Source organism: Solanum lycopersicum, chromosome 7, assembly GCF_036512215.1.
Source record: "Solanum lycopersicum chromosome 7, SLM_r2.1".
Classification (NCBI taxonomy): Eukaryota; Viridiplantae; Streptophyta; class Magnoliopsida; order Solanales; family Solanaceae; genus Solanum; species Solanum lycopersicum.
This window is the reverse complement of record NC_090806.1, coordinates 20,244,024-20,316,112: the sequence shown is the minus strand read 5'-3', so window position 1 is coordinate 20,316,112 and position 72,089 is coordinate 20,244,024. Positions and strand designations below refer to the sequence as shown.

Genomic DNA, 72,089 nt, shown 5'->3' with positions numbered 1-72,089 from the left:
ACCTTGATACAACCATCAGGATAAATATTATCATACATAACTTTGATAAAATTCTGAATCAGTATTGGTTACAATCAGGAGTGAACCTGTACCAGCCACCACACTCTCATAATACACAGCCCATCATAAATCTTATCAAAATTACATCATCACAACATAATATTTCCTCGAGCATAAGCTATAAAAACGTGATCTTTAGACATCAAATAATCATTAAGGAGAAACGAACTAATCTGATTGATCCAAATATAGAAATGATGAAGTACCCACTATCGAGTGATATACCCAAGCATACAGAACCTCCAACAACACTATTGAAATGTTAGATAAGTAGATATTATATACAAACCTTAAGAATGAAAAAACTAGACTTAATGATCCTCACATTCAATTATGCATAATCAAAACATTATATTGATGATGAGATAAATCTTAATTCTACCGAACAAATGTAAATTTTCATGGTAGATCTCCTATATGTTCTCATAAGAAAAGTTTTATGTAGAACCACATATATTTCAATAGCCTAAATACTACACCAAATATTTCATTTGATATAACCAAGTATGTCTAAACATCCTACTAAGAGGACAATCACAGAAGTGGTACATCCGATCCACTACGAGGTCCATCGATATAAGCAAAAAACACAAGCGGATGTAGAAAGTGAATCATACTCTAAACCACACCCAGAATGAAGTATTTGGTCACATAAGAATGTACATAACCAAGGTCGAATAACTCCAGATACTCCTTTCATAGTTCCAATATCAAACAATTTCATTCATCTGACTCTATCTCTTTTATTTTCTAGGTACCCACAATCACTAATTTAGTCCCTATTATATGTGCACAAATACTTAATTTATCGAACCCCACATCCATTGAAGTTAACACTTTAATACTAATAAAACATCATAACCACACCAATCATCGACCTTACTCTCAAACCATCATTAGTATCAAAGTATTCTTATCACATACATGTTCAAACTATGTCTATCTCTCTTTCTATTTAAACATTTGATGAAAAATATGAGTTTCATACAAGGATAATAACACTAATTTAAAACATAATGATACCTTTCTATCGAGATAAAACTATTAAATCATACTTAAAGTCATTTTCCGACCACTTCCACATACCATGCTTTAGCTACCATTCAACGCAATCACATACATCATGCCAATACTTAGGGAAGTTCTTGGTAACTCAAATTATTTTGTATACTATAAGTTCATAACCTTTATTCACCATTATAAGTCTAAGTAACACATCTTAACATTCTATGTAGTCCCATCAATATAGTAACATTAGCCCAACTCTAAATTCTTAATAAGCATGTGAAATTATATCTCACCTCGTACATCATTCTTAAATTATCTATCATAATTTGAGAAATCTAACCCCATGTAAAACACTAAATTTTACATACCTCAATGTTTTGTCACTGAAATCAAAATTCAAACTTTATAAAAGTTAATGATAATATGAACTTCTAATTAGTCTCTACCAGACTAGTTCACATCTTAAAGTCATATCTAAAATCATAACCAAAAATCAATACAACGTTCAACTACATTTCAAGGGTTGATATGAGAGATCTTATTCCTTCACTTTTCTCAAATTATTCTCATGATGCAAATTTCTAAATATCTCAATCCTTCAATATATCACTCTCTTGTTTCTCTAGCTCGCCTACCGATCTCATCCTTTTACCAACAACTCATGACGTTTTACTTCACACTCTAAATCAAAACTCTGAGGGAAACTATTCCTTAGATCCTTTAAAAATCAAAAGTAACAAACTTTTTTATGGTCACATATTGTCCTCTAGTTATTATCAATCCGACGAATCCATGACACCATTATCATAACCAGAACAAAGCAGATGAAACAACGCGTCTATGAATCCAATTTTCAACCCTTTCAAAGATACATTTTTGTTCCTTCCAATTTGAGAAAATATTCCTACTCTCACCCATTTCTGAAGGCTACACACCCCACAAATTTGATCTTATTTTATTATGGCTCTACCTACTTTAAGTTCTATTCGAGCAGTGTCGCAACATCTCTTAAAACTTGTGATACAACCACAATACTCACTCAATAGTAGACAATAATAACCTTAGATACTCACAAGTTGTTATGACCATACTCAAGTTGTTTAACCAATTTTTTATTTAATCATATAGTTTCCTCCAAATCATAGTCTATCAAAATTCTTAGTCACTTTCAGACAATCATACTCAATGAGACTTATTTTACCTATAAGATTGTCTTTCTGATATCAGTCTACTTACTTGGAGTTTTAGATAAAGTCGACAGTCCTCATTCAGAACCCTTAAGATACATTTCACAACCTAAATATATTAATATTGTACCAAAGATTCACACCAAAATTTTCCTTAAATATAATACAATCCAAGTACTTGTAGTAATAAACTAGTTGTTTTCTCAAATGTGAAAGCAACACTGAAATCTCATTATCTAAACATGTCATACTACTAATAACTTCTTAAGTTGTTAGTAATCACACTTCATAATCGATATATCCATTTTCATATACCCATAGTACCACAACTATGAAATTCCATTAAATTCACCAGTAGAATACATCATACCCTCGCAAGATTGTACTCAAAAAAAATTCCCATTAAGTGACTACAATATGCCACCAAACCTTTTTGGTCTCTCATCCAAAGATATGTTCATTCTTTCGTAGCTTAGGTTGACAACAAAAGTAACACAATCTATAACTTTAACTAAGTAAGCACTTATAGCATTAGTATTATTGTAGTAGTCAATCATGACTCTTTTTGATATACACATAATCTATGAAATCATAAAAGAGATTATGCCTCAATTGCCTCAACATAATTTCATCATTCGCTATACAACCTATATATGTTAGGAAAACACTACTAACTGAATTTTCTAATTTAATGATGTTGATTTTCTAGTTGTCCTTTACGAAACTTCTTGCATGTTGTCAGATATCTAGATATCGTACAAAAATTTACCTCATAGGCTGCAACACATATCCTCCGTCATCTTTCTTCCCATAGCTCACAGTTTGGGGTTTGAATAAAGAAGCTAGAAAATTGATCACCACATTTTGCATCTCCCCAAAACTATTAAGTCAAAACTCAACACTAAGCCTTTCCACGATATTCATTTTATGGCACAACTCAAAACAATCAAAAATGAAAGCAAAAACATCTTCATAATCAATACCAGCAAAGAATTCAATTGTATGAATTTAATATAATAAATCATGTTGATCACTAGTCATTAGAGGCCATGTAATCAATCGAGAAAATATACCTATTTCTTAGGACACATTTATTTTTCTTTCTGTTGTTGCTATTTCAACTTCTAATAGTCTAGTTTAACCATATGTGAAATAGAGTGAAGAAATTCATATACCAATTTGTATCACCTAGATACTAATTGGATTCAAGTAGTTGCATGAAAGATAGAAGGAATGAAATTTCCTAAAGTCCTATAGCCTCTCGAAGAAAAGTAAAGGCATCCCCGTACCGTTCTGCAAGACTCTACTAGACTTGTCCTTGTGTGATAAGATCACTGAACCTAATTCTTTGATACCAAGTTTGTCACGATCCAAAAGACTTCTCAATTTTTTTACCTGCCAAACCTCGTAATTGTATTGGATTTTTTAAATTATTCTAATTTTAAAGAATTCGACACTTTAAAAGAATCTAAATAAATATATTTTTAGTTCTTTAATTGAATTACTATTTAGAACTCAATGATGTTTTTAAGTTTGATCTATTTTTGGAGATTACGTCGGAATTTGGAGAAACCATGTATGAAATTACTTCCTAAGAAGTTTGGCGGGTAAAAAGTCATGGCCTTCACATATTTCAGTCAATCTTAATTTTTTTCTTGAAAATATTAGCTTGGTACACTTAATTGTTTTATTTGATAGTTTAAAAAGAACAAAAAAAGCCGATAACTTTGTTATTTTTATTAGTTATTATTATAATGAGTATATAATTAAAATAAATCTCCACCATAAATTATTATATAGTGCACATGACATAAATCAATAAAGTCATTAAACGTTATTTGACCTAATTATATTTGACCGCATCTTTATCCCTACAAATTAGAGTAAAATTGGTCATAATTATACAAAACAGACACATCTAAACATCTTTTCTAAAATGCCAAGTGTATTCCAATATTGTGACATTTACTGTTGATTTCATATTTTTCAATTATAATTATTCTTAAATATATGGAGTAATAATTAGTCTCATTTCAATGGTGTCTTAGTATAAATTATATTCCATTTATGATGCCAATTTTTTCTGCAAATTTACCTTATTTTATCATGTTTAAAAAATGACTATTTTTATTTAAATAGTAGTTTTTAAAAAATCAAAATATAAATCGTTAATTAGTTATTAATATTATTGATTAATTGATCTTTATATAATCATGCATATTTGAAAGCTTATAAATACTTATTTATAAAAGAATATAGGTGATATATCAATGTGCAATTCAATATATTTTAAATTTTTATTTATGAACTATGATTTGCTCATATATAAAAATTGTGTGAAAATTGAGAAATCAAAAAGTTTACACGATTCAAGCCTGATGTATTTTAAATTAAAAATATTTCTATAAAGTATTATAAAACATTTTGATCATACATGCGTTTACTTTAAATTCAGTAATTGATCTGATTCAACATGTTCATTAATATATTGTCAACCATATGTCAAAAGTTTATCATTTTCAAAATTTATTTCGTTGCTTTTGAATTGGAAAACTTTTGTGAAGTTGGTATGGAAATTAAGGTATAAAAATGATAATGTGATTAGGAGGACGACCAGGGAAAATTATTGAATTCCCCACATACCCAACCAAATTGCTATTATTATGATGGTCACGTGTATTTTCTAACCTGAAAAGCATAAAAAATATAAGTTATTGTACTATTTAAAAATAGTGGGACCCACTTTTTAAATCAATTTATATTACATTACTACCTTTATTTTTTGCACTAAAATAAATACAAAACAGAAAAAAAATGATTTAAAATGTGTTAAATGAAAATAAAGATATTTTAATCAGGGAGCATAAAAATAAAAATAAATAAAAAAAATGGATTAACAAATCAAATAAAATTAAAGTAACTAAGAGTCTCACTAAATTTTACAATAAATTATTGTAACATTTTAAGAATCAAATATTGAAGAGAAATAGGACGTATTCTTCGTGTTCAAAATTTACATACATTTATGATACAAATATTTTGATACTAGAATATTTTAAATTTAAAAATTGATATATTTAATTAATCATAGTAAATTATTTACTAAATACTATTGTTTTTTTGTCTGAAATAAAAAGTTACGAACTGAAACACATGAAAATAAATACATTAATTAGAAAAGTAAATAACTTTCAGTAGATTAATATTTTAGAAAGATCTAGCAAAATAGCAAATGTCTATAAGAAATTTTAAAAATTACGAATAAAATTTGGAATGAGGTAAAAATATCAGGGCAAGAAAATTAATACATGTATTGATCTATGTATCAAAATATCATATTAATTTAAGATTTCATTCTAAATAGATTTTTACAAAAATGCATTTATGTTCGTTTGCAATTTTTTCCCTAAACTGATCAAAAAAATACTTATTTCTATAGGTTATTATGCATGAAAAAAGAGAATCAAAAACACATTGTATCAATGATAAAATAATTATGTTCATCAAGATAAATTATACTTATATATAACTTCATAAGAGAGCATATGTGTAAGCGATAAATAAAAAGTATTAGTCTCTCTGTTTCAATTTGTTTGTTTTATTTTGATTTGACAGATGAAGTTTAAAAAATTAAGAAAGATTTTTTAATCTTGTAGTTTCAAATTAAAAATATGTAATATATATTAAATGTCTTTTAATTTTGTGATTTTAAATATATTATGTGGAGTTAGAACTAAGAAAAGAATAGAAACATTACTTTTTAAACAACAGATTAATTGAAATGAATAGGATAAATTTCAAAATGATAATACATAATGATTCATCATTTTTATATAAGATATAATTCAATTTACAGCCAAATTAGCTTACAATCCTAATATATTTGTATCATCATAGTAAAAAATAAATAATTAAATATAGACTTGAGTGTTTACGACTTAAAAAAAATATACCCATTAAACTTAAAAATATTTGTTAGTGAATTTAATTTAATATTTTTTATTCAGTATTCGATAATTATATTGGAGTTCGAGTAATTTTTAAATGTACAACAAATAAGGCCCAATTGGATATAGTGCTCCTTATTAAGAATTTTTTTTATATTCAAAACTCAAAATTAAGATATTTAATTAAGAAAGGAACAACATCATCCAATTCATGATGCACCATATTCTCTGATAATTATTTTAATATTTTTTAGAAAGATTGATATTTATTAAATTTGATGAGAATATTGTAGAAATACCTTTTAATATTTGTTACATATTGATAGATAATTGATTATATTGGGTCCATATTATGGGCCTTAAGAATCTAATTTGTGAAAGAAATATATTAAGAGTAGTATATTTTAAGGTGATAATTTCAAAGAAAAACAAATGAAAAGTTAATTGTAGTGAAATTTATGAGAATCTGATACGATTGAAGTGATTTTTTTTAAAAAAAGTCTAATTTTGATGATATATAATAAAATATCTAAAACTGAAATTGTATAATTTTTATAAAATAACCGACTGAACTGTACTATTCGCACTCTTTCATTTTACCAAACTTAGGCATTAAGAAATACGTCAATGATGTCAGTTCCGTTAATTCTAGTTACGAAGATGTAGTGTTATGCATGAGTTCATTATTGTAACGACCTGTTAAGTCTTTTTGAGAAATAGAACTATTTTGACCCTTCTCATAGAATTTTTAGTGGAGGTTTTGAATTATCCAATAACTATGCGTATTTAATTGATGAATTGTAACGACCTGTTTAGTCGTTTTGAGCAGCAGACTTTGATTCTGAAAAAACTGACAGAGGCAACGGACCCCACGACGGACCGTCGAGGGGGTCTCGTTTCAAAACACTTAGAAATTCTGAAAAATGGGCACTGAAATCGACTCTCTGAACTTCATAACGGAATGGCAGGATGGACCGTCACAGACTCTTCAGAGAATTGAGTCTCTGAACTCTGTGACGGAGCAGCAGGACGGACCGTCGCAGGCACGACGGGCCGTCACAGGCTGCGTAATACCAGGTTGGGTCGGATTTCTGTAAATATTTTAAGGGGCGTTTTGGACGATTCCGGCTTATAATTATAAAGTTAGTGGGTTAATGTTAATAAGTCTTATTACTTGGGGGTTAAAAGAGGTAACCTTAAGTTAATTAGTGGGTTATTATTGCCATCTTTTATTCTTAATTATATGCTAATTAGGGTAAAAGAAAGAGGGTTTGAATAAGAAAAATAGAAAGAACAAGAAGAGAGAGAGAGGATCGATCGAGACAAGAGGGAAACGAAGAGAAAACAAAGCCTTGAGAAAATTGCTTGCCTGATCAAAATCCTTTGGTGGAGGTAGGTTATGGTTTTTATACTATTCGTAGTAAACTCTTAATAGCGAATGATATGTATGGGTAGTATTGTAAACCCTTCTATATGCTTAATTGTATGCTTGCATGAATGTGATTATGTAATTGTGATAAAATAAACATGATGAGGCTATTGAATCCTAAATCTTAAGAAACCCTAATCTACTTTGTTAATGATGATGCGTTAGTGTAAAAGAAGGCTGGATGAACGAAAGTAGTGAGATTAGGGGATCGGGTGCCACGTTCCGGTACTAGGATAGTATATGAGGATCGGATTGTCACGTTCCGACACCAAAATACTATATGGATCGGGTGCCACGTTCCGGTACCAGGATAGAATATGGATAAGGTGTCACGTTCCGACACCAGGATAGAATGAGGATCGGAGTGTCACGTTCCGACACCAGGATAGTATATGGATCGGGTGCCACGTTCCGGTACCAGGATAGAATATGGATCGGGTGTCACGTTCCGACACCAGGATAGCATGAGGATCAGAGTGTCACGTTCCGACACAAGGATAGTATATGAGGAGCGGAGTGTCACGTACCGACACGAGAGGAATAAAGATAATGAATCTTGAAAGATGTTAATATACTCAATCTAATGAACCTAATTCCCAAATGAGTATGATGAGGAGGCGTGAGTCCTCATTGATGTGCTTGGTGTTGTAACCAAGGGTTATGGTAATTGTAAATGCTGCATGCTAAGGATATTAGTTGATTTTATGATGTTATCTGATAAATACTGTTTTCTATTTTGAGTTGGCCGATGATACCTACTCAGTACTTGTGTTTGTACTGACCCCTACTTGTATTTGTTTTCTTTGTAAATTGTGGAGTGCAGCAAACGTACCGTCATCTTCAACTCAACCGCAACTCTAGCCAGTCTTCATTACTCCGGATTTCAGGGTGAGCTAATGCTTCTAGCTTGGACTGGATCTTCCTCTTCATGTCTTGATGCCTTGAAGTTTCGGCATGGACTAGCTGTTTATGTATTTTAGCTTCTTAGATACTCTTAGATTTAGTAATTTGAAGTAGATGTTCTTGTGGTGATGACTTCCAGATTTTGGGGATAATAATAGCTGTTGAGTTTTTAGAAGTTATTGAATTGGTTTTTATTAATGAGTTTAAGTCTTCTGCATTACTTTCGGTTGATATTATATTGAAATGTTAAGGTTTAGAATTTTTGGTTCGCTCACATAGGAGGGTAAGTGTGGGTGCCAGTCGCGACTCGATTTGGGTCGTGACATGAATACTTATTAAATAATATATATATATATATATATATATATAGTTAATGGGACAAATCTGTAAATTTTTAAATATCTTATACCTTTTGACTCAATTTATCTAATATATGTAGATTTTATATAAAATTATTTTAGAAAAAAAATTAAAGAAAGAAAAGAAACCTAGCAGTATTTATTGACATTCACATCGATCAGGAAAGCAAAAGAGATTATCTGGTGACTGGTAAGCTTCAAAACAATTTCTCCTTTCTTTTTTTTATCTTCTGTACATAATCAATTAATATTATATTATTTGATGGAGGAGAAAATTTATTTGCTGGCAAATTATGTATAATGTAGTGTTCAACATAGATATCTACGGCAGTTAAACTTGACGTTTTGGAGTAGTAAACTATGTATGAACAATTATAAGGTTCTGGGTATAATCTTGACTTAGGGGTCACATTTCGGCATGGAGAATTTACACGACTTAATATCTGTTTTCATTGTTTAGAAACTATTTATATAATTTGCTAAATTTTAGAATATATCTCATCGTTATCATATTATGTTACAAGTTTTGACATAGTAAATTAAGTAATTAATTATAGGTATATTTTATTATGTGAACAACATTAATATTATGTATTTGGAGGATTTAAGATTTAATTTTAGACTTGAGATTTAAGAAATTGGTTATATACATTTAGATGAGTTCTTAAGTAGAAGGTGAATGCAAAATAAAATTTTGTATATATATGGGACTCTATGTATTTTCTATTTGTTTATTACTGTCACGACCCAAATCGGGCCGCGACTGGCACCCACACTTACCCTCCTATGTGAGCGAACCAACCAATCTAACCCCAATCGTTTACCAATAATAACAGAAAATAATGCGGAAGACTTAAACTCATTAATGAAAATCAATTACCTAACTTCTAAAAACTCAACAACTATTATTCCCCAAAATCTGGATGTCATCATCACAAGAACATCTATCCTCTAAATACTAAAGCTAAGAGTATCTAGAAAGCTTAGAATAAATAAAAAGCTAGTCCATGCCGGAACTTCAAGGCATCAAGACATGAAGAAGAAGATCCAGTCAAAGCTAGAAGCGTTAGCTCACCCTGAAATCCGGTGTAATGAAGACTGGCTAGAGTTGCGGTTGAGTTGAAGACGACGGCACGTTTGCTGCACTCCACAAATAATCAAAAAGAAAACATACAAGTAGGGGTCAGTACAAAACACAGGTACTGAGTAGATATCATCGACCAACTCAAAATAGAAAACAGTATATATCAGATAATATCATAAAATCAACTACAGTACTCAACATGCGGCATTTACAATTACCATAACCCTTGGTCACAACACCAAGTTCATCAATGAGGACTCACGCCTCCCCATCATACTCATTTGGGAATTAGGTTCATTAAATTGAGTATGTTAACATATTTCAAGATTCATTCTCTTTACTAATCCTGGTGTCGGAACGTGACACTCTGATCCTCATCATACTATCCTGGTGTCGGAACGTGACACCCGATCCATATTCTATTGTGGTGTCTGAACGTGACACTCCGATCCTCATATACAATCCTGGTATCAGAACGTGGCACCCGATCCATATTCTATCCTGGTGTCAGAACGTGACACTCCGATCCTCATATACTATCCTGGTACCGGAACGTGGCACCGGATCCATATACTATCCTGGTGTCAGAACATGACACTTCGATCCTTATATACTATCATGGTACTAGAACGTGGCACCCGATCCCCTAATCTCACTACTTTCGTTCATCAAGCCTTCCTTTATACCAAGGCATCATCATTAACAAAGTACATTAGGGTTTCTTTTTCTAGATTTAGGATTCAATAGCTTCATCATGCTTATTTTATCACAATTATATAATCACAACATGCAAACACATAATGAAGCATATAGAAGGGTTTACAACACTACCCAATACATATCATTCGCTATTAAGAGTTTACTACGAATAGTATAAAAACCATAACCTTCCTCCACCGAAGATTAGTGATCAAGCAAGCAAATTCCCCAAAGCTTTGTGTTTTCCTCTTCTCGTTCGATCCTCTCTCTCTCTCTCTTTGTTCTTTCTATTTTCTTTATTCAAACCCTCTTTCTTTTACCCCAATTAGCATATAATTAAGAATAAAAGATGGCAATAATAACCCACTAATTTACTCAAGGTTACCTCTTTTAACCCCCAAGTAATTAGACTTATTAACATTAACCCACTAACTTTATAATTAAAGCAGGAATAGTCAAAAACGTCCCTTAAAATAATTACAGAAATCCGACCCAGCGTGGGATTACGCAGCCTGTGACGGGCCGTCGCGCCTGCGACGGTCCGTCCCGCTGCTCCGTCACAGAGTTCAGAGACTCAATTCTCTGAAGAGTCTGTGACGGTCCGTTACGCCTGTGACGGTCCGTCCTGCCATTCCGTTACGAAGTTCAGAGAGTCGATTTCAGTACCCATTTTTCAGAATTTCTAAGTGTTTTGAAACGAGACCCCCTCGATGGTCCGTTGTGCCCATGACGGTCCGTCGTGGGATCCGTCGTCTTAGCCAGTTTTCCAGAAATAACATCTGTTGCTTAAAACGGCTAAACAGGTCGTTACAATAGATACCAATTTACCTATCGTTCTTCCCCGAACGATCACAAGAAGAAAACAAGGGAGAAAAGGAGTACCTGAATCTGTAAACAGGTGTGGGTATCTTTCTCACATATCAGCCTCCTTCTCCTCACGTGGACTCTTCATCTGGTCGATTCTTCCATTGAACTTTGATGGATGCAATCTCCCTTGATCTCAACTTGCGAATTTCTCTATCTAGAATGGCAACAGGCTCCTCCTTATAAGTCAAATGCTCATCGAGAATAACCGAATCCCAACGAATGATGTAGTTTCCATCCCCATGGTATCTCTTTAACATAGACACATGAAATACCGGATGCACTCCTGACAGTGTTGGGGGAAAGGCTAATTCATAAGCCACCTCCCCTACTCGCTTAAGTACTTCAAATGGTCCAATAAACCTTGGGCTTAGCTTACCTCTTTTTCCAAACCGCATCACCCCTTTCATGGGCGAAACCTTCAGCAAGACTTGCTCACCTTCCATAAACTCCAAGTCTCTAACTTTCCGATCTGCATATTCCTTCTGCCTTCTTTGAGCCCCTAAAAGCTTTTCTTGAATGCATTTCACTTTGTCTAAGGATTCCCTCAGAAGATCAGTAACCCAAGGTCTAACCTCAAATGCATGAAACCATCCAATGGGAGACCTACATCTCCTCCCATAAAATGCCTCGAATGGAGCCATATTGATACTTGATTGATAGCTATTGTTGTATGAGAACTCTGCTAAGGGTAAGAAGATGTCCCAATGACCTCCAAATTCTATCACACATGCACGAAGCATATCCTCCAACACTTGAATTGTTCGCTCAGACTGACCATCAGTCTGAGGGTGAAATGCAGTACTAAGGTCCAACCTAGTACCTAATTTAGCATGCAATGTTCTCCAAAACATAGAAGTAAACTGCGTACCTCTATCTGATATGATGGAGAGTGGAACTCCATGCAATCGAATGATTTCTGAGATATAGAGTTTGGCTAACTTCTCTGCATTGTAAGTCACCTTGACCGGAATGAAATGAGCAGACTTAGTTAACCTATCGACAATCACCCAAATGGAGTCATACTTACCCATTGTCTTTGGAAGACCAACCACGAAGTCCATTGCAATTTTCTCCCACTTCCATTTAGGAATGGGCATTCTTTGAAGTGTTCCTCCGGGCCTCTGGTGTTCATACTTTACTTGCTGACAATTTGGACATTTGGCAACAAAATCAACAATGTCGCGCTTCATTCTACTCCACCAAAAGTGTTGCTTTAGGTCACGGTACATCTTGGTTGCACCAGGATGTATAGAATATCCGGAACTATGAGCCTCTGTAAGAATAGTGTGAATCAAATCATCAATACGGGGCACACATACTCTTCCCTTAATTCTCAAAACACCTTCCTCATCCATATTGCTTCTTTAGCCTCTCCTCGCAACACCATATCCCGAATTCGACTTAGTTTCTCATCATCAAACTATTTCCCCTTGATCTTGTCAAGAAAAGAAGATCTCGCCTCCACACTGGCCAAAAATCCTCCCTTCTCATTTACTTCTAACCTCATAAAGTCGTTATCCAGAGTCTGAACCTCTCTAGCCAATGGACATCTAGAAACTTGCAAGTGACCTAGACTTCCCATGCTCCCTGCCTTTCTACTTAAGGCGTCTGTCACAACATTAGCCTTTCCCGTATGATACAAGATAGTGATATCGTAGTCCTTCAGTAGTTCCATCCATCTCCTCTGTCTCAAATTCAAATTTTTTTGAGTAAAGACATACTGTAGGCCACGATGATCCGTGTATACTTCGCACTTAACTCCATATAGATAGTGCCTCCATTGCTTTAATGCAAACACTACTGTAGCCAACTCCAAATAATGGGTTGGATAATTACGTTCGTGCACCTTTAATTACCTCGACGCATAAGCAATTACATTCTTCTCTTGCATTAGTACTGCACCCAAACCCGAATAGGATGCATCACAATAGACAATGAAATTCTTACCTTCCACTGGCAAAGTAAGGATTGGTGCGGTAGTCAACAAAGTCTTGAGTTTCTGAAAGATTTCTTCACACTCGTCCGACCATACAAATGGAACATTCTGTTTAGTCAAGTTCGTCAATTGGGAAGCAATGGAAGCGAATCCCTTGACAAATCGACGGTAATAGCTAGCTAAACCCACAAAGCTCCTTATTTCTGACACATTAGTAGGTCTTACCCAATTTCTCACTGTTTCAATCTTAGAAGGATCCACCATCACTCCATCCTTAGAAACCACATGCCCCAAGAAGGACACTGCATCTAGCCAAAACTCACACTTGGAGAATTTGGCATAAAGCTTTTTCTCTGTCAACATTTCCAATACCATTATCAAGTGCTCCTCATGTTCCTTTTTGCTCTTTGAGTATACAATTATATCATCAATAAATACAATCACAAAGAGATCCAGATATGGCTTAAAAATCCCATTCATCAAGCTCATGAAAGCAGTAGGGGCATTCGTAAGACCAAAAGACATCACTACAAATTCGTAATGCCCATACCTGGTCCGAAAAGCAGTTTTTGGCATATCCGTTGCCCGTATTTTCAATTGATGATAACCGAATCTCAAGTCAATCTTAGAGAAGATACAAGCACCTTGTAACTGATCGAACAAGTCATCTATGCGAGGAAGGGGATACTTGTTCTTAATAGTTATCTTATTCAACTGCCGGTAGTCTATGCACATCCGAAAACCCCATCCTTCTTCTTCACAAATAACACCGGAGCACCCCAAGGAGATGCACTTGGTCTAATGAAGCCTTTGCTCAACAACTCTTGAAGTTGGGCCTTTAACTCTCTCAACTCCGCGGGAGCCATTCTATAAGGGGGTATAGAAATGGGGCGAGTACCCGGTTCAAGATCAATGCAGAAGTCAATATCTCTATCCGGTGGCATAACAGGAAGGTCTGCAGGAAACACATCTAAAAACTCGCAAACTATCGAAACCGACTCAATTGGAGGTACTTGGGTAGTATCATCCCTGATATGTGCCAAGAACGCTAAACAACCCTTACTAACCATTTTCTTAGCACGAAGAAAGGAGATGATACGAACTGGATTGGAAGTGTAGTCACCCTCCCACACTAACGGATCTGTCCCAGGCTTGGCTAATGTCACAGTTTTAGCATTACCATCCAAGATCGCAAAATTCGGAGAAAGCCAAGTCATACCCAGAATTACATCAAAATAAACCATTTCTAAGATAACCAAGTCTACATAAGTATTGCTCCTCACAAAAGTCACCAGACCAGACCTATATACTTTTTCAACTATAACAGACTCACCCACCGGAGTAGAAACACGAATAGGCATGTCAAGCAATTAACAATGTAAATTAAGACCAGTAGCAAATGAGGAAGATACATAAGAAAATGTGGATCCAGGATCAAACAATACAGAAGCAATGCAATCACAAACAAAAAGATTACCTGTGATGACAGCATCAGATGTCTCCGCTTCAGATCTCCAAGGGAAAGCATATCAATGGGCCCTATCACCGGTCTGTCCGTTGCCCCTACCATGTTGCGCTGCAGTAGTTCCCATTTGTCCGTCACCCCGACCGTTTTGGTGACCACCATTACCTCATCCACCACGCCCTCCAGAATGACGACCTTTTCCATGACCACCTCTACCTCTGACTATTTGAGGTCTGTAACTCTATTTTGGACAATACCTCTTAATGTGTCCAGTCTTCCCACATCCATAACATTCTCTTGATTCAAGCATTGGTCTCTGTGAGAATGACTAAGTCTGGGAATAACCTTTAACCTCAGAGAAATGTTGACCGGTCTGAGGTGGACCCCCAACTATAGTCTGTAGTGAGGACTGAATTGGTAGGACTGAGTAACCTCCTGAACCCTGTCCTCTGGAGTAAGAACCATTAAACTCACCTCCCTTTCGAAACCTTTTTGATGTCGATGCCATGGTGAAGTCATCTGGCTTCACTCCTTCCACCTCTATCACGAAGTCCACCACTTCTTGAAAGGATTTTGCTGTAGCGGCTATCTGTAAGGCTAAAATTCGCAACTCTGATCTCAACCCCTTCACAAAACAGCGAATCCGCTCTTGTGGACTGAAACAAAGCTGAGTGGCATATCTGGAAAGTTCACGAAACTTAGCCTCATATGCAGTAACCGACATCCTACCTTGCTCTAGGCTCAAGAATTCATTTCTTTTCCTATCCCTCAAAGTCCGGGGGATATACTTCTTCATAAACAAGCTAGAGAATGATGCCTAAGTCATAGGTGGTGCCTCTGTTGGTTGACACTCAACATGCGACCGCCACCACATTTTGGCGTTCCCTTGAAACTGATAAGTCACAAACTCAACACCAAACCGTTCTACTATACCCATCTTGTGTAGTAGCTCATGATAGTCAACCAGAAAATCGTATGCATCCTCAGATTCAGCACCCTTGAAGACTGGAGGTTTCAATTTCAAGAACTTACTGAAAAGTTCATGCTGATCATTTGTCATTATAGGCCTTGTAGTCAGATGAGGAAATGTGCCTATTTCCAATGAGGCATCTATGCGGGGAGCCACAGTAGCCGCATGTTGTATCTCCGGAGCCTGAGGTGCTGGTGCAGAAAATACTAGAGGTGTCTCGCCTTGATCAGATAGCCCGCTAAGATAAGCAAGAACCTGATTGATCATCTCTGGGGTAGGTTGGGGTGGCAATTCCTCATTCTGTACTTGCTCATCTTCCCTTTCCTCACCCTCTCTTACCACTTCCTCAGTTGGTGGAGGAGTCACCACCCTAGTACCAGATGGGCTAGGTGCTCGTCCTCTTCTCCTAGAGGACGTCCTCCCACGACCTCTTCCGCGGCCTCTTGCCACTGCTCCTCTTCGAGCTACAGTCTCAGTGGCTGGCTCAGATGCATCTTGTCTTGCTGATGTTGATGTTGGCGCGGTCTTTGCTCTAGTTCTAACCATCTGCGAAATAGAGTGAAGATGGTCAAATACAAATTTGTATCACCTAGATACCAATTGGATCCAAGTAGTAGCACGAAAGAAAGAAAGAAAGAATGGAATTTTCCTAAAGTTTTATAGCCTCTCAAAGAAAAGTAAAGGCGTCCCCCTACCGTTCCTTAAGACTCTACTAGACTCATTCTTGTGTGATGAGACCAACGTACCTAATGCTCTGATACCAAGTTTGTCACGACCCAAATCGGGCCGCGACTAGCACCCACACTTTCCCTCCTATGTGAGCGAACCAACTAATCTAACCCCAATCGTTTACCAATAATAATAGAAAATAATGCGGAAGACTTAAACTCATTAATGAAAATCAATTAAATAACTTCTAGAAACTCAACAACTATTATTCCCCAAAATCTGGAAGTCATCATCACAAGAACATCTATCCTCTAATTACTAAAGCTAAGAGTATCTAGAAAGTTTAGAATAAATAAAAAGCTAGTCCATGCCGGAACTTCAAGGCATCAAGACATGAAGAAGAAGATCCAGTCCAAGCTAGAAGCGTTAGCTCACCCTGAAATCCGGTGTAATGAAGACTGGCTAGAGTTGCGGTTTAGTTGAAGAGGACGGCACGTTTGCTGCACTCCACAAATAATCAAAAAGAAAATATACAAGTAGGGGTCAGTACAAAACACAGGTACTGAGTAGATATCATCGGCCAACTCAAAATAGAAAACAGTATATATCAGATAATATTATAAAATCAACTACAGTACTCAACATGCGGCATTTACAATTACCATAACCCTTGGTCGCAACACCAAGCTCATCAATGAGGACTCACGCCTCCCCATCATACTCAGTTGGGAATTAGGTTCATTAAATTGAGTATATTAACATATTTCAAGATTCATTCTCTTTACTAATCCTTGTGTCGGAACATGACACTCCGATCCTCATCATACTATCTTGGTGTCGGAACAGTTCACTCCAATCTTCATATACTATCCTGGTACCGGAACGTGGCACCCGATCCATATTCTATCCTGGTGTCGGAACGTGACACTCCGATCCTCATATACTATCTTGGTACCGGAACGTGGCACCCGATCCATATACTATCCTGGTGTCGGAACGTGACACTCCGATCCTCATATACTATCCTGGTACCGGAACGTGGCACCCGATCCCCTAATCTCACTACTTTCGTTCATCAAGCCTTCCTTTATACCAAGGCATCATCATTAACAAAGTACATTAAGGTTTCTTTTTCAAGATTTAGGATTCAATAGCTTCATCATGCTTATTTTATCACAATTATATAATCACAACATGCAAACACATAATTAAGCATATAGAAGGGTTTACAACACTACCCCATACATATCATTCGCTATTAAGAGTTTACTACGAATAGTATAAAAACCATAACCTACCTCCACCGAAGATTGGTGATCAACCAAGCAAATTCCCCAAAGCTTTGTGTTTTCCTCTTCTCGTTCGATCCTCTCTCTCTCTTTGTTCTTTCTATTTTCTTTATTCAAACCCTCTTTCTTTTACCCTAATTAGCATATAATTAAGAATAAAAGATGGCAATAATAACCCACTAATTTATTCAAGGTTACCTCTTTTAACCCCCAAGTAATTAGACTTATTAACATTAACCCACTAACTTTATAATTAAAGCAGGAATAGTCAAAAACGTCCCTTAAAATAATTACAGAAATCTGACCCAGCGTGGGATTACGCAGCCTGTGACGGGCCGTCGCGCCTGTGACGGGCCGTCGCGCCTGTGACGGGCCGTCGCGCCTGTGACGGTCCATCCTGCTGCTCCGTCACAGAGTTCAGAGACTCAATTCTCTGAAGAGTCTGTGACGGTCCGTTACGCCTGTGACGGTCCGTCCTGCCATTCCGTTATGAAGTTCAGAGAGTCGATTTCAGTACCCATTTTTCAGAATTGCTAAGTGTTTTGAAATGAGACCCCCTCGACGGTCCGTCGTGCCCATGACGGTCCGTCGTGGGATCCGTCGTCTCAGCAGTTTTCCAGAAATAATATCTGTTGCTCAAAATGAATAAACAGGTCATTACAATTACTATCATTGTTGTTTTTCTTTTTGCCGTGGTAAAGGCTACAAGTTCAGTAACTAGTGGTTCAAAATTCTGCAAACTTCTTATGGTTATTACTTTATTGTTGTAGTTTTAATATAGGTAATCAAACTTCGGTTATTTATTTTTATTATATGTATATATTATTAAAATTATGATATTTTGTTAAATTGAGATTTAACTCTAGGCTTGAAATTTTAGGAAAATATGAAATTTGACATACTAATTGGTATCAAGATTCGGAACTTGATGATAAATCTATGTTTTATAGTTTATATATTATTTGTTTAGTTTTACTGAGATCAACTTGTACTGTTATAAGCCTAGATTCAACTTCTGGGTGATCGTTGGGGTTTGGGGTGGAGGTACAGAATTATAGATGGTATATGAACTTGTTTACTTATGAATAATTCATATGTGATAGATGGTGAACTTCTTGAAGCTTCATAAAGGGAAAGGAAAAATCTTAGAGGATTCATGACGCATGTCCGATATTCGAGGTATGTTAAGACTTCCTAGACTCCGTTGAAGGACGTTTTCCTAATTAATGATTAAAAACACAATAGATAATGGGTAAGGGCGAAAGACGAGGGTCTCGTATCAATGGTGTGACGGGCATTTGTACGAGTATCAGTGATATAAAGGGAAAGTTTATTTCAATAGAAAGCGGACTAAAACTCAAGAATGCCAAAGCATATGGGCATTAGCCAATGTATTATTGACTTGAATTCTGTGTGATGTGCTTTCTTTATTGCACCCATATAGTTGTGATAATTGAGGTGGTAATGTATTATGCTGATATTGATTGTTTGAGATGCATCATCATCCCCTTTGTTGAAATAATATTGTGTACATGCATTGACATGAGATTGAGTAAGTTAGGCCCGTGGAGATCGTTCGTGCTGGGGATGGTGAGAATTTAAGATTATAATTTGAGCACGTGGAGATCGTTCGTGCTGGGGATGGTGAGAATTTAAGATTATAATTTGAGCACGTGGTGCCGAAATTGTTTGATTTAAGTGCATTGAGATCGTCCGCACAGACACGAGGAGATTGCCCGTGTCGGTATATGGACCTCGCAAGTCCTCCATGGGTCATGAACTTTTGATGTATTCTCGAGTAGTATCATGTATATACAGTTGAGAGAGTACTGGGTATTCTGAGGCATACCATTTCATGATGTCATATTGCATTGCATCTCATGACATCCTTCATTCTTGATGATTATTTGTTTATTTGGTGGTTGAAAAGAAATTGATATTTGATTACCTCTATTTGATGAAACTCGACTGTAAGTTTAATATAGACATGTATAATTAAGGAATTAATTTTTCTTATATAAATTCTCATCACTACTTCTTCGTAGTCGGTCAATGAGATATACTGGATACACATGATTTCGTACTCATACTACACTTGTTGCACTCTTTTTTGGTGCAGATTGGATTTCAATTTTTGGCATGTTCTTGGAGCTTCGAATATGAGTTTGGATTAGCTTGGAATTGTAGTGCGCTGATTTGGATCTTCTGTGGCCCACATCTTTGATCTACCTCTATATATTAGGTTATTTTGGTATTCTAATAGGATGTTTCTTATATTTAGATTTTCATATTAGTTTGGACTTGTATCCTATTGTAGAAGTGTACTTATGACACTAAATCTCGTGGGTGGTATTTTATTTTTTTGCATTTACTTTTTTAGGACTAGTATGTTAGATATTAGCTTGCTACTTACCTTTACACGTTTAAGTTGAATTGATAAACTTATTGGGTTGGCTTACCTATCGGTTGAAAACATAGAATAGGTGCCACCACAACTTGTGATTTTTTTGGGTCATGACAAATATTTATCTGCAAATCTGTTTTAAGTGTTATTAAATAAATAATATTATATTAATTCATTAAGTATAAAACATATACTTGATAAATATTAATAATATTGATAAATTATAAGTTGTATTGATGAATGATTTACACGCTAAAAGAAAGTATATGTAATATATTTGTATTATATTAGATCATCTTTTTGTTGGCGCAAATTTAATGTGAAGATGTACATTAAGATGTCTGTGATTTTAAGTTTCGTCATTGATCGTTGATTTTTTTGCTCAAACTGGTTACAAAATATAAACAAATATTACCAACATTCAAAATAATAAAGTTATACTAAAGAGTATGAATTTGAATTAAAAAATTATAGCTAAAACAGATCTAAAAATTTCAAAAACTTATATACTAATTAAACTAAAGTTATTTTTCCAAAATAGGATGAAGCAGAGACGAATGACATAATTTTGTAAAAAATATTTATAGTAGAACAAAATAAATAAAATATTTTAATTTTTTTTCTAAGCTAGTTGAAATAATCTATATTCAACGTGTATATATAATTAGAGAATTAATTTTTGTTAAATCTATTGAAGCCAAATTAAGTTAATTTAAATGTGGGGTCCATTATTACAAATGACACCAACACTATGTCATGAATCTAGATGGACACGTAGTATTTTTCCTTTGTCCTCAAGGAATAAAGAATTGTATGGTATGGTTGACTAAACTAAAACCTCAAGAATTCATATGAGATGTTCAATATTAGATGTTAATTGTGAGAGAAAATGAAAGAGGAAAATAATGTAACTCTTCATGGAATGTGGGCTAGCCCTTATGTAAAGAGGGTAGAACTAGATCTCAAAGAAAAAGGAATACCTATGAGTATGTGGAAGAAGAATTGATGAACAAAAGTGAATTGTTGCTCACATACAATCCCATTCACAAGAAAGTACCAATACTGTTCATAATGGAAACCAAATATGTGAGTCCTCTGTAATTATCGAATACATTGATGAGACATGGAAGAATGAGTCACCACTCTTTCCACAAGATCCATACCAAAGAATTAAAGTTCGATTCTGGGCTTCATACATCCACCAGGTATTATTACTGTATTCAACACTTCTTCTTTCCTCTCAAATACACATTAAACAAAGAAATCCATATACAATTTTTTTAGTTGACTTATATATATCTTAGTGATTATAATGAACCAGCATTACTATTGATACATCCATCTTTTGTATTCCCCTTTGTATTTTTATTCAATTATTATTGGATCTGCCAAATGATCAATACTGTTTTAATATTATTATATCAACACATCAAACTCAACACTACTATTTCAATATCATTATATAAACTTTTTAAATTTTTGAATCAACTTCTTTTATGCTAAACATTATCTTATTATTTTCATTATTTACCATAAGATCTGCGTACAATTTATCTTTTCGAGACTTCAAACATATTACTTTGAGTATGTAAAATATCTATGAAGATTGACTTAAGGCTCCCAAACGTATTGAGACAGGCCTGATAAATGTAATAACTTTATATAATAAAACATAACATGTACATTATATATAAAATAAAAAAAGTTATTTGAAATAGTCTAATTAACCTCATCGTCTCCACTACAAGTTTTTGTTCATGTCTTTCACAATTAAGAGTACTAACTTTAAGATGGAGGACAAACTGTCTTATTTTGCATAATTGAAGGAAAAATTGAACCTTTATAATTTTAATTTGGAGCAACTCCTATTGGCTGTTAGAGAGAAGGCAATACAAATAGTTGTTTAGGGAAGGAAGAAGTTATCTTCGTTGTGTTCTAGGTTCAAACATGTCCGTACTCTTTCAAAAATGATTTAAGTAAAAAAAAATAGATAAGAAATAGTGCATTAAAATATGATAAAACACATCTCATACATTTTTCGATTGTCTAATTATTTGAGATATGGTTATATGTGCACGCAGGTGTATGATTGCATGTTGAAGGTGTTCAGAGGGAAAGAAGCATTAGAGGGATTTTACGCAAAATTGAGTGTGCTGGAAGATGGAATTAACAACTTCTCACTAGGGATAACAAGTAATATGAACAACATAGGTATGCTGGATATTATGATTGTTATTACATTAGGGGCATACAGAGTACAAGAGGAAGTATTTGGTTTCAAGTTATTGGAAGAAGAGAATACATCATTGTTATACTCATGGGTCACTACTCTAATTGAGTTGCCTATAGTTAAAGGAATCACTCCCCCTCATGAAAAGGTGGTTTCATTTCTTCAATATCTCAAAAACAAGGTCTTCAAAGCTCCCCCTCATGCAAGTTAAGCTTTGTGTTTATGTCTATCTCAATTATCTTGTAATGTATTTTCTCTTTGTATAATACGCCTTAAGGCCATTGAATTCCCAACGTTACTTACATTTTTCATGACCAAGTTATTTTTTGATGTTTTATCAAATAGTTGGACTAAAATGTCTTTCCTCATTTATAGGCAAAAATCAGTTTCTTATAACATAAACTTTTAACTTTATATTATTATAGTATTGTTTGCAACATCTTTTTTATTCTTCTCCTGTAAGATTTTTCCATGGTTCGACAGTTTTAGTAGCGTATTTATCGAACTAAGATGCTTTGGACTTGATCTCCGTAAAAGGATGTATGTTCTTCTTATAGTATTTGATTATGAAGAACAATCAAACATACTTGATCTCTTAATAGATATCCTAAGAATTTGATCTCCGTAAAAGGATGTATGCTCTTCTTAAAGTATTTGATTATGAAGAACAATCCAACATACTTGATATCTTAATAGATATCCTAAGAATTTACGGGATATTCGAAATGTCTTTTCAAGGAAGTATAATTAGACATGCTCCACTTCCATATAATATGGGCGACCTCAATTATTTCAAGCCCCTAGAGATAAACTAAACTACTGATTACCTCATAATATCCCTGCAAAGTTACACAAGTATGGTGAACCTCTTATCTAGTAATTAGAGAGAGAATCAGGACTCACGAGTTTGATTAAGGAAATCATTTTTCTTTATATTTGTTTCGTGATTATAATTATTAATTTTCTAACTGATAAACTTGTCTAACTCTTGTAAATTGACCTCCAAATGTCCAAAATAGACTAGTTCTTGTAAATTGACCCCTAGCTGTCCAAAATGGACACTGAAAGTTGTTAAACTGTATACCAATAAATTTGTCTATTCTTGTAAATTGTCCCCTAAATTTCCAAAATGAAATCTGAAAGTTGTCAAACTGTATGCTGATAAATTTGTCTAATTATTGTAAATTGACCCCTAAATTTCCAAAATGGACTCTGAATGTTTACTGATAAATTTGTCTAATTCTTGTAAATTGGACCCTAAATGTCCAAATTAGACTCTGAATGTTATCAAACTGTACATATTGCTACCCAAACTTCCTACGAAGGATTTCTTAAAGATATCACAAAAAAAATCATTTGGAGTTGTATCAGCAAAATATTCATTTTTGTGATTAAAAAATGTACCAAGTCCTGCAATGGTATTCCTACACAACTCTTTTCTTAGGATGGACTCCGAGTGGTAGAACCTAAATGTCTTTGTATATTGCTCAAAATCAACATAAAGGTCATGTAAACCACCGACCCTTAATCAATGTTGAGGACTTTATTTGACAACCATCATAGGATATATAGCTCAAATATCTTTTGCAGAAACCTAAAAGGTGATCTGCACCAATCCTAATGATCTTCCTCTTTGGGCAGAGCAGCACCAGGGACTTCAACATAGTTGCTCACTCTTTTTGGTCTCCCCAAGGACTTCCATCGCTGCTTTTGACCTCTTTGGAGAACCTCCAATGCTAGAGTAAGGATCAGTATCGATCAATCAACCACCAGACTGAGTTAGACAAACCCTTGCAGGACATTACAGGGTCGGGTAGACCATTCAAGAAAGCAGCAAGAAGCCAAGAACACAACAACCTGCAGCTTTGTGTCCTGCTCTCAATGATATTTGGAGTCACACTTTACTATATTTATCCAAACAAAGACGTCTTGTCCAGCTCCAGTCTGGATGGAAAAGTCAAACTGAATCACACAAGTAAAATATCCTTTAGTCTGGTCTTCTACTCATTTCTTGTTTGGTTCTAAAGAAAACTGAGAAAAAAAGGGTTTGCCATAAAATTTCGACCATTCTAAAAAGAACTATATTCCTCTCCCTATCTGTCTTTTCCACTTCCCTCATTCGGAAACAGAAATTTCGCCTGGCTCTTTGCATGTTGGTGCTCTTCAGTCCTCACTAACCTATAAGCTTTTGCTACAAAGACTACCTATTGCAGATAACATCTCTCGACTCACAAGATGGATATAATTGATAAGGGATTTTAACCTAAAGACCTCGTGTCACAAGGATCTATTAAGCAAGTTCCAGAAAAATGACTTGACGGGGGCACAGAATTACCATGGAACATGGCTCTTCGACGAGTTACATCAGCCACAGAAGAAAGTAGTGGATTCCCAAGTGTCCCTTCTTAGCAGACAATACCTACAATAAATACATAAAATATCTAACATATTTGTTCGTAGCATTTGCAAATGTGGTGAAATCCAATTCTATACGAAAATTTCCAACTATGATGTTTGATGTATTAGCACTCAAATAACTACAACATACCTAGTGAAGTGGGGTCTGGGAGGGTAAAATATACGTAGACCTTACCACTACCTCGTGTGGAGGTAGAAAGGTTGTATCTAGAAGACTCTTAGCTTAAATGCAGCAATTGTAGAAACAAAGAAGAAAATATAGCCAATTACAAGCAACAGCAACATCAACAAAAAAAATTGTGCAATAACCGCAACATAATAAACAACATACTAGGATAGATTATTGAAAACAATGATACATAATGATGGATAAAAAAAATAAGAACTACAGTACCAACCACCCTAGGCAAGACACACTACACTACATATTAACACACCTTCCTATCTAATTCATGTCCTTGGTAATCTGTTCTAGCAGTCAAACATATAAATTTTAGCCAAAGGATAATACCCAACAGATCCCCATATTTTAGCTTCTAATTCTGCAAGAACAAGAAATTATTCGAGAAAGACTTCAAAAGCTTTGCAATTGGGTTGTCCATCTAACATCCATGTCAATCTTAGGCCAGCAGGTATCATAGAGCTAGCTGTTGAGCCTTCTTATAAACAAGAATCATAAAGGTGCAAAGTAGGAATGATCTAGGTTCATTTTTTTAGTTACCGAGAAATCTTCCTGTGACCTGCCCTTTGGACCAATCACACACTTCTAAACTCAGTGGATGATGGGCCCACCCCTCTACCCTTCTCTACTTAAATGCCGGGCTTCGCTGTTGAGACCTAAGCCACAAATCCTCCACCTCTTGCCATTCGAGCTAAGTCTTGGGGGCAGGAAAGATCTAGGTTCATTTCCCCCCTGCTATAAGATCTTTCAAAACCAATAGGAGGTGGACTAGCCTAGGTGGAGAGTACAACAACAATAATAGGCTTAACAAGCACTTCTTTGCAGCCTGAGAACTGCTACTATAGCACCATTCCACCCTCCCTCAGCTGATTCATTTGTTTTGGAAGTGTTAGGAATAGTACTCATATAAAGAAATTAGTGCTCTAAACCTATTAACGAATTTATATACATAATCTAATGCAGAGGGGCATAAAGAAAAAGGCATTAACAGATGTATCGTAGAAAAAGAAAAAACAAAGAATTAGCATCAAAACAAAAGCACAACCTTTGGACAAATGTCAAAAGAAAACGGAGAGGGACGTCTAAGATGCAAAATGATAGATATGCTTGATTTCGAAAGAGAAGCATACAGAAACCGATTAGGAAATTGCATTTAAAAATTTCACAAACTACAACAATGATGCATCATTGTAGATGATGTTAATCTTCAACAACTAACAAAAGGGTAACTTGTCCTTGACAAGACAAGATGGAGGGGTGGATTCATAACTGCTGTCATATTGTTCATGAGTAATAAAACAAGAACCAGGAAAGTCAAAAGTACAAGAATTTCAAACTTTGGTCTTCATATTATTGTAAAAGATAAAAGAAAGTAAAAATGCACTTGCTTTGTCTTCAAATTCTTTTTCATAAATTTATACCTATGGACGGTCTCATACAAAGTTTTTATGTTCCAGGTCCAGACCTCTTATTGCATAGTACAGCTCGTCATTCAATCCCCCAATGCGAATGGAAGGAACATGAACAACAGTGACTTTGAGCATACAAACAAGAACATTTTGCAGAGCAGTTGATTACAACCCATGACACATTTTTGTTGTAATCCTCTTTTCCTGACATCATGCAGTTTAAAGAAGAGACATTTATGTATTTCAGTCATAAAACGTAAGGCTTACCAATCTATTACTATGGACGTTGCTGTAAGGTTAATTTGTCAGCCTCATGCTATTTTCATTTGCATCTGCTACCTAATTAACAAGACTAGCATGTTAAAATAACTTGAATAACATCCCCAGAGGCTCTGGAAGTGAATAGACCTTCTGTATCAAGTAAAAGTCAAATTTAAGTTTGCAATATTTTTCAGGGCCATTATGCTTTAGTTATAAAATAAGCAGAGTCCTCATATCACATACCAGTAGATCTGTAAGGAGCTTGATGCAGTAGCCTTTTCCAAGTCAATTAGTTGACAGACATGTTTGACTACTTCTTTTCCATTTTCTTTCATTTCAATGGCAAGAATGGAGGATTCCATGTCATCCAAAATGTGGGTCTTCTGTTTGCACTCAACATGTTTATCCAGAAAATAAGAGCACAAACCTTCTTTAATAGAATGAAACCTACTTCTGTCTCTAACCACAATCTCTAATCCATAGACTTCAGATATCAACTTCATAAAACTATGACAATCTTTGCACACCCTCAAATTCTTTACAATTCGTATGGTGCTTACCTTACACAACCTTGTCATACCAAAAGCAACAATAAGTTTCTCGCTGTGCTCAGACACGATATCTTCCTTTTCTTCCTCTTCTATATCATGCAAAACACTGCCTACCTCTGGAATATAACCACCTTTTACTTTAAGTTTTAACATTATCTCACTTAGCTTATTATAAGCTTCTTCAGTAATCTCATTTCGTTTATCACCTGCTACAAAATTGTACATGACCTTGTCTATTTCAATCGTGCTCCAACTTGGTATTTTCTTCAAATTTTTCTCAGTCATTGATCTCCTCACCATGGAAACATCCTTCCATTTCCCTACAAATGCATAAATGTTGGACAGCAAAACATGGTAACCAAAATTGTCTGGATCCAGCTCAGAGAGTCTTTCCTTGACTTGCACTGCCATTTTAATGTCACCGAAAAAACTGCAAGCCCCAAGAAGTGCTCGCCAGATAACTGCATTGGGTGGAACTGGCATTTGAAACACAAAATCATATGCCTTATGAAGCTGACCAGCCCTACCATACAAATCAACCATACAACCATAATGCTCAATAGTTGGTTCAATGTCATAAATATTTGTCATTTACTGAATAACTCATGACCTTGTTAAACTAAACCAGCATGACTACATGCATAAAGTACTGAAATAAAAGTGACCCCATCAGGTCTGGTCCCAGATTCTTCCATCTCATGAAAATATTTTATCACCTCTGCACCATATCCTTGCATTGCAAACCCTGCAATCATAGAAGTCCAAGAAACGATGGTTTTCTTCCCAAGCATTCTCTCAAAGACAAGACGAGCCATCAACACATTTCCACACTTGGAGTAGGTATCCAAGAGTGCATTGTTCACAGAAGTTAACCAAACCAACCCCACTTTCTCTATATATGCATGTAATACCATCCCAAACTTAAACGCCCCAGCTTGAGCACACGCAGATAAAGCACCCGTCAAGATCACTTCATTGGGCTTACTTTCACTCTCAACCAACTCCCTGAATACCCTAATCGCCTCATCAAAGTAACCATTATGAGAAAATCCAACAATTATAGTACTCCAAGAAATATCTCTACTTGGCATCTGCAAGAACAACCCCTCTGCACGTTCAAGCTCCCTTGCTTTAGTATACCTTGCCAGAATCACATTCCAAGTAGTCAAATTCCTAAACGGCATTAAACCAAACACTTTATCTGCACCACTTACATCACTCCCTCGAAGATACGGTGTAAGTATTGGATTCCATGCCACAACATTTGGTTGAGGTATTTGAACAAACACCTTCCAAGAAAACTCAACAAACCCACATTCCGCATACATACTAATAATACATACTAATAATTGTAGTCCTAACAAAGAGATGGGTGTCAAGCCCACGAGTCATAGCTTGACAATGCAGATGAAACCCAGTTGTTAAACACTGTAAATTAGCAGCTGCTTTGAGTACAAAAGCAAATGAGAAACTATCAGGAGGAGAATATGATTATCGCAGCATGTAAATGAATGTGCTGACTGAACTCTTGGGTGAGTTTGACTCGGATTCACCTCGGATGAGGGTGCTGTACATGAACGCATCTGAGTTTGGATAGTGTATGAGAAGACGGCGGGCGTAATCAATAGCATCAGAAATTTGCAGGGCACCATGTATTAGGAGTTTTTCGGCGATTAGTGGGTTGCTCAAGGCCGGATTTGTAAACGAAGGCATGGATTTGGTTGAGGTTTCCAAGTGTTTTGAAGTAGCTTAGCAAAGAAAGACACCGCTTTTCTGCTCTGCTCATTTTTTCAACATTTTAAAACTTAGAGCCAAAAGAATACCAAAAGAGATTTTCTCCTTAATACTCACTACGTTTTAAAAAAAGATATTTAGTTTAATTGGAATGTAATTTAATAAAATAAAGAATTTTTTAATTTTATGACTCAAAATTAAAGTTATGTTAAATATACTAAAATATCCTTTAATTTTATAGTTTTAAGCATATCATGTGGAAAGTTAAAATTAAACTGTTGTCAAAAAAGGAAAGGGGTCATTCTTTTTAAACAGTTAAAAAAATAATAATATCATTCTTTTTGAAATGAAGGGAGCATTATGATTTCTTATCTTTAAAAAAAATATGTGTCTAGTTTTAAACTTAAGAATAAAAACAATATAAAGAAGATTTTTTTTAAAATTATATAATATAATAGAGAAAGTTATGGAGATGAAAGATTACAATAATAATAGTCAGGAGGTTATCTTCATAATGGATTAAAATAATAGAGATAATTAGTCATAATAATTTTTTAGCGTAGTGGATATTCATATCATTATAAAGTTGGAGGTTATCTTCATAATAAAGGGAAGTAATAGAAATAATCAGTCATACTAACTTCTTAGTGTAGTGGATATCCATACCATAATATTTCGTAACACTCTCCCCTTGGATGTTGTCATATTGGTACATTACTTCTTCTAAATTCAGTGTCATAGGTTAACCCACTATGCGGCAGTTAAGTCCAACTCTTGATTCAGCCTGTTCGCAGCATATTCTGCATAATGTTCAATATTGTTTTTACTTTGCTTTAGAATAATTTTCGATGCTTAATAATGAAATGCACACCAGAACTACAAGTAAACCCAACCTTTATATTAATAATCAAAACAATAGAAGGGATCTCACTCGTTCGGATAACAATTTTATCCTGACTTCAACTTCAACTTGAGGCACAATCACAAGTTGGTTTCTGCATTTGACACCATTCAAAAGCCTCACGTTTTTCTCAAAGTGTCTAGTGAAATTCAAGACTTAATTCTTTTCTCTTTGACTCTCTCATTTCGTTCAACACTAAGTCTGCACATTTATAGACCATGTGGCAGCCTTGTGTTTTATATTGCATAGCTTTCTAACACATGCTAAAAAGAAAAAAAGTGGGGTAGAAGTTAAGTTTCTATTGAATTGAGTAAGATCCTTTTGAATAGAAGATGCCCATGAAAAAGAATTTTTTAGAGGAAGATAAAAAAAATGCGAATTTTCCTACACTTGTCATGACCATAGACACTAAACTAAACAAAACTTTATTTGACATCCCTAGCTGATAAGAGCATTCAAATTTTGAATTCAAAAATCATATACAAGTTACGATGAATCTGGACATAAGCGGTTATAAAAAAGGTAATCATCGCTGCATGTGCTTGACATGTTACTAATGGTTGATTGAATTTCACACATTTGTTGTCATTTCCATCTATATTTTTGGATTCAATGCAATTTCTAAATGTTGTATATTTATTGCTTGATCAAAGTCCACCCGAATCATACGCCCATTTTTTATGTCTGCGCACTGCCAACGCCCTGCCGCTGCCTTGCCTGTGTTTTGCTTGGTCAGTAACTTTTAACCCACTCATGTCATTTATTTATTTCTTGTTGAGTTTCATTCATATTTTTCTATGGTTTAATTTATGTCAGCTTAATTTTTCGTACTTGATCAGACCGTGTATTTTTCACATGTCAAACTTGTCCACAATCGAGGTCGGCTAGCACTCATGCAATGCCATGGTCTGCTGCCTTGCCAGCGTCCATGTCATGTCATGAAATTGCCTTCCTAACTTTATTTGACTTATCTAAGCCATGTTAACACTCCTCTCACATAAATAATTTTATCCTCATCTAAGCCCTTAACAAAGTCATTCATGCTAACTTTGTTGTAACCGTGCCATATCTAGTAACCGGGTCAGATCCCTTACAGATGTCCATGGATAATATGTCTTGTTAAAATCTTAGTAGAAAAAAAATATGTAGGAAAAAGTACTAGTGAAAAATAAAGGATACACATATCTTTTAGTATTGAGCATCGGTATGAGAATGAGTTCAGACAACACACATTCCTTATAGACTATGTATGTATGGGTACAATGTCATACATTTTACATGAATCTTAAGTTCCTTCAGGAAGAGTTTAGTGGATCCACTTAGTTGAGGTGTTTTATACCCCGACAAAGTATAGGACAATTCTGGCAGTCGTAGATCATAGTGATGGTTATCAATTAAAGAATCTCTCAGATAGAGTTAAAAGTATATTTTTATTATATCACTAAATATGTTGAGTTATGATATGGGTAAGTATTTTTGTAAAGTTTAAAATGATTTCACATCTTTATTTCTTTATATTCAGTTGAGTATATATCTATATATAGTAGTCCTTTTATTCAGTTATTTTTTATTCAACTATATTACATATTCTTACATTTAATGTACTGATTTTATTTAACATGCATCATTCAATCATGCAAATACAAGTTCTCAGGTACCTTAACAAGAGTTTGTTTAGAACACTTCATCTGCTCATCAGCTTTCGAGTTCGAAGGACTCCAATTATGTATGTTGCTAGTAATAGTTTTTTTGAGGAGTCGTGATTGTTGTCCCAACACTTATCTTTTTATAGTAGGGGCTTCATCGATTCACAATATTGGAGAGTCTTTCAGTCTAAAATACTTTTTTTTAAAACTTATGTTTCATACTCAGTATATTCAGGGAAATTTTGAGATTCACTAAACAATTTTTAAGCATTTCTTTCAATTTAATGCTTATGTATGCCAGGATAGTCTTCTGTTTGTAGGTAACCAAGATGAAGGTTCGAAGGGGACCAACAATGGATCTCGAGTGTTGCCACGTTTAAGGTGTAGGCTTGGATCGTGGCATTATGTTTCTGCAAAGTTGTTGTCATAAGTTTCACACAAGTCTTCTCTACTGAAATTGTTGAAGGTACAATTAAAAAAATATCCCTTAAAAATATATACAACCATCTCTTGGAGACATAATTTAAATTTTGTATGTCATTGTAAGGACATAAAAATCTTAAAAACCTTATTGTGCCTTAATGTGCAAAGTGAATCAGGAAAAGAAGACAAGAATTAATAAACTTTAGACATGACTTCAAGGATGTGGTGTTGGATGACCTATAGAGGAATATGACTACTCTTTTAATCCCAAAGACATATAACTACCCAATAAATTAATCGCTCATATTTAATATGAAGTGTGGATAGATTCTCAAATTTACTGCAAGTTGTAAATATTTTTTTTGAAGTAACATATGTGTTTCTCGACACTGCAATTGAAATAGGAATGTATAGTTTCAAACTGAACTTCATCACTTTGGTATGCTGATTTTAAAAAACACCCAAACAAACTGAATAACTTTTATATAATATTTTTCTCTTTCAAGTATAAATAATAAGTTGAATTGTTGTCCAATATGATACATTCTTTGTTTGATTTTCCATTTTAATAATTTCTTATGATACATTTAAATGGGGGAACTTTAAAATGATATATGTAAAGCAAAATGTATGATTAAACTTTCAACACATTAAAATTACAATATAACCTTTTAAAATTTATTGAACCCTTCAACAACGATTATTTATTTATTAGAAAATGTAAAATTTCAAGTTGATGTTCATTTGATTCTCCAAAAAATCAAATAATAGAACTCCCAAGAAGCAAATGGATAAATTATAAATCAAATTAAATATGTTTGATTGAAAGGTAAATGATAAGATGTTACAATTATCATTTTCCTTTGCATATTAATGTTCGTCTATGTTATCTTGCATGTAAGATATAATAGTATTTTAATTCTAATGACAAATAGATTTTAAGTGTTATTTTATAAGTTCTGTAATACTAAATTCTCACGTGAGGCAGGGGTAGTTAGTGACGGCTCTACACCTTTTTTAAAAAAAAAGCAACCGTCTTTGGCCCCAAAATTTGAGGGGCCTCATTCTTTTTTATTGTTTTTTTAAAAAATAATAGGTTATACATATCTTTCTTAAAAAATATGAGTAACAGTGTTTTCAAAAACATTTTCGAATAGAGTCTCGGGGCGAGTCTCTGAGCGGGGCGTACCAAAGTTGCTCCGGGCATAAATTAAAGACGTAGATCTATAAGATATATCTTCTAAAATTTGAGATGTAAGTCTTGATCATAAAGACGTAATTCCCGAGCCTAAAAAACTTAGGCCCGAACATTTTTAATTTTATTTATAACTTTTTTGCTTTAGATCATATTTTTTTATTGTTAGTGTACGTAATGATATTTCTCAAATAGTAATAATAATACTTTTTTTTCTTTGTTATGATTATTAATACTTATCTCAAATAAAAATCATAATATAATTACTATATATTATAGGTTATGTATAACCAAATTATTTGTAAAATCATTGAAATATTTACCTTTAATTATTTTAATAGTTATAAAACTATAAAATTAAATATACATGAGATTACGCCCCGTAGATCCATGGGACTTATGCCCCTATCTCGAGGCTTACGTCTCGCTCTGTATTGTGTAAAATGTCTCCCTTCAAGTCCCCACCTTTTATACACTGATGAGTACTATGTCTCAAGAAAAATTAAATAATTTACTATAATAAACTTCATTAAAAAAAATATAATTTAAGGCCTCTATTCGAATTTGACTTTAGACCACCGATTTGTTAGAGCTACCCCTGCAGATAGTTTTACTAGTTATATTTTCATAAAGAGTAATTACTCACAACTCATACCCTTTAAATTTTCGTGTTAATAATTTCATAATTTACAATTGTAGTTTAGATTTCTTTTCCTTTTCGATGTAAATATTTTTTTATTTGGCATGATAAGACTATTAATACTATAAATACCATACATAGAACAATATCATATTAACAATACCTTTATATTATTATAATAAATAATATATTTTTATATATTGGTAATTGTGTTAAAAATAATTGATAGCATATAAAAAGTGCTTTTGACATAACTTTAAAAAGTGAAACATGGTGGTGGATCTACTTACAAAGGAAGACTTAGAAGAATGTTTTTTGAAACATAATTAGAAATTACTTTTATTATAAAAAAAAAGTTTCAACTTTGGCTTGTAATAGTAACTTAGCTACACATATTGACAATATTAGTCATTTTGTCCTCTATAATCCTACTTTATACAATAAACATAATTGATATAATTATCCTATTTCAATCAAAAGAATTATTAGAATAAGTTATATTTTAATTTTTCTCACAAAGAAAATCAAAGACGGAATAAATTATTATATATTGTCATTGTTTATTTGTTTACACATGTAACGATTTGTTTTTGTCGCTAGTCTTTTCTTGTCTGAAATGTATTTAGAAGTTTTTTTCCCTCATTTTTATTACTTTGTGAATATAGTAATATAGGTTATTTTTATATGTATTAGCTTCATAATTATTAATATCTATGTCTATATATTATTTAATTATGGTCTTTGAGATTGTAACACGTATCTTAGGCATAATACATAAACATGACCCTTGAATTGGTGTCAGCGGACAACTATAACCTTTAACTTTGGGTGTGTACAAGCAGACACAACTATACACTTATGTGTGTACTTATTCAATTTTATGCATATATATTTAAGTGTCTACTTGTGCACATTTAAAGTGGAGGTCATGGTTGTCAACTGAAGCCAAGTTAAGGATCATACTTATGTATTATGCATGTATCTTATGCAATCAAGTTATTTATCTTTTTTCATATTTTTATGATTTTACCCCTTATATTTCTCGGAAAATATATTTATTCTTACAAAAAAAATAAATGCATAACGATTAATGTATTTAATGTCCTAAAAAATTATATGTTATCTTCATTATAACTTCTGCTCTTAAATATTATTGATAACTCATGTTTGTTTTGTTTTTATTATTTTAAAAAAAATTCTTTGATTTAGTAAAGAAATGTGATAATAAAGACTGAACGTACAGGTTCAAAAACTTTTTAAAATAGCAAAAGTAATTTTCATAAAGGAAAAATTAAGCAGAAAAACAAACATATACTAATTAATTAGCTAAAAATTAAGCAGAAAAGCAAACATATACTAATTAATTAGTTAAAAATTAAGCAGAAAACAAACATATACTAATTAATTAGCTAATATAGCAATAGTTTGGATGAATTATGGCTCGCGACTTAATTTTAGTTTTAAGTATGTCCTTTGTCCTCTTTTATACATATAGAAACACAAATTATATATATATATACACACACACACACACAATTATATGACATATATACAAGTACAATTAGCCTCTCTCCATTCTCCGGCCTTTCTCGCTCGCCTATCTCGCTCGTCACTTTTCTCCTTATAACATGTAGCTACGAATTGTAATTAGCAAACTATAACTATAAAGTGTAATTAAGTTATTATTGAGTGACTATATACGAAAGTTCCCTTTCATAAATGATCAAGTACTAAAATTATAGATGAAATTTAAACAAAATATATTGTTTTCAACTTAATACATAAATTGTTATTTCAAATATGACCTCTTATTTCATTTACTTAGCCATTTATGCACTCATAATTGTTTGGTCTACCATTTGCATATAATATCTCAATTTTTGACCAAAATGAGATATTTTAAAAATCAATTCACCTAACTAATATGTTTTTACTTTTTTTTTATTATAAAAATAGTATAAATGTTCTTTATGGATATATTGTTTTGAACTTAATACATAAATTGTTATTTCAAATATGACCTCTTATTTCATTTACTTAGCTATTTATGCACTCTAAATTGTTTGGTCTACCATTTGCATATAATATCTCAATTTTTGACCAAAATGAGTTATTTTAAAAATCAATTCACCTAAATAATATGTTTTTACTTTGTTTTTTATAAAAATAGTATAAACGTACTTTATGGTAACGTTTTAGGCTTTATTTAATTTTAAAAAATATTAACGCCGTTTAGTTAATATACGTTACTGGCAGTAACGATTTTAGATTAAATGTGCCACGGCCCACCCCTTTCACCAGACGACGTCGTTTTTTATTTTCTTTAACTTTAATTTTCAATTATCTTTGGCTGGCTTCTAAACCCTTTCACCCATTTCACTGTAAACAAAAACTTGGCAGCGGCGATTGAAACCCATAACCCATTTCATTGTAAACAAAAATTTGGCAACAACGACTGAAACTCATAACTCCATTCCCGACGATAGTTTGTGGTCAAAGTGGAGGCGTGAAAGTAAGGAAAGACAATGAATGGGTGAAAACCTCATATGCTGGATAAACGGTTATTCTAGTATTTCCAAATCAAATTTGGGGATTTCTTGTTATATCGAATTTCAGGATAAATTACGACTATATATCTTCTTGAAAGCTTGGATTCAAGTTAATTTTTATGTGTTAGAGCGTTGAGGTTTTTTTTAATCCTTACAAATTAGTAGATGAAATGCTTGAATTTTAGAATTTTGATCTTCTCGTATTTATATCATTTTGATTATATAGAATAATCACTCAAGAAATTCTAATATGTATGTTCTGTTTTTTTTTTTGAATTCATGCATCTTGTTGATGCAAAGAGAAACAATGAAAAAATGTTCACATAAAAATGAAAGGGAAGACTATAACAGATTGACCTACAATGCACCTCTATTAAAATTGAATTCATTTTCCAAATTTCTGATGGAACATTGAGTGACAGTACATTATTTTGATTTTTGGGACTAACATTAATATTTAATTTACTTTCATATGAATTTTTCAGTCTAATAGATACGTATATGACTGGCTATAGTGCATACCAATTGAATCCCAGTCCACTTGAACCATCGATATTAACTCAACAACTTACCCATAGGTCACGGGATATATGGGATGGAAGTGTTACATGATTTTAAATACGAGGAGGTGTGATGGAAAATTTTGGGACATCGTAAAAAAATATGTCACTCATTCATGAATCTTAGAAATGATTGAATTATCAGGATTATATGATGTTTATATATCAAATCGACCTTCTATTGATCGTAGCTTGATGACTTCACTAGTAGAGAGATGGCGTCCTGAGACTCATACATTTCACTTTAGGATGGGTGAGACGACAATCACCTTGCAAGATGTAGAGGTGTTGTATGGCTTACCTGTGAACGGTGATCCGATACTTGGTGATGAGTCGATAAGGACCATAGGGGACTGACAAAATATTTGTGAAACATTGTTAGATTTTATTCAACGTCCTCAAGACTTTAAGCGTAGCAGCCTCAAGGTAACTGCACTTAGTGCGCATATGCTCGAGCAACAACAGTTACCTGACTTGGCAACACTAGATATGATCGATCAAATGGCTAGATGTTATATGTTTTGGAATATTGCTGGTATAGTGATGGCAGATACATCTGACAACTATTTAATATGATCGATCAAACGTCTTGATGTTACAAGTTTTGGACGATTGCTGGTATGATGATGGCATATACATCTGACAATTATTTAAAACTTATGTAACTTCCTATGCTCGAGGATATCAATGTAGTTAGCTCTTATAGTTGGGGTAGTGTGACAACTTCCTATGCTCGAGGATATCAATGTACTTAGCTCTTACAGTTGGGTTAGTGCGACCTTAGTGTGATTGTATCGCTTTTTTGTAAGGCCTCATAGAGTAACCAAAACGAGATAGCTGAATTTCTACCACTACTTCAGGTATACTCAATAACTACGTCAATGCCATTATAAATATTTATTCTAGTTTATAATCTCATACTTATATATTTATATATAATGTTTAGATTTGGGCATGGGAGACAGTTACTGTCCTCAGACCTCTGGTAATAGCACAAAGGGACACCAAAAATAATTTTCTTGCTTTTTTACCTAGGGGTACATGTGCTACACGATGGTTTGCACATTTTAGTTGGACTGAAACCACAAAAATTGTGTTGGATGTTTTTAGGGATGCACTTGATTCCATGACAGAGGATCAGGTATGATGGTATACCATTTTTCTTTTTAAAAAGTTATGTATATATTATATTTGAAACTCATTTATTTTTCTTTATGTAGTTTATTTGGGAACCTTATTTGGATGACTTGATTGAGAGTCTTCCTGATTATTGTCAAATTGGACGAGACATATGGCGTGTAAGAGCACCAATTTTTTGTTAGGATATCATCGAGTTTCACTTTCTTGATCGAGTTTTGAGGCAATTTGGATTAAAACAAACGATACCGACTCCATTTCTATTTGATGCCACACATTTTCACCATGATCGTAGGGGCAGACCAAATACAAATTGGAAGTTGGAGCATGCTCAATGGTTCCCTCTTTGGAACCAACGACTTAAATATATTTTTGATGCTCCGGTCAATCAAGAACCACTTCGATATGATGACCCTTACCTTATTTGGTTTAGATGCATTACTCGTCTTGTTATCGGTATTCCTACTCTGCGCCCTCAACAACAATAAGGTTATGTTCCAAATTCAACGGCATATGAAATAATGGTATGTATTAGATTTGGTGTGTTTGTGATTTATCTTTTGAGGATAATATTACTTCTTCTCGAAAATTGTAACTTGGAAAATTGTTATCTATGTTTTTTCTTAAAAAATATTATAAGTGTTTCAGACTGATTTTTGTTTGAACATTTGTTAGAAAAAAGAATGGAAAATGTTTGTAAGAAAAAAAATGATTGTTGCGTAGGTGCGTCATATTCATTCCATGGTTGATAGAGCAAAAGCACTTGGTGATCAGCTATCAATGAATGATTTATACATATTTCGTGCAATGGTCCGGAATGAAGGAGAAAAGTGTTTGACATATGTGCACGAGGTCGGTAGGATTAATGTACAAGACGATTATAAAAGAGATGAGGTACATAGTGATTATGCATCCATTTTATTATGTATTCTAGTTGTCCTTTGCCAATTAGGACGATGATAGAATTCATTACTTCTCATAGCAAAACTTGGAAATGGCCAATATGCCTCATGACCAACTGGTAAGAATGACCCAGATATGTTGCAACATAATTCTCTATTATGAAATGCTCGCTAACAAAATTTCTAGCTAGCCCTCCCATTCTATTAGTTACCTTCATGACATATGAACATGGAAATTGCAAATTAACCCACTTTCCATAATAACATTTTCTTTTATTCAGTGAAACACAATGAGGGTTACCATCGGTACCATCAACCTGTATAGATCTAACCTCATATACCCCTGTGGGTATATTTCAATAAAAAACAAAGTGCCTTTCTGAACTTTCATAATTCTTCTCCCACTTTATTTTGAACCTCTCAGTCCATAATTTATTTTGTTCTGCAAGTTGGTGTGCTTTTTGAAACCTACGTGCATACCGTTCAATAGTTTTCTCCAATGAAAGTGTAACCATAACAGTGACAGGCAAACCTCGTGCTTTTTTCAACACTCCATTGAATGACTCTGAAAGATTTGTTGTCAACACTCCCCATTGTTTTCCATCATCATGACCTACAGTCCATTTGTCCAAGGGAATTTCCATGAGGTATTCATCTGCTTCGAGATTTTTCTTCTTTAATTTTCCACATCAAGGACTCAAACTTCCTCACTTGATGGGCTGAAACAGCCCTCCACATCAATCTGCTGAGGTACTTCTTTAGAAATTTAGATTGAAAGTTTCTATTCAGATGTCTTATGCAAAATCGATGGAAGGCTCGAGGCTCTTGAAATCGCTGCAACTCCTACAAACTAGTCAAGATTCCTTTTGCCCTATCAGATATAACACATACATCTTGTTTACTTTTTATGACATGTGCACTCAAATGTCTAAAAAACCATTTTCATGCCTCTTTTGACTCTTTGTCTACAATAGCAAACGCTAAAGGGAGAATGTTATCATTTCCATAAATTTCAACAATAATTAATAATTTATTCTCATATTTTCCATATTTATGTGTTTCATCTACTAAAATAACTGGACAAAATGTTTGGAATCCATCAATGCATGGCTTGAAAGCCCAAAATACAAGTTTAAAAGTTTTTACCTCCGATGAACTCATAGACTCTTGGGGTTTCCATTCCATAATTGTTTCATGGTTAAAGTGTTGAAAAACTGCAAAAAAATTTAGGTAAGTCACTAAATGATTTCTAAAAGTCACCATACACCAATTCAAATGCACGTTGACGTTCAAGCCACGCTTTTCTGTATGACACTTGATGACCAAATATTTCATGAATATTTGAAATGACATCTACCACCAAGTACTTAGGATTTTTTCTAATTTGATTAAGAAATAGTGATGAAATCAAATTGGTATTTACATTGGCGTGGCTGCTAGAAAGTCCTTCAGTCTCACATATATGATTTTCAATATATTTTCCAATCTTCCAAAGGCTATGTCCAACTTTTTGTCCTCGAAAAAAATCACAAGCAACCCAATAAATTAGAAAACTTACATCTCACAACCCATAGACTTTTGGTAGATGTTACCATCTTGAACTCCTTATTTTTGTGCAAACTCCAAATCGTTACAACCCCTTTCAACTTTTCTTTACTAGTAAAAAACAACCTTTTTTCAAATCCTTTTTTGCTTCCTCGGACCAAACTGAACAATATTCTATCTCAGATTCACATATAGACATGAAAATGTCTTCCTCATTCTCTAATGTCCTGAAAAAGGGTATGTTCATGAGACACAACCTGATCATGATTGTAAAGATTTACACCATTTTGAGAAAAATCTCTAATATCATCGATATTTTCATCAGGTTCACTTTCATCACCATCTTTTGGAGGTTCATCTTCCTCCGAACTTTCATCACTAATTTCAGCATTTACATCATTATATAGATCAATGTTGATATCATTGTCTCTATAAAATATTAGTCAAACTTTAGCAAAAATATAAATATAGAAGTTTGTTTTAAAAGTAGTAATTTATACTCTAGAAGGTTATTTCTTCTATCAATAAGAGATAATTTGTGTATGCTGACAATAAAAAATATCTTATTAACTTGTGACACTTAAATTCAGTAAAAATAGATTTGTTGTTTACCTGGCATCATATTCCCTGTAACTATTATCAATATGCATTTGACTACTTGAGCCTTCACCAAACTATTGATAATCATGCATCAACAATTGTTGGAATGGTGGTTGAACAACCGATTCTACAAAATTAGGTTGATTGGCTGTGGTAAGCCATAATTTTGAGTTAATAAATTCATGTGATAACCATGATGACCACGAACTTGAAATACAACATTTTGATAGGTTGATTTGGTATTTACATACTTCTCCAAAACATTTATATCAATCTTATCTGCAAATTTTTAAGGTATGAAAAGAAATTACAACAGAAATTGGTCATTCTCAATTTTAAACTCAATGAACCTTATATTATTACCTTGAATTGAACATGGATATTTTCCAGAAATATCCATATGAATATTTTCACTATTTGTTCCCATTTTCTCATGCAACAATTCAACCAATTCAACATAGTTAGTTGAGGTAGACATGTTAATAATCGTTCTACCACATTCAGTATACCTAAATCCGTTCATATCCGTAATTATTTCTCCACCCCAATACAAAGCAACCATCACATTATATTCAAAGCTCGTCATCTTTATCCTACACATAAAAACAAGATTTTTTTAAAATAATCTTAATAAATTAGAAAAGCAATTTTAAAGTATAGTAAGAATTTACCAAAATATGATAAACTTGACTTTTTTAATTCATACCTGATGAAGTTTTGTGATTATTTTAACATGGGCTACACAAGTTAAAGTTTTGCAGAATTATGTTGGACATGCAAAATATTACAACATTTATCTATAGTCACTTTGTTCAGTTTGAAAAATGGAAGAATATGACTTCAACAGAGTGTTGTAACCAATAGTCACGCTTTTACGGTAAAATGTTACTATGAATAACGTTTTATAGCTAAATACGCAGAATTAGATTCCAAATTTGCAGGATTTGAAGACCTGTGATTGGATTCCTAAGAAACGTTACTCATAATAACATTTAAGGTGTAAAACGTTACTCAAAGTAACGTTTTACAGTGCATGATTTGATTTCACCTTTTGCAGGATTGGAGGCAGGGGCATGTGATTGGATTCTCCATAAACGTAGTTGTGAGTAACGTTTTATACCTAAAAGGTTATCCACAGTCAAGTTTATTCATTAACATCGTCAACCCCGTCAGCTTTTTGTCCATTAAAAATTTAGAATAAAAAAATCCTAAAATGTTACCATGAAGCATGTTTATACTAGATTTATAAAAAAATAAAAAAATATTATTTTGATAAATTGGATTAAATAATGACTTAGTTTGGTCATTGTTACTATAATATCTATTTAGCATATTGAAAAAACAATTGAAAAGAGATATCATGTTCAAGATGAAGGCAAAGATTTACATTGTCTTTTATGTCGTTGACTTGAATATAAATATTTCATACTACTTCGTTATAATATTTTTTTTATAAATAGTAATTTCTGGTATAACAGCGAAGCACGGATAGTTTCATTAGTTTAAAATGAAGTACTCTTTACACATGAAAATATGAGTAAATTTGTAGTTTACCAATCCATTTATTATTAATCCATTTCTACCTATATGAAATATTTATGAATTTAATTATTATTCATTTTATATTGATCAATTTTTAACCCACCCAAATTTAATTTATTCCGTCTATTTACCACCACTAAATTGTCGAGTCATGTCTCTTAAACTTAAGTTGATGAGATGGACAAAGAGATACTGAAAGAATGCATAGAAACATTTTGAAAAATAAAATGTTTAATATCTTTATGCTTTAAGTGGATTTTTTTATTATAAATAAATTTAGTTATGATGCTGAGGGTTTGACTTAGAATATAGGTAGCTATGAGTCATGTCCCGCTGCTTGCTCTAAGTCCGTGACACATGAGTGGAGTTGATCCATGAGAAATGAGGTAGTGATGATTTTAATAAAAAAATGCATTATAAAATACTCTAAGTTGTTGTGTTAAATGCAAGATTTTTAATATATTTCTAGCAGTTATTTTTGTTATTGATTATGTTTTTTTTTTGTACTGTGCATATTTTGAAAGGTTAAACACTTTTTTTTAAAAAAAAATTATTATATTTTATAGATAAAATACAAGTGTTTGAAAGTCTAAATTTTAGATCTTGAATATTTAATACATTCAAAAAATGTATGATGATGACATCATTAGGTAAATTATTAAATTTTATGATGAATCAATTTAATTGAGGTTCAACTTATTCTATGTTTTACAATGTGGTCTTAGTATTATGTCTTTATTTGTTGGCACAATTTAAGATGATAAAGACTTAAAAGTCAAGATATTACAATTATCTCTCTATGTTTTTCCCTAATAGTAAGAGCTTGGACACTTCTACAAATTTTATTGTCTTAATAAGTAATAGCAACATTTTTTTTAGTCTGCTCCACAAGTTTAGGAAAGAAATTGCAATTTTTAGAGGATTAATATGGATATTAACTCAATTGGATAGAGTATCAAATTATGTTTTGAGTACTTCCTTGGTCTAGTTTTAATTGTTGTATTGCATTTTTCAAAAGTCAAAATTGATTAATTTTTCATTGTCAAATTATATTACATTTATTCAATGTTTTAGACAAGAAAATTTAGATATTCAAAATTGCAATTTTTTATAATAGAAAAAATAAATAATGAAATATTAGTCAAAATTCTTACTGTATGACTTAAAAAAAAGGAAATTATGACAATTAAGAAAGTATTAATTAATAATAGTTATTTAAAGAAAGGTTAAGGAATATGTAATGTTGTTTTTACCTGTCTCAAGAATCGGTCAAACAACCATATGAAAGTAGCTGTGTTTCCAATTTCGGATTACTTTCTTTAACATCCATGGATCTGTTTAGATTAGAAGATGTCTTTTTTTTATTGAAAAGAGTATGCTAGCATCAAGATTTCTATTTTGCCTAATAGCCATTTCGATTTCGTTCTTGATTGTTTCTTCATTGTCCCTTTTCCAATTTGCTGATAATTCATTCATTGTGAATACTAATAATTCTTCTCTTTACTCAACCTCATGTTTAGAATCAAAAATCCCTTTTTCGCCTCTTAACATTACATCATCTGAAGAAAACGCGAAAAGCCACAATACAACATCATTTGAAGCATCCAGTTCTATTAGCAATTCACGTGGATATATGTGTGACACTAAACAAGCTCTTCTTAGGGTGTATATATATGACTTAACCCCTGAATTTCACTTTGGGCTATTAGGTTGGAAAGGAAACGGAAAGGAAATGTGGCCTAATGTTGATATGCAGGGTCACATACCCTCATACCCCGGTGCCTTAAATTTACAACATAGCGTTGAATATTGGCTTACCCTTGATCTTCTATCGTCTAATATTACAAGACCATGCACTTCTATTAGAGTGAAGAATTCAAGTGAGGCCGATGTAGTTTTTGTTCCATTCTTTTCGTCTTTGAGTTATAATAGGCATTCTAGGTCTCCTAGAAAGGGAAAGGTCAGTTTAAATAGAATACTACAGGATAAAGTGGTAGAGTTTTTAAGAAGTAGACATGAGTGGAAGATAAATGGTGGCGTAGATCATGTGATTGTTGCTCACTATCCTAATAGCATGTTGGTTGCAAGAAAGAAGTTGAGCTCTGCAATGTTTGTGCTTGCCGATTTTGGAAGGTACCGAACAAAAATAGCAAATATTGAAAAGGATGTGATTGTGCCTTACAAACATATCGTCAGGACATTAGATGCTAAAAACTCGCCCTCTTTTGACCAACGTTATTTATTAGTTTATTTCCAGGGGGCAATTTATAGGAAAAGTGTAAGTTGCAATTCTGTTTTTAATTCCTTGTTGCTATCATTTTTATTCTTGAAAAAAAAGGAGTTTGATAGTCATGTTATGGAACTGAAGTATATAATAATAGTTTTTCTTTGCTTATATAATACCAGGGTGGAACGATCCGTCAAGTATTATACAACCTTCTCAAAAACGAAAAAGATGTACACTTTACTTTTGGAAGCGTCAAATCAAATGGTGTTAGGGAGGCTGGACGTTGAATGGCCTCTTCAAAATTCTGCCTGAATATTGTTGGAGACACCCCTTCATCCAACCGCTTATTTGATGCTATTTCTAGTCATTGTATTTCTGTAATTATTAGTGATGATTTTGAGCTACCATTTGAAGATGTTCTCGATTATTCCAAGTTTTGCATCTTTATTCGTTCTTCATACGTTGTAAGGAAGGGATATCTTCTTAATTTATTTAGAGGAATCAAGGAGGATCAGTGGATCAAAATGTGGAAAAGGTTGAAGGAGTTCACAAAACATTTTGAGTACCAATATCCATCCCAACCTAATGATGCAGCTGATATGATTTGGCAGGCAATTGCAAGAAAGTTGTTGTTTATGCAACTGAAGGTGCATCGCCACAACAGATATCGTACTTCATAGCTCATTGTAACTTGATTCTATTGGAGGCACTTACCATCTGAAATTATTTATTTATTTATATTGACATCTTTGAAAGTGGCTTGTAAATTCAATTCATAATTTGAAGTTACATATACAAGTTTATGCATTGTGGACTGCTCTCCGGCATAAATCTATGCACCACCATAAAACTATCATTGATGTGAACGCGAATTAATCCAAATATGTTGATAGCACAAGTGTGCCCCTACAATGAAGAGCATTGCGGAACAGAAAATGTTAAAAAGATTGAAAAAACCTAATCTATTTGACCACAATTCTAGATTTACATAACACAAAACCTTCTTCATATATTGTCTACTCCATCTATCTCAATTTATGTGACTTCCTTTCTTTTTTAGTCCGTACAAAAGAAAATGACACATTTATATATTAAGTAACACTTCAATTATATAAATGTATATTTTACCCTTAATCAAGTGACTTATAACCACACAAATCTCTATCATTCATTTTGGACCACAAGTTTCAAAAGTCTTCATCTCTTTCTTAAATTCGGTGCACGGAGGAAGTATTATTATCTATAATTTCAAAATATTACGTACCTTACCACTAAAGAAGAGTTGAGAAAGATACGCCTAGATGCATGTAACTCTATTACCAGATACACTAAAAAAGGAAAAGAGACGAACGAAAAGGGGAGGGAGGCGAGCGAGATTTGTAATGTATCGTAGATAGATGTCAATACTCCAGATAAAAACGCTAGACAAATATATATGTATGATCTGATGTGATTCACATTTATTTTGATACCTGATACATAGAAAAGTGGCCAGTGATATGGGAGGGAGGCGAACGAGATTTGTTTTGTATCCAAGATACATCCAAATAATTTTTTGAATTTCATTCTTTCAGAAATTTGGGTTGTAACAAAAAAATGAAACATCGTAACACTCTAATCAGTTGTGACTCCTCTTGTTGAGAAGAAAGATGTGTCTTTTTTTTCCATTTGAGTATAGTGTATATATCTAGAATAAATTGCACATAATTTTTACCTCATGTATCGCAACGTATCTAGACGCATCAAAATCTTGTAAATTTTGTAAAACTACAAACAATTAGCTATGAATGCATAGTTACTTAGCACCTATTCTTGATGGGCTCTGCTCCTTTCTTGACATTTCTTTTGTTTGATTGATTGTGACTAAGAGTGTGTTTGGTATGAAGGAAAACATTTTCTGGAATACGTTTTCTAATTTTCTCATTTTTGGTTGGGACAAAATCTTGGAAAATGTTTTCCAAATCAACTCATTTTTCTCAAAATTAAGGAAAATGACTTCCCGTAAAAAATTAATGAAAACATTTTCCAAAAATCTCCTCCAATTTCAAATTACCTTGTTTTGGGGGGAAAAACATTAATTGACAAAAATATATTCAATTTCAAAATTTTATTTTTCATTCGATCCCTGACCGCCCCACCCACCCCAACACCATCGGCTAGCCCCCCAACCTCAAAAAATTAATTTTGCTTTTCAAAATATTGTCAACTTCAAATTTTTATTTTTAAACTCCTAACCCCCTCCCCCCGGCCAGTCCCCCACCCACCCCCAACCCCCTAAAAATTAATTTTATTTTTTAAAAATACCATCAACTTCAAATTTTTATTTTTTCACTCCTATCCCCTCTCCCCTTGCCCCATCCACTACCATCACCACCACCACCACCACCACCCCAAAAAAATAATAATTTTGTTTTTAAAAAATAATTTCAATTTCATAAAATATTTTTTACTCTAGTAAAAATAAAAGATGTCTCTCAAAAAACATTTTTCATTCATAAATTAAACACTAAAATTATTTCTGGAAAATATTTTTGTAGTTACAAACCAAACATGAGAAATTAGTCAAAAATCAACTTAGGAAAACATTTTCCATGAAAAACATTTTCCTCTATACCAAACACACTCTAAAGGTTGTTGCAAGTGCTATATTTAGTTTTTTGTGCATGCCAATAGCCTACAGAATTCTAGAACTTGGGAAAAGAAGTAACTTGCCTTTTGATAACGTCTAAAACAACTCTTCAATTAAGGAGGTAACTATGATCGTATGAAAAATAATTATTCAACAAGAGTCGGCGTCAAATTCCACAAAGATTGTCCTTAGGATTTACCATAATTCATAAGTTAATTCAAAAGAGCATGCATATTTGTAATGACCTATTGCTTTATTTATGGTGTTTAGAACTTTCCTATAGTGAACTCAAGTCATTCATAAGTTGCTTGGACTGAGAGTTCGGTTAGCATATTGCTCGTTTAGCTTTTGTGCAAGTTTTTGTGTTTGGAGCTTCTGAAACTTGAACAGTGGATTTCAGTTAAAACTTCAAGAAGACGACCACAAAATGCAATAGTGACCATTGTATTATCTTCCGCATGTTGATTTTTGGTCAGCGTAATCACGGTGGTCATTTCCTCGATGGTCAAATCAAGGCCCTAAGCTTTGCGAACGTGATGAGTAGTTTGGCTAGTCTTTTTTTTTAATAAAGACCAGTCGTGAATCATCTCCCACTTCATATTTCAAAGTGTGATTGTGGTACTTGTAGACTTGCAAATTGGCTGATTTTCTTTGCCATTTGTTCGTAATAAGTGGGACTTCACTTTGGGGTCATAAGAAGAATGTCGGGAGTGTGTTTTCGAGGTAATTTATTTCCTAAAGGACAACCCAAACCTCTTTATTTGTGTAAATGGTTTCATTTTGTTAAATGATATAATCTTGAGCTTAGATTATGCCCAACTTTGGGGCACAAGTTTAGTAAGCTCTTCTAGATGCATTGACAGAGTCAATTTTGGAATTCTCAGTATGAATATCATTATTCCATTTTGACTCAATTTTGTGTCCGTCTTCGATTTTAATATATGACTATATTGATGTTGTGATTATGATTTTGGTAGTGTGTCTGTGATCAGAGGTTGTTTAGAAGGGTAAAACTTAAAAATTGTGATTTTAGAGCTTCATGGTTTGCATTGAGGTAAGCTACGACTTCCTCATTTTAGAATGGATTGATGATAATGCTTAAACTACTCCTCAAAGCTAATCAAATCAGTAGGTGGTCATTGCTAATAAATATACCCAACTAAGAGTCATGGTCGAATTCCACGAGAAATAATATGAGGTTAAGGATCCAATTAGTGAATTAAATCGCAACTAATCTCAATGTAGTAAACATGACAAATGGGTGGATGATTCCATTAAATTTAACAATCTAGATTCGGTTGCACAATTATACCATTACTAAAGAAAGAAAAGTTCACGAAATTATTTAACTCTAGGGATCTGGGGATTGTACATTGATATCACTAGGGGTAGTATCAAATTCCTCAATAAAACTATATAATCATGGATAGGTTGGACCATCTTCAATAATGTTAATTTTCTTTTGATATCATAACACTTGTTTGTAAAATCTCTTTTCCGTCTCATTCATGTAACTTTCAACTGAACCCACTACCATGGATTCGCAATTAAGCACAACTTAGTTACAAACATCAAACTAATCACCCACTCATATCAGACTCTTTTGACCACAAATTCGAGATCAAAGCTAAAATCAAGTTGGCCACCTTAAATCATGAATCAATTTACATGATAATATTTCAATTTCATATTTGAAAGCTATAAAACTAAGCAATTAAATATATCCACAAAGTTAAATCAACACTCAACCCTATAATCACATCCCAAGAGATTGGGGTTTAAGCCACACATCACAAATGGGATTGAGAAGCTCTTGTGTCAGTCCCCATTCCTTATCTTCTATTGAAACTCAGTGGGAATTGTTCTGGTTCCATTCGTAATATATTTGCAATATTTTGATTGTTGATTTTTTGTTTATGAATGAAAAATGTCTTGTTTCTACTGACTTGTCTCATTACTTTATGCATTTTTATTCATGCTCAATATTATCCAAGTGGTCATGAATTTACTTGAACTGTATTTCTTTCAACTTGATTTACTGCTTTAACTCTTTTTTATGATGTCATAAAGGGAATTGTTAATGTATGAGGTTAATGTTAGTTACTTGAAGAGGCCCCGAGTCATGCTGGGAATTGGTGAAGGGGGAGGGGGTGGGGAGTTCAATAATTTTTTCATCATTAAAAAGGTGGAAAATGTTATTTGGAGCTAATTTGGAGTTTTGATGATTAAACAAATTTCAGGAATGATCAAATAAGGGGAGCCATGCCAGCTACTTGAAGAGTCATACTGATATGAAAATTGGCAAAAGGGCAGGGGGGAGTTGAACAGGTTTGTCATCATCAAAAAGGGAAAAATATTATATTGAAGCTGATATGAAGTTCTGATGATTTTACAAACTTCGGGTGCTAACAATAGACCTGGTTGAGGAAAGACTACGTATGAAAACGACAAATGTCTAAAAGTTGTTAAATCAAATGTGGTTGGTGCACGTCTTTTTCATCAATGATGTTTCTCCAAGGGCTTGTGTCCATTTTATATTAGGCTCTTATCCAAAAACACAACTCAAGTTTTGACTAACAAAATTTTGCATTCTAAAAATTCATAAGCTTACAAAGAAAAGTCATCTTCAAGAAAAAACACTGCTGATACTCAACAAAGAACCTGATAGCGTGCTGAAGCGTCTTTTTTGTATGTTAAAATTTGTGTCTTGTGTTCTTTATATTTTAAATCTACTCCTAAGTTATAAAAGATAGTAGATAAGTTGCTTTTCTAAGTCTTTAGGTTGAGTCGGATTAACTAGAGTTAGTTAGCCGGATTATCTATGCTTTAATCAAGACTTTTTGCATCATTGTTTTCATGTACTCTTGGTTAGAGTTTCCTAAGAGTGTCAACTAGAGTTAGTTGATGTGTGCGTACAACAGAATTGCTGCTTGGTTCTTCTCGTATCTTTGAGATTTGTAGTTGGTGGCTACCCAAACTAATCACAAATTAGTAAAATTCAAATAATGAATTCAAAATTGAAGCTTTATAGTGACCATCAATGGTGAACTCTTCCTATAATTTTAGAGATTTGAATTTTTTACGTAAGACATGATTTTGTACAATTTTTTGGACATTCTGTTCTTCTATTTCTTCGTCTTTTTGAGTGAAAATAGTGGAATATGGATAAAAATTGATTTGAAGATAGTTATTTAAATGAAAATTTCAAAAAAAGAAGAAGAAAAATAAAAGAGAAAAAAAGAATAAGGAGGATGATAAATATTGTTAGAGAAAGAGGCGAAGAAGCAAAAGAATTAAAAAAAAAAGAAGAGGAGGAAGAGGAAGAACAAGAAAAGAGCTGGAAAAAAAGGCGAACCGCCTACAATTTTCTTAATTCCAAAAAAATGTTATGTTTAGTTAGAAAAATTATGTTGTCATAGATGATAAATATTTCTATAATATAACATTTATATGATTTACCCATATATATATATATATATATATATATATATATATATATATATATATATATTATAAAGTAATTAGTTTACAACAAATATAGGTCCGTTTTATATACATTTAAAAGGTAGTCAAAATTCAAAGGAAATATACCGTGATATACAATATAGCTTGTCAAAAGTCATAGAAAATATACACGGACTATACAACATTACATACCTATACCTGAGTTGTTCACTCAATATACCTTGTGATACACTCAAAAAGCTGAATAGAGCTTAACTATACATGAAATATGCATTGAATATACTTTAATTATTCAATCTCGATCAACTCAAAATCGCCCCTAAAAAGTCACAAAATTTAGATATGAAATCCTCTAGATGTTTTGAGTCTTTTAATATATAATTTGTTCGAAATGATTCATGTTTGTGATACATTATATTTTCAAAAAGAAGGAGAAACTGACAGAAAAAATTGGAAAAAAAAGTGGCAGTAGAAGAGGAAGGTGGAGAAAAAACTGGCCCTGTTTCGGTATTTAAATCAACCGAATGGTCATTGGATGTAATTACCCCATAGTTAGAACTTAGTAAAATAGATCCGTTTTGATCCGAACAAATATGGTTTGAGTTACGTCTTGACTCGTTTGTTATATTGACCCATTATGATCCACCAATTTGACTTGACCCGTCTAGTTACCACCCATAGCTTGGTAGGACAACGTACACTCTTATAGCTTTGTAGCTAACAACTTTCTATCATGAAAGGAAAAGAAATAATCAAATGTTCAATATAAAAATTTGACAATATATGTAGTCGGCCAATTATATACCAAAAACTTCTTCGTTTTCATCGTCTTCTTCTCTTTCTTCTTGTTCTTCTTTTTTAAAATTTCACGTACTATTAATTTTGAGCAAATTATATATCAACACAATTTCATTTCTAAAATTTGAAATTGTTTAGAGGAGATTTTTAGCGATTATAATTGAATAGTCAATATATACTTCAAGTCTACTTAGCATATATTTCATGTACGATTAAGCTATATTAATATCGAGTATAAGTTAGTAGATCACATTATAAATACAAAGAATGTACAAATGTGAAGCATCTTCACATTTTAAGCAAAGGTCTTTACAAGTTAAAACTGACAAAGCACGCCAAACCAGTGATTTGCTGCATTCTTTCCTCTACAGTTACAAATATTATGTCACAATGCAAAAAAAAAAGGAATAAGTTTGAGATCTACCTTTCTCCCAAATTTGGAATCGTAGAGATACAGCTGTAAAATTGGAAAAGATAACAAAGAAACCTATCTTTCCTTTACACTTCCTTTTCATTCTCATCCCATCTTATCCAACGGACGGTCAATACACTCAATCATCAGCAACGTAACCATTTTATACTTGCCCGGCACGAGGAGCTTCCACATTCCTGGGCGGTGTTGACACATGAATCATTATCTGATCTGTTGCTGCTGGAGTAGGTCTTGGTGCTATGGTGACATGCAAACCCCTTCGTTGCCCTGCCTGCAGTAAGAAAGCAACTTCAGCTGCTGCCTCCTGCTTTAAATGAAAACTAAGAAATATTAGAGAACAATACATTCATACTAGGAAAAAGATAATTCATAAAATCTTGGATTGCTTGTGCTATATATTTCTTAAAACACTCACAAAAAGGGTCCGAAAATTGTTTTAGATCACAATTTCAAATCTTATAATATGACAACTCAGTACTCTTCCATTGGAAGGAAATGTGACACAGTAAATACATAGAGAATTGATATTCTAGAATAGGAGTGGATACTGATGTTAGGTTTGGACATGAAGATGCAAAATCTTGAAAATAGAGACAATAAGTCCCTATAAAACTACAATTTTAAACCCACGCAAGCCTTTCTAAAATATAAAAGTTGTACATGTCCAACTGTACTATCAAATACACATAAACAAGAAATTCAAAAAATGCTAGAAAAACATAAACACAATCTATTAATTTCATATATAAAAGTTCCACGATGAATAGAACCAGATAGAATAGAATAGATACGGAGGAGTCCCACTGCATTTGGGAATAAAAGATAAATCTTCCCTTTAACTTAGCTTTATTTCACATTTATGTCCTCAAACTTTGGTGTGCAGACGTAGACATTTAAACTTGTATAAAATTGAACAAATAGACACAAACATCTTACATGGCATTCTACATGGAAATTTGTGTCCTACATGGTGCCCTACGTGTATTTGTTCAACTTTATACAAGTTTAAGCGTCTACTTGTGCACACTCAAAGTCAGAGGACATAAATAGAAAATGAGGCTATGTTAAAAGGGTATATTTGTGTATTATGCCTTATTAATTCATTGGCAGATTAAATATGTTCACTAAGGGGCTCCGATAAATAAAAATGTAGTGCTTGGGGTTTGAACTTGGAAGATGAATGTCACGACCCAAAACCGGGCCGCGACTGGCACCCACACTTACCCCCCTGTGTGAGCGAACCAACCAATCTAAACCTTAACATTTTAATATAATATCAACAGAAAGTAATGCGGAAGACTTAAACTCATTAATAAAATCAATAACTATTATTATCCCGAAAATCTGAAAGTCATCATCACAATAACATCTATGATCAAATTACTAAACTAAGAGTATTCTAATAAGATAAAAATACATAAAGCTAGTCCATGCCGGAACTTCAAGGCATCCAGACATAAGGAAGAAGATCCAGTCCAAGCAAGAAACATTAGCTCACCCAGAAGATCCGATGTGACGAAGACTGGCTAGAGTTACTGTTGAGTTGAAGATGACGGCACGTTTGCTGCACTCCACAATTAAACAAGAAGAAAACAATAAAAGTAGGGGTCAGTACAAAACACAGGTACTGAGTAGATATCATCGGCCAACTCAAAATAGAAAACAATATATACCAAGTAATATCATAAAATTCAACTATGATACTCAACATGTAGCAACAGCAAGTACTATATCATTAATAATTACCGTCAAGTTCACACATGAGGACTCAAGCCTCCATACCATACTCATTTGGGAATTATGTTCATTAGATTGAGTATATTAACATGTTTCAAGATTCATTATCTTTATTCCACTTGTGTCGGTACGTGACACTCCGATCCCCTACCACTATGTGTCGGAACGTGACACTCCGATCTCCTAAATCTACGTGTCGGTTCGTGACACTAGATCCCCTAAAACTACGTGTCAGTTCGTGACACCCGATCCCCTAAAACTACGTGTCGGTTCGTGACACCCCCCTAAATCTACGTGTCGGTTCATGACACCCAATCCCCTAAATCTACGTGTCGGTTCGTGACACCCGATACCCTAAATCTACGTGTCGGTTCGTGACACCCAATCCCCTAATGTCATTCTATCAATTCATCAAGCCTTCTCTTATAGCAAGGCATCATCAATCTCATTACTTTAGTTTATCAAGCCTTCTCCCTTACCAAGGCATCATCATTAACAAGAGATTAGGTTTTTATCAAGATTTGGGATTCAATAGCTTCATCATTCTTAATATAATCACAATTATATAATCATGTTCATGCAAGCATACAATTAAGCACATAGCAGGTTTTACAATACTATCAATACATATCATTCGCTATTAAGAGTTTACTACGAATAGCATGAAAACCATAACCTACCTCCACCGAAGACTAGTGATCAAGCAAGCAATTTCCCAAAGCTTTGTTCTTCTTTCTTCCTCGTTCGATTCTCCCTCTCTCTCTTGTTCTTTCTATTTTCTTTATTCAAAACCCTCTTTCTTTTACCCTAATTAGTATATAATTAAGAAGAAAAGATGGCAATAATAACCCACTAATTAACTTAAGGTTACTTCTTTTAACCCCCAAGTAATTAGACTTATTAACATTAACCCACTAACTTTATAATTAAGGCAAGAATAGTCAAAAACGTCCCTTAAAACAGTTAAGGAAATCCGACTTAGACTGGGATTACGCAGTCTGTGATGGCCCGTCGCGCCTGCGACGGTCCGTTCTGCTGCTCCGTCACAGGGTTCAGAGACTCAATTTCTCTGAAGAGTCTGTGACGGTCCGTCACACCTGTGACGGTCCGTCCTGCCATTCCGTTACGAAGTTCAGAGAGTCGATTTTCAGTACCCAATTTCAGATTTTCTAAGTGTTTTGAAACGAGACCCTGCGACGGTCCGTCGTCCCCATGACGGTCCGTCGTGGGGTCCGTCGCTTCTGCCAGTTTTTCCAGAATTGAAGTCTGCTGCTCAAAACGACTACACAAGTCGTTACATTAGATACCAATTTACCCATCGTTCGTCCCCGAACGATCACAAGGAGGAAAATAAGGGCGAAAAGGAGTACCTGGATCTGTGAACAGGTGTGGATATCTTTCTCGCATATCAACCTCTTTCTCCCAAGTGGCTTCTTCAACGGGTCGATTCTTCCATTGAACTTTGATGGATGCAATCTCCCTTGATCTCAACTTGCGAATTTCTCAATCTAGAATAGCAACAGGCTCCTCCTCATAAGACAAATTCTCATCAAGCAAAACTGAATCTCAACGAATAATATAGTTTCCATCCCCATGGTATCTTTTCAACATCGACACATGGAATACCGGATGTACTCCGGACAGCCCTGGAGGCAAGGTTAACTCATAAGCCACCTCCCCTACTCGCTTAAGTACTTCAAAGGGACCAATGTACCTTGGACTTAGCCTACCCCTTTTACCAAACCGCATCACCCCTTTCATGGGCGAAACCTTCAGCAAGACTTGTTCTCCCTCCATGAACTCTAAGTCTCTAACCTTTCGATCTGCATATTCTTTTTGCCTACTTTACGCCGCTAGAAGCTTTTCTTGAATCGATTTCACTTTATCTAACGATTCCCTCAGAAGGTCAGTACCCCAAGGTCTAACTTCAAATGCATCAAACCACCCAATGGGAAACCTACATCTTCTCCCATATAGTGCCTCAAATGGGGCCATATCAATGATTGAGTGATAGCTATTATTGTATGAAAATTCCGCTAAGGGTAAGAAGCTATCCCAATGGCCACCAAACTCTATCACACATGCGCGAAGTATATCCTCCAACACTTGAATCGTTCGCTCAGACTGACCATGGGTCTGAGGATGGAATGTGGTACTAAGGTCCAACCTAGTACCCAATTCTGCATGCAATGTTCTCCAAAACTTGGAAGTAAACTGCGTACCTCTATCTGATATGATGGATAGTGGAACCCCATGCAACCGAACAATTTCTGAGATATAGATTTTGGCTAACTTCTCTGCATTGTAAGTCACCTTGACCGGAATGAAATGAGCAGACTTAGTTAACTTATCAACAATCACCCTGATGGAATCGTACTTACCCATCGTCTTTGGAAGACCAACCACGAAATCCATTGCGATTTTCTCCCATTTCCATTTCGGAATGGGCTTTCTCTGAAGTGTTCCTCCAGGCCTTTGGTGTTCATACTTTACTTGTTGACAGTTTGGACATTTGGCAATAAAATCCACAATATCACGCTTCATTCTACTCCTCCAAAAGTGTTGCTTTAGGTCACGGTACATCTTGGTTGCACCCGGATGTATCGAATACCTTGAACTATGAGCCTCTGTCAGAATAGTGTTGATCAAATCATCGACACGGGGTACACATACCCTTCCCTTGATCCTCAAAACACCTTCCTCACCGATTTGTGCTTCCTTAGCCTCTCCTTGCAATACCTTATCTTTGATTTTGCGCAGTTTCTCATCATCAAACTGTCTTCCCTTAATCTTGTCAAGAAAGGAAGATCTTGCCTCCACAGAAGCCAACAATCCTCCCTTCTCATTTACTTCTAATCTCATCAAGTCATTAGCTATAATCTGAACCTCTCTAGCCAATGAGCGTCTAGAAGCTTGCAAGTGAGCTAGACTTCCCATGCTTCCTGCCTTTCTACTTAAAGAATCCGCTACAATATTCGCCTTTCCCGGATGATACAAAATAGTGATGTCGTAGTCCTTCAGTAGTTCCATCCATCTCCTCTGTCTCAAGTTCCAATCTTTCTGAGTAAAGACATATTGTAGGCTACGATGATCCGTATACACCTCACACTTTACCCCATATAAATAGTGTCTCCATTGCTTTAATGCAAACATTACCGCGGCCAATTCCAAATCATGAGTTGGATAGTTATGTTCATGCACCTTTAATTGCCTTGAAGCATAAGCAATCACATTCTTCTCTTGCATTAGTACTGCACCCAAACCCGAATAGGATGCATCACAATAGACAATGAAATTCTTACCTTCCACTGGCAAGGTGAGAATTGGTGCAGTAGTCAACAGAGTCTTGATCTTCTGAAAGCTTTCCTCACACTCATCCGACCATACAAATGGAACATTTTGCTTAGTCATGTTCGTTAGTTGGGAAGCAATAGAAGAGAATCCCTTGACAAATCGACGGTAGTAGCTAGCTAACCCAACAAAGCTCCTTATTTCTGACACATTAGTAGGTCTTACCCAATTCTTCACTGTCTCAATCTTAGAAGGATCCACCATCACTCCATCCTTAGAAACCACGTGCCCCAAGAAGGACACTGCATCTAGCCAAAACTCACACTTAGTGAACTTGGCATAAAGCGTTTTCTCCCTCAACATTTCCAATACCATTCTCAAATGCTCCTCATGTTCCTCCTTACTTTTAGAGTATATCAGTATATCATCAATAAATACGATCACAAAGAGATCCAAATATGGCTTAAAAATCCCGTTCATCAAACTCATGAACGCAGCAGGGGCATTCGTAAGACCAAAAGACATCACTACAAATTCGTAATGCCCATACCTAGTTCGAAAAGCAGTCTTTGGCACATCCGTTGCCCGTATCTTCAATTGGTGATAACCGGATCTCAAGTCAATCTTAGAGAAGACACAAGCACCTTGTAACTGATCGAACAAGTCATCAATGCGAGGAAGAGGATACTTGTTCTTTATGGTTACCTTGTTTAGTTGTCTGTAGTCTATACACATTCGAAAACTCCCATCCTTCTTCTTCACAAAAAAAACCGGAGCACCCCAAGGAGATGCACTTGGTCTAATGAAGCCTTTGTTTAACAACTCTTGAAGTTGGGCTTTTAACTCTCTTAACTCCGCGGGAGCCATTCTATAAGGGGGTATAGAAATGGGGCGAGTACCCGGTTCAAGGTCAATACAGAAATCAATATCCCTATCTGGTGGCATACCAGGAAGATCTGCAGGGAACACATCCCGAAACTCACGGACCACTGAAACCGACTCAATCAAAGGTACTTGGGTAGTGTCATCCTTGAGATGTGCCAAGAAAGCTAAACACCCTTTACTAACCATTTTCTTAGCACGAAGAAAGGAGATGATATGCACCGGATTGGAAGTGTAGTCACCCTCCCACACTAACGGATGTGTCCCAGGCTTGGCTAACGTCACAGTTTTAGCATTACAATCCAAGATCGAAAAATTTGGAGAAAGCCAAGTCATACCCAGAATTACATAGAAGTCAACCATTTCTAAGATAACCAAATCTACAAAAGTGTTGCTCCCCACAAAGTTCACCAAACAAGTCCTATATACTTTTTCAACTACCACAGACTCACCCACCGGAGTAGAAACACGAATAGGCATATCAAGTAATTCACAATGAAAATTTAGAGCATTAGCAAATGAGGAAGATACATAAGAAAATGTGGATCCAGGATCAAACAATACAGAAGCCATGCAATCACAAACCAGAAGATTACCTATGATGACAGCATCAGATGCCTCCGCTTCAGACCACCCAGGGAAAGCGTAACAATGGGCCTTATCGTTTGTCTATCCGTTGCCCCTACCATGTTGTGATGTAGCGGCTCCAGTTTGCCCATCACCTCGGCCATTTTGGTGACCACCATTACCTCGACCACCACGTCCTCCAGAATAACGGCCTCTACCATGACCACCTCTACCTCTAGCTATTGGGGGTCTATAACTCTGTTTGGGACAATTCCTCGTAATATGTCTAGTCTCCCCACATCCATAACACTCTCTAGAGTCAAGCATGGGTCTCTCAGAGAAGTGTTGACCGGTCTGAGGTGGACCCCCAACTACAGTCTGTAGTGAAGATTGAATGGGTCGAACTGAGTAACCTCCGGAACCCTGTCCTCTAGAGTAAGAACCATTAAACTCACCTCCCTTTCGAAACCTCTTTGATGTCGATGCCAGGGTGAATTCATCTGGCTTCACTCCTTCCACCTCTACCACGAAATCTACCACTTCTTGGAAAGATTTCGCTGTAGCCGCTACCTGTAAGGCTGAAATCCACAACTCTGACTGAAACAAAGTTGGGTGGCATATCTGGACAGTGCACGAAACTTAGCCTCATATGCATTGAATGACATCCTACCTTGCTCTAGGCTCAAGAACTCATCCCTTTTCCTATCCCTCAATGTCCGAGGGATATACTTCTCCATAAACAAGCTAGAGAATGACGCCCAAGTCATAGGTGGTGCCTCCGTTGGTTGACACTCAACATGCGACCGCCACCATATTTTGGCGTTCCCTTGAAACTGATAACTCACGAACTCAACACCAAACCGTTATACAATACCCATCTTGTGTAGTAGCTCATGACAGTCAACCAGAAAATTGTAAGCATCCTCAGATTCAGCACCCTTGAATACTAGAGGTTTCAATTTCAAGAACCTACTGAAAAGTTTATGCTAATTATTTTTCATTATAGGCCCAGTAGTCAGACGTGGAAACGTGCCTATATCTAATGAGGCATCCATACGAGGAGCCATAGTGGCTGCATGTTGTACCTCTGAAACCGGAGGTGTTGGTGCAGAAAACACTGGAGGTGCCTGACCTTGATCAGACAACCCACTAAGATAAGCGAGAACCTGATTGATCATCTCTGGGGTAGGTTGGGGTGACAATCCCTCATTCTGCACTTGTTCATTTTCCCCATCCTCTCCTTCTCTTATTACTTCTTCAGTCGGTGGAGGAGTCACGACCCTAGTATCAGATGGGCTAGGTGCTCGTCCTCTTCCTCTAGAGGACGTCCTCCCACGACCTCTACCATGGCCTCTTGCCACTGCTCTTCCTCGAGCTATAGCCCAGTGGCTGGCTCAGACGCACCCTGTCCCGCTGGTGCTGGTGTTGGTGTTGTCGTAGTCATTGCTCTAGTTCTAACCATCTGCGAAATAGAGTGAAGATAGTCAGATACCAATTTGTATCACCTAGATACCAATTGGACCCAAGTAATAGCACGAAAGAAAGAAAGAATAGTGGAATTTTCCTAAAGTCTTATAGCCTCTCAAAAAAAAGTAAAGGCATCCCCCTACCATTCCTTAAGACTCTACTAGACTCGTTGTTGTGTGATGAGACCAACGAACCTAATGCTCTAATACCAAATTTGTCACGACCCAGAAGTGGGCCGCGACTGGCACCCACACTTACCCCCTTGTGTGAGCGAACCAACCAATCTAAACCTTAACATTTCAATATAATATCAACAGAAAGTAATGCGGAAGACTTAAACTCATTAATAAAATCAATAACTATTATTATCCCCAAAATCTGGAAGTCATCATCACAAGAACATCTATGATCAAATTATTAAACTAAGAGTATTCTAATAAGCTAAAAATACATAAAGCTAGTCCATGCCGGAACTTCAAGGCATCCATACATAAGGAAGAAGATCCAGTCCAAGCTAGAAACATTAGCTCACCCTGAAGATCCAATGTGACGAATACTAGCTAGAGTTACTGTTGAGTCGAAGATGACGGCACGTTTGCTGCACTCCACAATTAAACAAGAAGAAAACAATAAAAGTAGGGGTCAGTACAGAACACGGGTACCGAGTAGATATCATCGGCCAACTCAAAATAGAAAACAATATATACCAAGTAATATCATAAAATTCAACTATGATACTCAACATGTAGGAACAGCAAGTACTATATCATTAACAATTACCGTCAAGTTCACACATGAGGACTCAAGCCTCCATACCATACTCATTTGGGAATTATGTTCATTAGATTGAGTATATTAACATCTTTCAAGATTCATTATCTTTATTCCACTTGTGTCGGTACGTGACACTCCGATCCCCTACCACTATGTGTCGGAACGTGACACTCAGATCCCCTAAATCTACGTGTCGGTTCATGACACCCGATCCCCTAAAACTACGTGTCCGTTTGTGACACCCAATCCCCTAAAACTATGTGTCGGTTTGTGACACCCGATCCCCTAAATCTATGTGTCGGTTCGTGACACCCGATCCCTTAAATCTACGTGTCGGTTCGTGACACCCGATCCCCTAATCTCATTCTATCAATTCATCAAGCCTTCTCTTATAACAAGGCATCATCAATCTCATTACTTTAGTTCATCAAGCCTTCTCCCTTACCAAGGCATCATCATTAACAAGAGATTAGGTTTTTATCAAGATTTGGGATTCAATAGCTTCATCATGCATAATATAATCACAAATATATAATCACGTTCATGCAAGCATACAATTAAGCACATAGCAGGTTTTACAATACTATCAATACATATCATTCGCTATTAAGAGTTTACTACGAATAGCATGAAAACCATAACCTACCTCCACCGAAGACTAGTGATCAAGCAAGCAATTTCCCAAAGCTTTGTTCTTCTTTCTTCCTCGTTCGATTCTCCCTCTCTCTCTTGTTCTTTCTATTTTCTTTAATCAAAACCCTCTTTTTCTTTTACCCAAATTAGTATATAATTAAGAAGAAAAGATGGCAATAATAACCCACTAATTAACTTAAGGTTACCTATTTTAACCCCCAAGTAATTAGACTTATTAACATTAACCCACTAACTTTATAATTAAGGCAAGAATAGTCAAAAACGTCCCTTAAAACAATTAAGGAAATCCGACTCAGACTGGGATTACGCAGCCTGTGACGGCCCGTCGCGCCTGCGACGGTCCGTCCTGCTGCTCCGTCACAGGGTTCAGAGACTCAATTTCTCTGAAGAGTCTGTGACGGTCCGTCCTGTCATTCCGTTACGAAGTTCAGAGATTCGATTTTTAGTACCCAATTTCAGATTTTCTAAGTGTTTTGAAACGAGACCCTGCGAAGGTCCATTGTGCCCATGACGGTCCATCGTGGGGTCCGTCGCTTCTGCCAGTTTTTCCAGAATTGAAGTCTGCTGCTCAAAACGACTACACAGGTCGTTACAATGAAGGTGAATTTTTATCTCCCTGACCACCAAGTAAACCTCTAGTCTTTTGTTGGGGGATTCAAATCGATATACTTAAAAACTAAAAACAGTAACTTATGCGTACAATATAATATTTTGCCAAGGGGGTTTTGCTGAACACCCTTGAGGCCCCCCCCTCCCCCTCCCCCCCAAACCCCTAGATTTAGATGATCAATATTAAACAAAAAAGGTCAACATACTGTACACCAGGACTATATCAAAAAAAGGACAAAAATAGGTTTGCGCTAATAAAAGTCTATCACTTGGTTGCTTTATTGATGAGAAGCGAGGGGTCATCAATTCATGGGCGAAGCCATGCACTTCAAATAAATCTATTCTTCACACTAAGTGATTCCACCAAGAAAACGTCAATTTTTTATAGCTTTTTAAATAAAGTAAGAAACTTTGTTAATGTGCAGGGCAAAGTAAGCATATGTATCCATGAAGTACAAAAAAAAGTAAAAAACATACTAAAGGATATGGTTCCTATGTAGAACACTCATCTTCTCTGCAGAAAACATTACAAGTACAACAAAAGAAAGTAAGGGACAAAATACTACTTCTCCTTAATTGTTCAAAATTCCTCGCTACACCCTTAAACACTCTCCTATATATCACTTTGCAAATAGCCCAAATACGAGTTAGTGGTGCCACATTCCGCGACTTATGTATTTTTCTTCTTTTGTTCTTATCTTTTACTGTACCAGTAATCACTGAAATACCCCCAAACCAATTAAGATTTTTGAACGTAACCACAGGTGTGAGGGGATGATCGACATCTTCACCCAAACTCTTACCCATATAAGACCAACTGACATAAGCGACCTTCCTATTCCTCAAATTCTCAACCATCAAAATTGTCTCAGTAGCTTCTAACCTCCAACCGAGTGAAGAAACACACATCCTCGGAACTTCTGGGATCTGTATTGAACTTTGTAGGAATGCAACCTCCTCCTGGAATAAAGGATTGTCGTAAAAAGATTTAAAATAGAACACTCCAGCGTTCCCTGTCTTCCCCTCTCATGTGCTGTACTTTCTTTGTCAAGCAATCTATAAATTTCCCCACCACCAGTTATGCCCCCCTAAAATATACACTCACATCCTCTACCCTAAGAGACATAAGCATTAAAGTCTTCCCACCCCTTAAAATTATTCCATCACAATCCACGTCCTAAAGGTATAGCTTCCATCCCCTCCTCCCCCAAGCCTCCCAAAACACATGTTCCTTGACCCAAATCTCCAGTACTATTTGTTTACAACAAATTTTAAAGTTGTCAGTGACGGAAATTGACTATAATCACAAATAAAATATGAAGAAACAAAGATTTTACTGACAAATATTTGTTAGTACAACTTTGTTTATACTTTGAGTCTTCTCCATTAAGCATTTTCCATGATTCGAGGGTCATTAGTAGCATATTTCTTGAATATAGGATTTCATGGACATCCTAATGATGTTTTTAATCTCAATAAATGTCACGCAACACTTTGCTTTGAGAAGGACCATGCTATATATCTTAATCTCTTTGTGAATAACTTTTGCTTTGAGAAGGTCCATGCTTGAAGTTTTGTTCATGACACTAGCCCGAGCATATACATCAAATAAGTTGGGATATTCTTGATGAGCATTTCCTTTCCTTCTTTAGACTACATTTTCCTATCCTCATTCAATTCTCTTTTCAATCATCTCATAATCAGATTTCACTCTACTCGATCTTCATAAGAAGCACTAAGTGGCAGCCCAAGATAGGTAGTGCGAAAACTCAAATCAGATTCAGAACTTGAGCTAATAGAGAATATTCTCTCCCTTTCCCATGTATAATTTCTTTACCTCATCTCTTTGAACATTTCGAGTAATATCAACATTAGTGCATATTTCGTTTGAAATTTAATTATCATATTACTAAATTTATGAATGCATTGAATTTTCTTTCCCCATAAATTAAGCATTTCACTATAAAGTAGCACACACCTAACATTTCATTCGTCACTTTAAGCCACAAATACCTTTATCGCTTCTTTGTATTTTTCACTTTTAATAACAATACAAGAACCCAATAGCATAGCCATGTGGTGAATGAACCTAATTGCAAATCTTGGAAGTTAAGATTCAAATTCTAGCACGGATAGATGAGTTGAGTTGTCTAATGTGTGTGCGGGGGAGGTGGTAGGTAACGGTGGGATAGAGGAGGTGGGCAAAGCTAGCCCGAACACCATATCTATAAAAAGAAAAAGGTTCAATCTAATATCATGTTTGATAAAGTATTTTAGTTTGAATGTCTTGGAGGAAATGATCAATGATACAAAGTAGTTCTAAATGTATAGAGGTTAAATTATTTAGGTTCTTGATATATATCACTTGACTAGGGTAGTCAGAAATTCGAGTCAGACCAATAATCCGAAACGAAAATCATGTTATTAGGCCAATGGATCTGGATAATGGGTTAATGGTTCTGGTGTCGGTTTATCATATTTGGATATTGGATAATCGGTTGGGGTGTGGGTTTGTCTAAGCTGAATTTCGGGCCACCTGATATGAAGCTGTTAATACTTTAGGCCTCATGTTGAATTTGAAGCCTAATTTAAAATTAGGACTCAGAGTCTGAAACCTCACTTCTTAGTTCTTATGCTCACTTTTCACTTTTCAGTCCTCAGTAATTATAAACTCACTTCTTAGAAGAACTCAAAAGTCGCTTCTCAATCCTCATATCACTCCTCAAATCATATCCTCGACTGCTCAAGCCCGCTGGAAAATGGTGGTTGGTAAGTCACCAATACTCACTTTCGTAGTTTCATTAGCCGACTGTTGTAGTTCCTATTTAGACTTTATTTCCTTTTTTTGTTATTGTTCAAACTTTAGACTTTTTTTAGTTCCTTAAACAATCAACAATTCATCCACATTTAATATGAATCAATACAATCAATGATTATTTCATATATTTTCGCAGTCTCAAGTCTTTGGTGAAGTATCATGGCTGAAAATATCAAAATTGATACGGTTGTTGGTGAGAGTGGAGGTTCAAATGTAATATGTGAAAGTCAAATTGTTGATTCTTATGTAAAGAAAGAATGGAAATAAGGTATCATGATTGGGATCATTTTACTCGTAAAATTGATTTTGATGGAACTAGCAACGGTGCTTGCAACTATTGTAAGAAAGAGTATTGTGTTGACTCAAAGAGACATGGTACGATAGGGATGCTTACTCATTTGTCAAAATGCCAAAAGATGTTTTGTAATATTGATATTAGGCAAGCAAATTAAGACAAGCGTAGGAAGCTTTGTGTCGTATGGTAATTCTTGATGAACTTCCTCCTAGATTTGTTGAAAAAGAAGGTTTTAAACAATTTATGGAAGTAGCATAACCTTGTTTCCACATTCCTTCTCGTACCACCGTGAATCGTGATTGCTTTGATTTTTTTATGAAGAGAAAAATAAGATGATAACTCCTTTTAAGGAAACACAACAAAATAGTGTGCTTAACCACCAATACTTGGACTTTCATTCAAAGAATTAATTATATGGACATTACAACTCATTTGATTGATAAAAGATGGACTTTGCATACAAGAATAATAAACTTTTGTCCAATTTCTAGTCATAGAGGTGAAGATCTAGCAAAGTCTATTGGTAAGTATTTGCACGATTGGGGATTACATCAAATTTTTACGGGTACAGATAATGCGTTCAAATAATGTTACAGTTATTGAGTTTTCTAAGCAATTGACTAAGTGCGGGACCAACATTTTGGGTAGTAGTCACCTTTAAGTGAGGTGTATGACTCATATTATGAACCTTATTGTTCAAGATTACATAAATGAAATAAATGTGTTCACTAAACAAGGAAATCAGTGAGATACATTAGACAATCCCCGACTAGGTGGAAAAAATTTCAAGAATGTTGTGAAGATAAAAATCTTGTTGAAAAATCTTTATGCTTGGATGTTCCTACAAGGTGGAACTCCACCTACATCATGTTGAGCAGGGTTATTAAATATGAATGTGCAATTTTAGATTATGCCGACGGGGATATTGGCTTGGAACATCATCTTAAGTATATTGATAATGAGGATGGAATTCCTACAAGTATACTCTTGAAATTTGTCTAGTTGGTGTTTACTTGAAACAATTGATATCAATTGAAGATAAAGTTTTGGTTGATATGACAGTAACCATGAAGGAAAATTTTGATAAATATTGAGGTATAAGGAAAAATTTGATAAATATTGGGGTGATACAGACAAAATGAATAAGATGCTTTTCATACTACGTGTTTTGGATCCTCGCCACAAATTTAGCACTCATAGCTTTGCTCTTAAAAAATTGTTTGCGGACAAAGGGGAAAATATATAGAGTGGTGTGCGAACGTACATGAAATCTTTGTATTATGAGTATGAAGATCCTATCTCAAATGATAAAAGTGGTCAAGTATTTGAGGAATCTGGTTCATGGTCTATACCTATAGGAGATTTTGGGATTTTTTTTGCGAAATTAGATAGACATACATCTGGAAGTGGATGTGCAAATTCTAAGACAGAATTGAATAAATATATTCAAGAATATATTGAAATTGGAAAACCGCACTTTGATGTGTTGCTTTGGTGGAAAGTCAACTCACCCCTTCCTTTCTGAGATGGCTCAAGAAGTATTAGCTACTCCTATTTCATCTGAATGTCCATTTAGAACTGTAGGAGGCATTGTTGATTCATTTAGGAGTTCATTAACACCTAAATTTGTACAAGCTCTAGTGTGCCTTCAAAATTGGCTTAAAAGTGAACCACAACCTATAATATTGAGGAAGATTTACATTTTCGTAAGCAACTTGAACAAGAAATATCAAAGAAACTTCCACCTATGTAAAATTGCGAATAGTTTATTAAATATTTTTGTTGCTTAGGAGTTGAGCCTTGATTAGTTATTGTTTCTTTCTTTAGATTTGGCCAAACTAGTTAAAAATATTCAGTTGAGGATATGGAGAGTTGAAGGGTAGATGTATTTGACTTGATGTGTATCAGAATGATAGAAAAAAACAATAAACCAATTAATTTGCTTATGGGAACATCCAAGCACATATTTTTTAACAAGATTTTCATCTTCACAACATTCTTGAAACTTTTTCCACGTTGTCGGGAATTGTCTAATGTATCTCACTGCTTGCCTAACTCGTTCAATAGACACATTTATTTATTTTATGTCATCTTGAACAATAAGGTTCACAATACTAGTGATACACTTCATGTGAAGGTGACTACCACCCATAATGTCCCCACTTAGTCAATTGCTTAGACAACTCAGTAACTCTCACAACATTTGAGTCATCATTATCAACTCTAACCATCTAAATCTAATGTAATACCAACTCGTGCAATCAGTACTTACCAATAGACTTTGCTAAATTATCACATCTGTGACTAGAAATTGGACAAAAGTTTATTATTCTTTTGAGCGAAGTCAATTTTTTAATCAATCCAATGAGCTGAAATAACCATATCATTGAGTTTTAATGGAAGTCCAACTATCCATGGTTAAACACTTCATTTGTTGGGTTTCCTTAAAAAGAGTTATCATTTATGTTTCTCTTCATAAAAAGATCAAAGCAATCACGAGTCACATTGGTGCTAGATGGAACGTGGAAACTAGATTGTGCTACTTTTTTATATTGTTCTATGACTTTCTTTTTCAACAAATTTGAAAGAATGTTCATCAAGAATTACCATACTACTCAAAGTGTTCCTACACTTTTCTTGATAAAATTTCCACGGAACAACTATATCACCCTTGTTACCCCCTATAACTCATGGAAATGCTAATTTCGCTTGTTTAATATCAATATTACAAGGCATCTTTTGGCATTTGGACAGATGAGTAAGTATACATGTCGTCCCTTTGAGTTGAAACAATACTCTTTCTTACCATAGTTGCAAACACCTTACTAACTCCATCAGAATCAATTTTACGAGTAAAATGGTCCCAATGAGGGGCCTAGTGGTTTGAGCTTGGGACTTCCATGGTAGAGGTCTCAAGTTTGAAACCCCTAGTCAGCGAAAACAAGGGATTTGCCTTCTAGGTCGAGCTTCCCGGACCAGGCTTGCCAAATGCGGGTTACCTCTCCTATGTGATTTGCGAGTCATTGCATAGGAGCATGAGTTTTACCCTGTGCGCACCCAAAGAGTAGCAGCTGTAGGTTTTCCTTGTCAAAAAAAGTGGTCTTAAGCTTGAGACCTTTTTTTCCTTTCTTTCATTACATTGGACTCAATAGTTTGAGTTTCATATATTACATTTGAATTTGAAGCTCCAATTTCACCATCAACCTTATCAATTAAGATATTTCATGGCAAAATGGTCTGGTAGACCCTTGTACATGTATCAGTTTGTATTGTGACCCCTTCTACTTACCCTTTTTACATCTGAACGCTTAAACTTAATCAAAATGAAACTTTTAAATCCCTCCAACCATGTGTGTAGTCCACTCTCCCTTACATAGATGACATGTCATATATATTAATGCCAAGTAATAATTTTCTTTATAATTATTTTTTAATTATTAATAAAAATATTTAATGAAATAAAAAATTAATAAAGTTTTTATTTTATCAAATATAAATAAAATTTTGATTTCTCTCACCTTTCCACCACCTACCTTAACCCACTACCATTGTCAAAACTCAACCAGCTCCATATCCTCATTTTTCTTCTTCATTTTTTTACAGGAAAAACGAGGCATCACTTTTATTCAAATGAAATTAAAAAGAAATTTACAACTTTATGAAAAAAGATTGGGAGCTTTTTTAGGTTTTCTTATAAGAAAAAAGAAAAAAGAAAAAAGAAAAAGAAAATGATGTCGCTAACGCGGGAGAAAGTCGTCGCCACAGTTGCTGGAGAAAGTTATCGCTGCCGCCGCCATTTTTTCTTTACTCCTCCAACCTCCACAAAAACAACCTTAATCACCACAACACTAGATCTTGACGAAAAAACTCTTCTCCGCCGCGCCACTCATCTCTCTCACGCACTGCCATTCAATAGTTTCGACGACTGCTGGTCTCCGGTGAATCAGTTGTTGATCTGCGGCGAGCGCTCATCTCCATTGTTGGTGAATCGTGGAGAAGGAGAAAAGAATTTTCTCTGGCATCAAAATGGCAAAAAGGAAGGGAAAACGGGGAAGAAAAAATTAAAGGACTTATTAATTAATTATTTTTTAATTTTATTTTTTTAATTTAAATATTCTTTTGACCTAAAAAAGATATTCACTAGCCTTATGGAGCGTGAAATCACACACTTTCACCAACTCAGTCATCTTAAAGACACATAAGCTTGGTCAATGGTCCTAGGGATTTGTTAAATTGTGATTTAATGAGTTTAAGGGTCCAAATGACAAAGAGGTAAGTAGAAGGGTTTAAAATACAAACTGATACAAGTATAAGGGTTCATCAGACCATTTCGCCTATTTTCAGTCATGACACTTCACCAAAGACCTAAGACTGCGAAAAGATATAAATTAATCATCGATTGAACTGGTTCATATTAAAGGCGGATGAACTGTTGAATGTTAAAGGAACTAAAAAAAGCTTGAAGTTTGAACAATAACTAAAAATAAAGGCAGAACAAAAAATAAAGGCTAAACAAGAAGTACAAATAGTCGGTTTTCCCTTTAAGCAAACTGATCGCATTTCACTTTTACTAAACTAATTTACTCTACACCCTAAATGAATTGAGAAACATTATTGATTTCATTGTGAAAATGAAATGTGGATATCACACATAGCCTAAGGGAGAAAGTTTTTCTTTTGGTTGGTTGTTTTTAGGCTTAAGTCCCAATTTCTAGTTTAAATCATCTTAGCAAGATTAATGGGGAGGTTCCAGATTGGCACGTACTATATGAATGAATATACAGACAATCTCTCACACACACATGACAGCTTGTTCAACAATCGAATCATGTATATGGTTCGTGTTATAGCTTAAGTAATTTTTCCTAATCGATTCCTATCATGTCATACAAAGATCCTATAATTTCAAGTTATGAAGCATAGAGGTACAACACATAAAAAATTTGAGGGGTACCACTTGACATGCTCTTTTGCTATCATGCTTTTATTGTAGTCTACTTCTACACTTAGACTATCGTAGACATACTGGTTCAATAGAAATTAAACAATTTTGTGAGAAAACCTCAAGGAAGGATTATGAGTTGGGTTATTGAGACTTCACACTAACACTCACAATCCTTTCACCCTACTCCCACAACAAATATAGTGCAATTCCCCAAATGCACAAAACAAATAAAACATAGGATGAGAGTGAGACAAACCCGCTGGGTCAAGATGAGCGACACCCTCAACTATAACGGGGGGAATAACATTAGTAATGCCCCTCGAAGCTGATGCACCAGTAGCCAACTCCCTTTCTTTAAGTTGTCACATCTCTTCATGAAGTAGTTATTGTCTCTTAATTGCCTTAAGTAATGTTGCTTCTCCTTCTTAGCTCTCAGCTCCTCCTGCGCATCCGCAGTACGATCTGAAGCCCGTGTCTGTGTTCCATTCGCACGAGAAAGGTTAATGGTAGGCTCATCCTCATTAATTCGTGCATTAAGCATCACATCTCCAGCATCTCCAGCGGCCAAAGCATAAATATTGGCCCAAAGATAGGCCAACTCCGCTTCGAACACAAGTAGATCCATAGTATGCCAGGTTGAGACCTTTCCAACATCCATAGCTTAAAAGTATCATTCCTCTCATGCACTGCCTGTATCTTAACCTCAACACCCTTCCCGATCCGTGCCTCTGATTCCTCTGCAGACTTCCAAGAGAGTCACCATTTGAGTCTCTAATTTCTAGACATTGGCTAGTGGCTGCATGACAATTTATAGGAGTAAGAGCATGTGGTATGCTTGCAGCCAGGCCAAATAAAGTGGAAGGTGGAGCAATAACATCATGCTCCTTAGTAGGGAAAGGAATGATGCCCTCATCTGTCTTGTCAGGAGAAAGTTTCTCGCCCATAGTCTGTAAATCAAATAGGGTACGCCTCTATGACTGCAGGGGTTGCATCATCCATATCAAAACAACATTGCCTCTATCAACCTATCACATCCCCAAACGTGACCGGTATCCTCTACACATAGGCGAAGATTAGAAAAGGGAATGGTAAAATGGTTTTCTCCCGGAAAGCCCTCTCATGATTCTAGGCAATCAGAATTTAGGAGAATTATATCTCGTGCCCCACCATCATTGAAGCTAGAATCACAAGCTCGGTCCCAAGTCACTATATTATCAGCCAATGTGGGGGACAATCTGTCCCGAGTGATAGACCACAAGAATTTTGCTGCAAAGTTGAGAGTAGCCTTTTTAAAAGGTTGGGTCATGTCACGGATCTACTCGGCATTTACCCCCTCTTCAGCAATATGCCCAGTCATCCAACGTAGCAAGGTCTCTATGATTAGTATCTCGCATGGCAACTCTATTCTGCACCATCCATATTCGTAAGTCATACTCAGTTGTGTTTATCGGCTGAGCATGTGAAGGGTCTTAAATAAATAGTGTATGGTGGCCTCGAATAGATTAACGAGGGTGCCCTGCACCAAAGTAGTCAAAAGTGGGGGTTGGGACAATGCTTTACCCATGGTTGTCAATCATTCTCTCTCATTGAGAACAATCGTGGGTGGACAATGAGGAGTAGATTTCAGTTTAAGACAGTGATGTAGAGTTTGGAGAGTGGTGGATACACGGATATTGTTACAACCCTCAAAATTAATTAGGTTAAATTAGAGCCTATATTATTTTTTATGAGTTAATGAAGTGTTAAAAAGAATAATATTTGCATTAGAAGTCAGTTTGAAGAGTTTATAAGTCAAACA

At 34.8% G+C, this 72,089-nt stretch overlaps 2 pseudogenes; one reads left to right on the top strand and one right to left on the bottom strand.

Annotated features, from left to right (window-relative positions):
* Positions 1–11,611: 11,611 nt before the first annotated feature.
* On the bottom strand, positions 11,612–29,039 carry LOC104648318 (pentatricopeptide repeat-containing protein At1g74630-like; annotated as a pseudogene).
* Positions 29,040–43,988: 14,949 nt separating this feature from the next.
* LOC104648317 (probable arabinosyltransferase ARAD1) lies at positions 43,989–45,623 on the top strand (annotated as a pseudogene).
* The last annotated feature ends 26,466 nt before the right edge of the window (positions 45,624–72,089 follow it).